Raw genomic sequence first — 72,089 nt, forward strand, 5'->3', positions numbered from 1 at the left:
TTAGTGCAGTACTGTTGTGACTATCAACAAACTAGAATTCAGTTTTCTACTCATTGGATTTTTTTTTACCTTCCCAAGATGGCACTTCACACAATGCCAAAGTCATTCAAGGCAAGAAAGTGGGGGAAGTGTTGACATCTAAAAGCTCTTCCTTCATATTTGTCTTCCTATTAGAAATTGCAGTATTTCCCAGAAACTTCTTAATAGATTTCTTATTTCTCTTTCTCCAGAATTAGTTACTTGGATATGCTTAAATGTAAGACACTTAGAAAATAAATATCCAGCAAAAGGTAACAGAATTAAAACCATGTCCTCTAAAAAAGCCAAAGTCTGTTAGAAAATAATTTTGGGGAAAAAATAAAGAATGACTGTTGGGCAGTAAGCTACCTTAGATTCAAAACTCTCTCTGATGGAATCATTAAGATAAAATTGTCACCTTCAAACTATAATGTTTGATCTTATTTTTTAATATTAATATAACAGTAAGGAAAATTCCATCTGAACAAGCTATTTCCAGTGGGTTTCACAGAACAATCACCCTGCAAGATGACCTAGAAAAATTAATCAGAGGATTTTTAATGAAAATTACCATATTAAAGCCTTTGGTAATCCTATAGTAATAACAAAAAAGTCTTAATCCAATGTTTCCCAAATGCATTTACTTATTTATAATTTGTTTATAGGATCTATTGCTTTATGGAACCCCTATGGAACCCACGCTGGGGTACATTCCTCTTCCCATTAGCACAAACTGTAGAATGGTTTTTGTTTGGATACTAGAATTTCCCTAGGAGAAAGAATGTCAAATTATTGATATCTTTACTTCCTGCTCACTGTGATGTCCGAAGTATTTGAAATACTGTCTTTTCTTTTTCTTTGAACAACGTATAAATCAGGAATGAGTCAGAAATCATGTAACTCTCATTTAACAAAGAAGCAACAGAAACATGAGTGCAATCACACAAAGGCAGAGCAGAATATCAAGCTACTGACCTCAAGAATTATAATATGGAACAAGTAAATACTATTTAATGGAAAATAAATATTATTTGCCAAGATTTAGATGAATTATATGTGGAAACAGCCAATTCTCCTGTTAATTTCAGTGAATGTTTTCACACACTTTATTTCACATACTTTTATTCTATTCTATGGTTCCCCTAGCCACCTCACCATTGTGGTCTCCAGGAGCCCACTAGAGTTGTCAGACTGACTGGTAAAATCATACCCACTCAGAAAATTTCTTTTCTTCAAAATTTCTTTGTCTGAGATGTTGGTGGGGGGAAGACGGGGATTAAGGGGACAAAGGGGAGAATCAGTACATTCAGGATGCCACAAGTCCACCAGAGAGAAGGCTTACCTGGCAGTGACAATCCAGGTTTGGAATATACCTTAGGCCAGGAATTACTAGAAAGTTAAATTCAAATACCAGTCAAATATAAACGTCAAAAGTTTTGCCACATTGAAAAGTGATAATTTGTCTTCACTGTGCTATGTTCACAGGACAAAATGTCAAATAAAGAGTTCCTCTTGCTTTTGATTCTAGAAAATTTCAGGTTCAAATTACTGCCAATTATGTTCGGGAAATCATAAATAGCTCCTGATAAAAGATAACCCCTTTTCTTCTTGAAGGTACTTGAAAAGAACCCAGGATCAGACCATATTTTAAGTCATAGCTGTACTTTCCACTTTCATCTGTTTGTAGTTTCTAGGGATGCTAATTTTCATGTCTGTGATTAAAAATAGCTGTAGGCAGGATTTTAAAAGTTTCCAGAGAAATGCCATCAGGGCCTTGGTACTGCCATTGCTAATTTATTGACCTAGCAGTGAATTCTTTGAAAATGTTATCCCTCCTCATCTCCCAGCCTCACCTCATTTCATCTTCAAGAACCTCTACTATCAATGCATCTAGAAATTTGCCTTCCAAACGAAGTGCTCCAAATTCACTTATTTAATGACATTTTAGATAAAATATATATTTTTAAGGTCATATTATAGACTCTAATGCTTAGTTTCACAGTTTTCCTGAGCATTTTTTACTGTTCACACTCATATTAACTATATTAAAGGACTTTGGTTCATTCATACTCTCCAGAAGAAATCCCTCATGGCTCTAGATTTTCATAGCCTTTTGTATATTATTTTCTTATGGTATTTATGGTTTATCCCACTGTAGAGTTTTTTTATGTTATCCTTTTATCTTCACTTTTCTGTCAGAGAAGATACACCCTCTTTGAAAATACATTGGGAATTGTTTATCTGCTTAGTTCTTCCCAGGTCTAGAGCAGAGCCTGACAAGTAGAACTAATGCTTCTATTCCAGCTCAATCAGAATCCCCAAATACAAAGATTTAATAGTCAATATCAGGTTGGTGATCAGTTATCATTTAAACAACTTCAAGTCATAGAAAAGTAATACAGTTTTAGATGCAAACCATTAAAATGCAAACCTTCCTTACTGGCAGCCTTAGGTTTGGGTTTTTGCTTACTTACTGTGAGACCTTAACTGAGTGCTTTAAGCAAACCATGTCTCAGAATCTTGTTTTGCAAAATGAGGCTCTGCATAGGATATGATAAATTAAATAATGTGATGCAGCGGAAACTTTCCAATAGCTTAGAATACACATTTAAAGTTGCTTATTTTTCTTTAGGTAAAAACAAAAGACCAAAAAGAGGGACTCTAGCCCTCCTCCTCCTTCCTCTCTACTTCTCCTTCCATCTTTCTTCTCCCTTACACACACACACACCCCTGTGCATCTGTGAAAACAAGGACAGGCTAGGTTGTACTACAATAAAGACTCGAGAATCTAGGTGGCTCAAAAGACTTAGTTCCCACTCACATTTCCTATCCACCAGCTGGGACTCTAGTCAACATTATTCTCAGTGTCAGGGTGGATTTCCTATGGGTAGCCTCCAAAGTTAGACAAGGAACAAGCAATCCTACACTTGAGTTTGAGTGAAGAAAGGAAGACCTGCTGGGACCTTGTCTGCCCCACTCAATAAGGAACTTGGATATGGAGGAAGCGGTTTCTTCCCTGACTCTTGTTCTTAGCCAATGCAAATCCCTGTTGGAAAAATGAAGGATAAACAGAACAAAGTGACCTACTCCTAACTGCCTGTAGCTTGTCTCCCTGGCTCTGTAGAGGATCCCCATGCTATTGCCAGATAATTCTAAAGGGGCCACAGTTACCATGGTACCAGGATGTGACAGTGTTCTGTTCCCCTACTAACCCAGGACTGCGTAAACAAGCAAAGGCTAGTGGGCAGGGAAAGGGTTACAATGCCTACTTGTAGCAAAAGAAAAAAGACTAAACTTTCCATGTTTTTCAACTTTACATTATTAAGGAATGAGGCTCAAAACTATAAAGTTAGTCAAGTTTCTCTCAGGTCCCTCTGTCTTTATCTCTTTATCTTTATGATGTCCCAAGACCCTAAATTTGCTCTTTTCCTAACATATCACTGTTATGCATAGCAATCAGTTGTAATCAATTGTTCTCTAATCATAAAATTATGAGCGCAAATTGTTTCAAAGTTCATGCCAAAATCTACCATGAACTACTAAGCTGAGGTATTCGACTCCTTTTTTTTTTTTTTCATTTATTTTTATTAGTTGGAGGCTAATTACTTTACAATATTGTAGTGGTTTTTGCCATACATTGACATGAATCAGCCATGGATTTACATGTGTTCCTCATCCCAGTCCCCCCTCCCACCTCCCTCCCCATCCCATCCTTCTGGGTCTTCCCAGTGCCCCAGCCCTGAGCACTTGTCTCATTCATCCAACCTGGGCTGGTGATCTGTTTCACCCTTGATAGTTTACTTGTTTCAATGCTATTCTCTCAGAACATCCCACCCTCACCTTCTCCCACAGAGTCCAAAAGTCTGTTCTGTACATCTATGTCTCTTTTTCTGTTTTGCATATAGGGTTATCGTTACCATCTTTTTAAATTCCATATATATGCATTAGTATACTGTATTGGTCTTTATCTTTCTGGCTTACTTCACTCTGTATAATGGGCTCCAGTTTCGTCCATCTCATTAGAACTGATTCAAATGAATTCTTTTTAATGGCTGAGTAATATTCCATTGTGTATATGTACCATAGCTTCCTTATCCATTCGTCTGCTGATGAGCATCTTTCTTAAGCAAGGTAGGGAGGAAGTGGAGTGGGGAAGAAAAAAAAAGCATAGGAGGGAGGGAAGAAGAGAAAAGTAAAGGGTGAGGGATGGCAAATAAGATATTGGGAAGTTCCTAGAAGTCATCATGGAATGAGTTCTTAAAAAATACACACACACTCTTGATTTCCCTTGCCTCCTAAGACTGTTAAACTGCAAGAGAAAGAGGTAGATTCAGGAAGAGAAACACTGTATGTAGCTATAGCTATAACAATATCAATATCCATCATACATATATATACACAGACAAACACACTACCTTTTAAAATATATACTGGTGCTAGTTTTTCAAAAATTAGAGAAAAGATCCCAATCCAGTTAATGAATCTGATGTAATTCAAAAGAAATAATGATTGCTTTGGACAGTATTGGTGACAAGACAAATACTCTATTGGATGGTTCACATTTGAGTAAACTCAAATTATGGCAGTCATAAAAACTGTTTCTAAGATTTACTCTAAGTTTCTTCACTTGACCATGTCTGGTACAACACTTTTTCAGCAACTTCAAAATGCAACAACCTTTTTATCCCACTAAGATAATTTAAAAACTAAGCTAAACCATCATGTCATGGGGGGAAAAAAAAAAGGTTCTAAATATTGATACCTGAAGAAAGAATTCAGCAAGAGGTATCCAAAATAAAGTTCAATAAAACTACACACACCTTTTGATCCAGAGATTCAAATTATACATTTCATCCTAAGAAAAATATTAGGCAAGAGTCAATGTTGCAGCACTAAAATTTCTCATTACCGCTTTATGTAAAATAGTAAATTACAGACCCTACATACCCAAAGCTGCAATATTAGTTTTGGCATAACAAACTCATCAAATAAATTTAAAACCACATAAATATGCTTTAGTGATTCCGCAAAATGGCCATGATATTTTGGTAAGTGGGGGGTAGAGTAGGAAGAAGACATAAAATACTTTTGGAGTATGATGCCATTTTTTGTTTAAAACTGACTGTTTAGGCACAATAACACAGCTTATGACCTCATGAACTTTTGTAAGTTGAACCTAATTAATTTAACTGGAAAATAGGTTTGTAGGGGAGGGCGAGGAGTGATCTGTCAGCTAAAATCCATAATGTTCGGGGAGCAGCATCCTTATCAAAATTAAAAGGTACTATAATGGAACTGAAAATCAAGAGTGGGAAACAAAAGTGAGCAGAGGTGTGGGAGAAAATAAAAACATTTCCCAGTGAAAATTACCAGGAGAACCAGGAATCTAGGCAACCCAAGGGTGAATAATGTTAGATTCCACCAACAGGGGGAGTCCACTCATGACAGAACCTGGGTTGGGCAGCCTTTTCTCTCTCTCTTTCAGCACTATTTGCTGTTGGAGGAAACAAAGAAACAAAACAAACAAAAAATTTGACACTGGTGTTGCCTTAAGGGTGTTTTAAAACCATGGGTGAGGGGGGAGGGGGGATCGGGATGGGGAATACATGTAACTCAATGGCTGATTCATGTCAATGTATGACAAAACCCACTGAAATATTGTGAAGTAATTAGCCTCCAGTCCAACTAATAAAAAAAATTTTTTTAAAAATTAAAAAAAATAAAACCATGGGTGGAGGTGTTAAATGAGGTGGGAAGTGTGAGGGAAATATTTATTTGAAGCAAAGATTAAATACACATATATGAGGGGATGTCTATATTTTAAATTTGCATAATTTTTTTTCAATCTTAAACATCGAATAGTATGGAATTTTGTCCCATTTGAATCTAATGGGCTATATGAAGCAAAGCATTATCACACCCATACTAGAAATGAGAATGATCACTTGCTGTGTTACCCCAATGATTAAAAAAACCAATGGTAATCTCTCACAGCACAGGGAGAAATCCTTTCCGATAAGCTGGCCTTTATGGAGGTCACATAATTTGGAAGAGTCCAGATTGGCTGAACTAGAATGTAAATTCCAGGAGGGTACAGACTGTTAACCCCTTTTCATGCCTTAATGAATCTCCAGCACTGAAACAATGAATACTCAGCAAATTCCAAATGAAGGAATAAGTGAAAGACATGACTCATGGATGAAACACAGCTGACCGTGGCTCTCCGGCAGATGTGGACTTCTACAGAGCAGGGCCCAGCCCTCGCCAGCATTCTGTGACCAGCAGGGAATGGCCCTCTGCAGGACTTCAGGCCACACAGTTTTGTCCCCTCACTGAGGTGAGGATTGGTGGAAGGGGAATTCATCTTTTTCCACGTGCAAATATTTATTGAACACCCACTGTGGAAGAGACACTGGCCTGAGTGCTTGCCAAGGTCCTGAGAAGCTATGAGAGGGTTCGGGCCCTTTCACAGTTTGTCAGGACCCTGACGAGTGCTTGGTCACCCCTGACAGCCCCCTGTCTACACAGGCCTCCAGCCAGGAGAGGCTGAGGGACTAAGGCCACCCCGTCAGACCTCAAGAGTACATCAGGGTTCTCTGTCCTGGTGAGTTGGCACATCAACCTTGCCTTTCTCTCCACTTGCACACAGGAGCCTTGAAATGGGGTCAATCTCTGCCAGGAAGTAGAGGTGGAATCTTAGTTCCTCCCCCACAGAGGCCAGAAGCAGCAGCAATGGAACAAGAGGAGAAGCAATGTCACAGTTCCAAACCTCTCCTTCAGGAACAGAGGCCTGAGAGGGGGAAAAGGCTTGCTCTCCAATAAACAATGGCTCCTATGCATATCCTAGTAATGCACTCCCCATCCTCTCCCCCATGAAGAGCAAATGATGGAACCATGCTGGAAGCACAGACCCTTTCAGAGGCAGCCCCCTACCTCCCCAGGAGCAGAGGACTGCTGACTTCAAATGCTTGCTGGGCTCTGGAAGCAGCAGCTCCCAGCCCAGTTCTTCAAGACATAATGGACCCCTTGTTGCTCCCTCAGAGCTGGAGAAGCGTTAAGCACAAAGAAAATGGAATCTTTAAAAAGCTTCCCTGTCAACAGCTATTTTACCATTTATTTCTAAACACAGTTTAACCACTCCACCCCAATGGCTGCAATCAAAGCAGATAAAGTGCCTGCTCCCGTCAACAGGAAAGAGAGGCTCTGGGTGGGAGACACGCATGCGAGCCACGTGGCCACACCTCAGTTCTCCCCCTGCTCAGCTGCGGGAGAGTTTAGGTACCGGCTGTGGGACTTTAAGGAAAAGCTAGTGCTTTCATAGCTAAGTTGGGACATGAGGATGAAGAGTCATGGAAGGAAAAGAAGTGTGCTTCTGACTTTGTGGGGGGCAGGGAGGTGATGGAGACAGGGAGCAGTTTTTCCCATTTAGTATGAAATCTTACTCATTAATGCTGAAGTCAAACAATAAAAAACCATCTCCCCTTAGGATTGCATACAGCTTTTAACCCCTCCCCCCCAAAATATCCATAGAAATGATTCCATATCATTCCCACCACAACCCAGAGAGCTGGAACAGCTTTCATTATTTTCCTTGAAAAGACAGCACACATGGAGACACGCTGTGACATGCCGGAGGTCACGCCTCAGAGAGATAGTGGCACAGCTAGAATTAACATGGGCATCTCTTGCTTCCCAGATCTGTGTGTGCTTCCCAGGTTAGAGGTGACAAAGGACAGCCCTGTGGCGGATCTGGCCCCTAACCTGTATTTATAAATAAAGCTTTATTGGAACACAGCCACATCCAGATGATAGCTGCTTCCAGGCTATAACAGCAGAGTTGAATAATTGTGACAGAGACCATCTAGCCCACAGAGCCCAAAATATTTACTAACTAGCACTTTACAAAAAAAGTTTGCTTCCTCCTGCTCACCCATCCACTCCCTCTAGGGTCACTACATGTCCCTTTTAATCCAGAAGTCCACCCCTAATAATGCCTCAAGGGGAGACCAAGACAAAACAATTTGCTGTTAAAACAATTTAAAACATCTGTCATGACCCCAGATGGCTTTTGTGAAGTGACTCATTTGCAAACTCATTTGTCTTCAAGGTTCTTTTTTAGCCTCAGCTCATGAACTGAACCATGTACTCACTATAACCAAGGACAGTTTGTATTACGAACTTGCATTCCATCTCTTTAATAAAAAATTAGGACCCTAAAAGTATACTGTTCATGGGGTTCTGAAGGCAAGAACACAGAAATGGTTTGCCATTCCCTTCTCCAGTGGACCACACTCTGTCAGACCTCTCCACCATGACCCGTCCATCTTGGGTGGCCCCATAGGGCATGGCTTAATTTCCCTGAGTTAGACAAGGCTGTGGTCCTGTGATCAGATTGGCTAGGTGCCCGTGACTGTAGTTTCAGTCTGTCTGCCCTCTGATCCCCTGTCTCAGTGCCTACCATCTTACTTGGGTTTCACTTACCTTGGATGTGGGGTCTCTGTTCATGGCTGTACCAGCAAAGCGCAGCCACTGCCCTCTACCTTGGCTTGGGGTAGCCACGCCGCCCCACGCCTCTCTGCCACCACCCCTGACCTTGGGCGCAGGTTAGATCCTCTTGGCCGGGCTCCTGCGCCATCACAGCTGGGAGAAATATCAATAACCTCAGATATGCAGATGACACCACCCTTATGGCAGAAAGTGAAGAAGAACTAAAGAGCCTCTTGATGAAAGTGAAAGAGGAGAGTGAAAAAGTTGGCTTAAAGCTCAACATTCAGAAAACTAAGATAATGGCATCTGGTCCCATCACTTCATGGCAAATAGATGGTAAAATAGTGGAAACAGTGGCTGACTTTATTTTTTTTGGGGGGGGGGTCCAAAATCACTGCAGATGGTGATCAGAGCCATGAAATTAAAAGACGCTTACTCCTTGGAAGGAAAGTTATGACCAACCTAGACAGCATATTAAAAAGCAGAGACATTACTTTGCCACCAAAGGTCTGACTAGTCAAGGCTATGGTTTTTCCAGTGGTCATGTATGGATGTGAGAGTTGGACTATAAAGAAATCTGAGCACCAAAGAATTGATGCTTTTGAACTGTGGTGTTAGAGGGGACTCCTGAGAGAGAGTCCCTTGGACTGCAAGGAAATCCAACCAGTCCATCTTAAAGATCAGTCCTCAGTGTTCATTGGAAGGACTGATGTTGAAGCTGAAATTCCAATACTTTGGCCACCTGATGCTGAGAAAGATTGACTCATTGGAAAAGACCCTGATGCTGGGAAAGATTGAGGGCAAGAGGAGAAGGGGAAGACAGAGGATGAGATGGTTGGATGGCATCACCATCTCGATGGACATGGGTTTGGATGGATTCCGGGAGTTGGTGATGGACAGGGAGGCCTGGTGTGCTGCGGTTCATGGGGTCACAAAGGGTTGGACACGACTGAGGGACTGAACTGAACAGTATACTTTTTATATGAAGTACATGACCTATTATTTCACATCTCTGAATCTAGCATTCTTCCACACTCATCCCACAAAACCATCTTCCCAGCCTGAGTCTTAGTTTAGACCATTCATCCCCCTGTCCTTGTCGCTGGTCTCTCACTCAGGACAATTATATTTTCTCTTTCTTGCAAGTTTTGTGAGACTTCCTGGTCCAGTTATATAAAGGGACACATACATCATTTTATCACAGACTCAAGATACTTTCTCTCAAGGAGCCCCAGTTGTGCATACTCATAGGGTGGGGGTGGGGGTATGGTGGGGGTAGGGTGGGGATGGGGTGGGGGTCGGGTGAGGGAGGAGGGAATCAAGGAAGCCAGAGGAAGCAGAAAGAGGAGAGTAAAAACAGAGAGAAGGGGGGAGGGTTTTTTGTGTTTTTTTCTGAATTATATTCTGTAATGCTTCCATCCATTTTCCCTCCAGACTGCTAGCTTTATGAAAGAGGAGATCATATTTGCTTTGTTTAATATCAGGCACTCAGTAAATGCATGTTAAAAATAAAGTCAAACAGATTCAAGCCTTGCCCAGGATTGAGATGGATGAATTTTGCCTCAAATACATATTTCACAGCAATTACGATCATGGTACTAGGGAGTACTACTTTCCTTCTCAAAAAGGAGCTCAGACTGGAATTTAAAACAAGTCCTGCTTCCAGGCAGTCTCAGCAGAGGAAAGACCCTGGGCACAGAGGGAATAAACAAACCAAAAACACCACCATTTTCAGCCTATCTTTATGCAACTGATATTCCATTTCAAGTAAATCATTTACATGCACTAGTCTTTCAAGAAACCTAAACTCTAGATACAAATTCTATTCTTCTAAATTTGAATTTAACACCCTTCCTTTGCATTTCTTTCAGAGAGTTTGTTTGTTTTTAGAGCACCAGCAAACATTTTAAAGAATAAAGTCACGTCAGGTGACACATTTGCATGCAGTGTCAAGTTTGGTAAAGATGAACAGCTAAATTCAGTATTTTCTCTTACCTTATATCTAGGAGCACAGCGAAGAAGCTAGTATTTTTTTGTCCCACATCTTACTTCCTTGGGATCTTCCATGAGATGTCTCTGCCATAAAGCAGGCAACCAAACATCAAATCCACGAGGCAGTAAATTAAAGCTGGTGACGCTATCACTCAAGTCAAATAGTCAGTTGAGCTATTAGAAAAGTCTGAGCACCCAGGTGCCGTGGTAATGAGCTTAAATGAGCACAAATCATCAGAGAGTGCTGGCCTGCTGTAAAGTAACCTGCAGCTTGGCCCTGAGTAGACACACGTGCACTGGGTCATTGCCTGCCTTTTCTGGGATCAACCCTAAGCTCACACGATTTACCATGATTCCTAATGATCAAAACTAGCTTCCAGTCAAGGTGAACAGGGTCAATAAGTGTATTGTCCTACAGTCTGAGGAGCATTTCTCCTGTCAGTCAGAGGCTGTTGGTCAGGCAGTTGCATTAGGACTCCGTGTACATATGTTTATATGGGAGAAAAGATAAATATGCCAGATGCTGTTAAACTGAACCTAACCTAAATATCCATCAATAGGTTGTAGAAAAGTATAGTATCTCATGCATATTCAACAGTAATTTTTTTTTTTAAAGGATGCATAGTCACATCAATAGTTTCCAAGTCTGGCTACCCATTAGATTCATCTGAAGACTTTTAACCTTCCCCAACTAATTGAATCAGAATCTTACCAGGTATGGGTGTAGATGTTGCCTTTAAAGCTCCTAAAAAATGCTTATAATGTGCCTCTTAGGTTGAGAAACTTGAGACTCAGATATAGAGAATAGATTTGTGGACACAGGGAGAAAGTAGCATCGACATATATACATTACCATGTGTAAGATACTTGGTGAGAAGTTGCTCTGTGACACTGGGAGTTCAGCTTGGCACTCTGGGATGACCTAGAGCAGTGGGATAGGGGAAGGTGATATGTGTATAATTATGGCTGATTTGCATTGTTGTATAGTAGAAGCTAGGTTTCTCTGGTAGCTCCGATGGTAAAGAAACTGCCTGCAAGGTGGGAGAACTGAGTTCGATCTCTGGGTGGGGAAGATCCCCTGGAGAAGGGCCTGGCAACACACTCCAGTATTCTTGCCTGAAGAATTCCATGGAAAGGAGTTTAGTAGGCAATATGGGTGACAAAGGGTCAGACATGACTGAGCAACTCACACACACAGCAAAAGCCAACACAACACTATAAAGCAATTTTCCACCAATTAAAAATAAATTTTAAAAAATAAAGGGAATTTCTCTTTTAAAAAATCTTATATATTCAAAAAAGGAGTTACTATTGAACAAAACACACGTTAAGAACAATATGAACAGTATGATCCAATTTTGTTATAAAATTCAACCAACTTAATTGTAAGTTTATTTTTAGTAAGCAAATAAAAAATTGAAATATAACTAAATGTTTCAAAGATGAGTTCTTGAGTGCACTAGTTCATTATATTACCTTATAATAATTTATATATGATAGTATTATTTCATTCTTTAAAGAATGTAATGTAAATCTGTTAGAAACACATTAAACTTGACCTGGATACTATTTGGAAGGGGAATAAGTTTTACTTTTTACATGCCAGTGTACTCCTTTTTATAATTTTAAACGTAATAAAACATTTATTTCAGCTCCCCCTCCCCATCTCTCAAGTAAAGTTCATATAGACCTGAAAACCAATGAGCATCTATATTCCCTAGGCAAAAGGAAGATAATGGATTCTCCTCCACCTCTATTGGCTGCCTTGGGCTGAAAACTTTTAGGGGCTTTTTCACTTTTTTACTTGCTCTGAATATTGACATGACAGCATCTCCCATACTTACAGAAGTAAGATGGAAAGGATGACAGAGAGATTGCTCAGAGAGCATTTTCTTAAGAACAGTCTCTCTCACAGACCAGGAAAAAGCCCGCAGTATAGGAACCCTCTTCAAACCTGCATTTAACACTCTCAGTACATAGCCTCACAATTTCTCATGCCAATGGAATTAAAGATTTACAGATAGAATTCTTGGAGAAGGAAATGGCAACCCACTCCAGTATTCTTGCCTAGAGAATCCTGTGGACAAAGGAACCTGGTGGGCTGCTGTCCATAAGGTCGCACAGAGTTGGACAGGAGTGAAGCAACTTAATATGCATGCATGCATTGGAGAAGGAAATGGCAACCCACTCCAGCATTCTTGCCTGGAGAATCCCAGGGACAGAGGAGGCTGGTGGACTGCCATCTATAGGGTCACACAGAGTCAGACACGACTGAAGGGACTTAGCAGCAGCAGCAGCAGACAGAATTCTGGGAGGAAGATAGTGGAGAACTTACCCTAAGAAAAGACAACTAGAACAAAATCTCAAAATTTTGTTAAGTTACTTGAAGATGAAAGAATGAAGTTGGATATTAAGTAGAAGTATGCATATAAAGTAAGCATCAGTTCTTTCAAGCTAAAAAATTTACTGAAAACTTTCTTTTCACTCCTAGTTGGGGTTTATTGGAACCCAGAGCCAATGCTGGCAATAATACAAACTGACTCAGTCTTTTAGGGCAGCAATCTGATAAAAAGATAACAAGGACCATACCAATCAAATCCCTTTGATTAAATTGATGACATTAATAGTAACATTATTGATACAAAGCAGGGTTATTGCAGGGTTCAAGATGAGATTATTTTAAACTATCCAATCAACAATAATCCATGGTGTTTTCTTAGGATTTGTCTTTTTAGATAGTAGGGAAACCAGCAGAGAAATTAAGGCTGCAATTGACTCTTTAGAACCCAAACAGGATGATGCCTTAGAGAGAAAGCTAGACTTGGATACTTTTGCCAAGTTTAGAAATTAGAACTTGGTTCTGTGTTGGGCTAGCAGGGCAATGTAGAATTGGAGTCCTGGGATTCACTTTTTTTTTTTTTAATTTTTTAATTTAATTTTTGGCTGCGCTGGGTCTTCATTGCTTTGCCTGGGCCTTCTCCAGTTGCAGCGAGCAGGGGCTACTCTTTGTTTCGCCGTGGTTCACAGGCTTCCCATTGTGGTGGCTTCTCTTGGTGCACAGCACAGGCTCTAGGCACCAGGCTTCAGCAGTGGCAGCGCTCAGGGTTGGAAGTTGCAGCTCCCAAGCTCTAAAGTTCTGGCTCAGTAGTTATGGAGCACGGGGCTTAGCTGCTCTGCAGCATGTAGAATCTTCCCGGATCAGGGATTGAACCCAAGTCCCCTGCCTGCATTGGCAGGCAGATTCTTATGTAGCACACCACCAGGAAAGTCCTGGGATTCACATTTTAACACATGCCTTTAAATACATAGATTTAAAGATAAAATAACCACAGGTTATAATTATCTCTAACCTCTCCCTGATCTGACAATTGATAACCTGCTTTTGAAGATTATAAACACAGGTTCTATAATGTTCATTTGTTATGTTTATGGAACAATTCCTTGAACACAACCAACTCCTTTTCATCATTCACATTTCAGGTAAAATATTCCCGCCTTTGAAAACATTTCTTCATCCACCCAATCTAATGTCTCTTCTTCTATCACTCATTATCACATTATTCTATTAAATTTACATGATTTATCATCATCCAAAATTCATTATTCATTTCATGTATTTATGGTTTTATTTCCCCCCTTGTCTATCTAATCTATTGCGTTAAAAACAATGTTAATATTTGTTGAATGAATGGGTGAGTGTATCAAGTATTTTTATACATTTATTAATAATTGCAAATCCCTGTGCTCTGAGAAATTAAGAGACTTGCTCAAAACTATTGACTTATTTATTAGCCACATAAATAACAGTAGTGAACTTAATTCTCTTTAACCCCAAAGTCCATTCTCTTCCCAGTATCCCACACTAACTCTAAGGATTGATACCTACGTGTTGCAGCACACATCTCCATCTCCTAGTCAGCCCAGTGTGCACAATAGAGACTATCCTTAGTATCTATATGCTGTCTTCCTATCACACTTTCTGTGTTTCTCCTTCTTCAGTTTTGTCTCCGATAAAACACTGGGCCTATATCTGGGAATTGGGTCATCTGTTCTTATTACATCTACCAACACAGTGCTTGGCATACTGGGTGTGCTCCAAAAGTGCCTGATGAACCCAGCTACAGTTACTGTGACGGCCATCACAGCACAGCGTCTTCACATACAGGATGTTTCATCTGCTGCATCTCCCTTGATTACTGCAATTGCCCTGTATAGACAAAGAAATTAAATCTTAGTCCTTCCCAACAAGAAGTGGTAGAATCTGGGCTGAAAATCAACTTTTTCTTTTATTTTTATTCATTAGTTTTCCAACCTCTACGTCCCTCATTTATCATTTCTATCTGCTGCTATTTACTTTCCTAGACCCAACACAAATTTACCATCTCTATAACAATCCCCTGAAGAGAATTTATAGTTGGTTTATTCATAAAACCTGGAAACAACTAATACGGCCTTGAACAGGGTAATGGATAAACAAATTGTAGTATATCCATACAATGGAATAATACTCAGCAATAAAAAGGAATGGGCTATTAATTCATACAAAAACACAGATGAACCTCGAAGGCATTTTTCTAACTGAAAGAAGTCAGACCCAAAAGGCTATATGTTGCATGAGTGCATTTATGTTACATTAAGGAAGATATGAAATTAAGAGATGGAATGATGATCCCTCAGCAAAGATCCTATTCTTTCTTAAAAAACATTACAGAGTAAGTTCTTCTTTGTCTCATGTACATCTTTGGAGTATCTTTCCATCCAAAGTAAAGAGAAACACGCTTCTCAAAGATGGCCATTAATTTTGCTCAGGTTTGTTTCATCCTTATGCTCTTATTCACCATGACCTTTGCTTGCAGTAGGAAATGCTGTTTGTCCAGTGTTTACCTTTCTGGAAAAACAGAATCTTTATCTAACTAGAGAAATAACAGAGAAATACAAGCAAGATATACAAACAAGTAGAACAGTATGTTCATATTATTTTAGGGGAACAAAATAAGTTCTTTCTTTTCAATGAGCATACACATACTGAAAAAACTACTACCTCTTAAGGTGTTTGGGTTGTCATTATTGAATAGAAGGTGAAAGTGAAAGTCAGCTCAGACAGTCTGACTCTTTGTGACCTCCAGGCAAGAATACTGGAGTGGGTAGTCTTTCCCTTCTCCAGGGGAGCTTCCCAAGCCAAAGGCTGAATCCAGGTCTCCCATATTGCAGGCGGAGTCTTTACCAGCTGAGCCACAAGGGAAGCCAAAGAATACTGGAGTGGGAGCCTATCCCTTCTCCAGGGGATCTTCCTGACCCAGGAATCGAACCAGGGTCTCCTGCATTGCAGGCAGATTCTTTACCAACTGAGCTATATATATTAAGCCTTCAAAGAAAAGAAATTCCGCTAATAAACATGTTTTGAAATTTTATAGCAAATATAATTTACTGTTTTTTTCAGGAATTTCATTCTATCACTCTCTTCCTATGTCCTGAACCAAATAAGCACCACTAGGATTTAGAGCACGTATTTAGAGCACATATTTAGACAGTATTTGTTCCACTTCTTACCTGAAGCTTCTGATTTGCCGACGGATCTTTCCAAGATTTTTATTTCAAAATATGAGCAATATAGAAGTAGAAGTAATGTTTTCCAACTTGGCCAGTACTAAAAGGCAGAAATAATTCAAGCCCAAAGTTCTTTGAATTTTGGCTTAACAAGTTTTACATGTTTCAAGAATTTAAATTTTCTGCTTAAATATAGAACTTTGATTAATTATTTAAAGCAGCAGGAAAGCTATTCAATTAGTATAAGAAGATTCAAGTTCAAATTGGAGGATTAATTTTCAGGGTTATGAATGAAAGATATGGTGATTAAGTTATGAAGTGAAGCAAAAGTCTCTCAAACCCTAATGGAAAGAATATCTGATTCAATTATTTGATTAAACCAATCCTGGGAATGATATAAAATCATAACTTCTGACACAAAGGTTGAATTGGGTAAATCCTGTGGATGATATTATACTAAATGTTATTATCATTATTTGCCTTAATGTAATATATACCTATGTACCAAAGAATACAGATGAGCAGACTATTATCTTAAATACATGTGTACAACTTTAAATAAAAAAAAAAAACTAAAGACAACGATACAACTAAAGCAGCACTTGCCTGTAAATGCTTCCGACAGTTACAACTAAAAACAGGGAAATCTACCAGGCTGGATAATCTGTGCATTTTCCAGGAAATAGAAATAAATTTGTCTTCTTGCTTAGAATTTTCCTGGACACTTAATTTTGAAGACGTGGATGATACAGGATGGAGATAGTTTTTTCAACAGATTTTATTATTTTCCAAGGAATATGGGAGTGGGCTCTAGTCCACAGTTTCTCCCAAATCTAGAAGCCCTCTTCTGACTTCTTCCCTTTTGATCCCTCACTGACTTTAACCCTTTCCACTCTTCATCGCGTGGCTCCCAGCCTATCATCATGTCTATTCACGATGCATTTTTTTTTTAAAGCAGACCATGTGGACCACGGCCGTTGTGGTGGTGACTCTCCCATTGGAGCAAACCACTGCCGTCAGCCTTAGCTCTCTGCCCGGAAGCTGGAGGTTTTGTCCACGCCCTACTGTCTCCGCGCAGGGTTTCTACCCCCGGCTCAGGCTCCCTTCCCTGCCAACTCGCTCCCTCTAGAGGGCGCCCTCCGCAGGTAGAAATCCCTTCGCCACTCCCTGGCGTCGGGGACAGAGCAGCTCCCAGGCGGGCGAGGCTGCGGGCGAAGAAGCCGCACCCTCCCGCCGCGCAGAGGAACCCGAGCCCATCGGTGATGGAAGACGCACTCCCACCTGGACAGGTGGCACCGCCGCCCCCAACTTTCCCACCTTTCCCCATCGTTGAAACGGAGAGAGGTCCCAAACCTGGGTGGCGAAGCAGAGATCGCCCATGAGCGGCCCTAGGGGAGGCCGCTTGGGATTCCTACTCCATTTAAGTCGAAGGGGGCACCAACGCGGGCAGTTTTGGGGCCGGTAGCGCCCCTTGAGGGGGACGACCGCCGCCGCCAAGAGGGGTGGAGATGGACCGAAGCAGCAGCGGAGGGGCCGAGAGCTGGGCGGCCCAAGTGAGGGAGCGGCCGACCCCAGCTGCACGGCGATTGCAGGCCCGCAGCCCCCAACGACTGCCTCTCGGCTTTCCGGGGGCTGCCGCCACCGGTCCCACACCCTCCCCACCTCTTCCTTCTTTGCTGCCTCCTGTCGCCGCGGGCAGGAGGACAGGAACTTTGTCAGGGTTAGGAGTGTGTGTGCTGGAGGTCTGTATGGCGATGGTGGGATGGTGTTCTGCCTGCTCTTGGTCTCTGGGATGCTCAGATCACAATCTGAGTGTCCCAGCTTGGAGGACAAGAGACATCAGGGTGTGTGTGTGTGTGTGTGTGTGTGTGTGTGTGTGTGTGTGTGTGTTGGACAAGCAAGCATCAGGGTGTGTGTGTGTGCTCACGCATGTGGTGGGGAGAGGGTAATAAGTTGGAGGACAAGAGACATCGGGTGTGTGTGTGTGTGTGTGTGTGTGTGTGTGTGTTGGACAAGCAAGCATCAGGGTGTGTGTGTGTGCTCACGCATGTGGTGGGGAGAGGGTAATGTGAGTTCTGGTGTACGTGTGTTTGCCTGTAGGAAACTGAGATGCCTTTGAATGTCTGCAGTTCTTAATACCCTAGTATATTAATATCTCCACTTAATCAGTAAAGAATTTCGCCCCTCTACAAATAACAATTACAATAAAGTAATACTGCTTCTATATTCCAATATAATTTTGTTTCCTTACACAAAATCTAGTTCCTTTGCTTCTGATGGTAACACCTTGAGAGAGACAAAGTAATTGTTAATCCAAAAAAGTGAAAACTTTTAGGTAATATTTAAGAAAAATTAGTTATGACGGGTTGTATTTTCTGCAAATCCCTACAACAATTTCACTCACCCCACATGCTCCACTTATCCTTTGACTTTGACAGCTCCTTCTGTCAAAGCAGAGGTGGCTATGAGGGAGGTGACCTTATCCAGACCTCTGAGGTTAGATGCCAGAAGGCTACACAAGTTCTCACTGGTTTTCTTCAGACACTTACTTTGGGGCTCAGCCACCTCGCCATAAGAGGAACACAGGCCCCCAGAACCTAGCTCCAGCTGAGCTCCCGGCTGACAGCCAGGGCCAGCTTGGCCAGTGATTGAACTCTGTGATAAGCTGTCTCAAACAGGGATGCTCACCCGCATGAAGCTGCTCAGCAGATGTCAAGAGAAACAGAGAAGAGCCGATCCTGCCAGGCTCTCAGTTCAGTTCAGTTCAGTCGTTCAGTCGTGTCCGACTCTTTGCGACCCATGAATTGCAGCACGCCAGGTCTCCCTGTCCATCAACAACTCCCGGAGTTTACTCCAACTCATGTCCTCTCTTCAGTTCAGTTCAGTCCAGTCGCTCATGTCCACTCTACCTAAAGGCAAAATCCTAAGCAACAAGAATGATTGCTGTTTTAAGCCACTAAGTTTAGAGCTGGTATGTAACACTTGTAGAAAATTGATACACTTAATTGTTTTACAGGCCTTCACAAGTGGTGTTGTCCAACAATCCACTTTCCCAAAACTATTGCAAATGAAAAAAAAAAGAAGAGTCTCAGCTTTTGATAATGGGTGTAATGGGTGGAAGGAAGAATGAGAAAGTGCCCTCATTGTCCTCACTGTCCATCAGAGGACCCTGGGAAGCTCATAGGTGAGTGTGCTACCCTCGATTAATGGCTTATTATCAGGATGGTACCCTAATATAAAATTGGCACCTCCTGACTAGCTATGGTCTCCAGATAGAAAAGAGAAACAAGAACCTCACCCCATCACTCCATCAGACCAACAAAGATTCTTTGTAGGAGTCCAAGACCATTGCTCCTCTCTCTCTGAATAGTTTTCAGAGGTTTGTAGGATCATTTGCTTAAAGTGTTCCCTCGATTTTTTGCTAACTTTCTTTCTCAGTCTGAGTAAGTGAGTAGGAGTTCCTTAAGGACAGGAAGAAGTTAAAATATAAACAGAGCTCTATCTAAATACAGGAATGAAAATGACAAGAGGGAAAAAAAGATATCAGTGGATTTACAGGCTAAGAGCCAAAGCTGATTTTGAATGAATAGACTTAATTATCTGATCCTAGATTATTATTAACCCCACATAAGATAAATCATTTATTAATGTGACATACTTCCTGCAGAATCTTGGTAAAAGTATAGTTGATATTTTTGTCTCTCCATAAAGATTAAACTTCCCATCTTCCCAAGCACACTGGCCCCAATTTTCTTAAAGAGGAGTCTTTGAGATCAATTAGATGTCAATTTACTGAGCACTAGAAGGTTTTTAAAGTCTTATGTTAGTTATTCATTTGAGGAAAAGGCTAATCAGATGTAGATTAATTTGACTTCAATTTTTGACATTGATACATTCAATTTTATGCATCTCTACCACCCATTGACCTGTGTCAATAAACAGAATAAATATATCACAAACTCTCCAAATCAACCCCCTTTTGAATATCATATCAGAAAATGAACTAGTCTAGTTAGAGGAGCTTTTAATATATTAGCCCACTATATTTCCTCAATAGATTTCATTGGTGGAGTTAAAATGAATAAGTATTTAATGGGAAAATCATTGATGCTGTAACCCAAGAAGAGGGTATCATCATGGGAATTATGACTGTCATAATGATCATGGTAATTATGGTGATCCATCAATTATGTATGAAAAAATATATATCTTAAAGGCATTGCCTTTTCATTATAAGTATAGTGACCACCCTAGTTGAAGCTGTGCTCAGTTATCACTGGACCATAGCAGCTACAATGATAACCTCCTGCTTCCACCACTGCTTTGCTCCAATCCTCTCTTTAGTACAATTGTCTCCAGTGCAGATTATGTTATCTTAGCAGCACCTCAGGGCAGTGGACTCAGGATAAATATAAAATAAATTTTAGATAACCCTTTTACATAAAAAAAAATAGACATTTACTTTTATTAACCTCTAATTACTTAATTACTTCATTTGATGGTTTCAGTACTTATATAACTTAAAATTGGAAGACTCAAATTCCCAATCTAGCACTTGGAGTGGAGATGATTGGAAGATGAAACATAACTCCTGAAATTTTTATAGGGATTGCTCAGTCATAATTTTGGCTTACTTGTCAAAACTTACACAGTTGTTTCTGTAATTGGATGATCCCCTCTGAAGAAAATTGAAGTTTTTAACATTTTTGCTAACTCTTTATAGTTTTCAAAATAAATTTTTAAAATATTTTCATTAACTTTTGATGTCTTCTTATGAATATATTTGCTATATTATTGCCAATTGGTAAAATACTTTTTTAAAATAATTTGATCATAACATCATTATTGTTGAAAAACTGCAAATATAGTTTATAGATCATTACATTTGTAATTATTTTACCCTTCACCATTATTCTTTTTCCTGCATTGAGCTCTTCAATATTCAAGTGAGTGCTCTAGTGACAGTGGTGGGCAAAAATGTTTTGTGCTTTCTCAATTCAAATAAACCCCAAGCAATAAATGACAAGCTATTTTGTTAGCAAAGATTAACAATGAGCGATGTATGAAAAATGATCTGTACATACACAGTCACAGGCAGTGCTGATAGTATTTTAAACAATATTCTTTCTAAAAAAAAAAAAATATATATATATATATATATATGCCATTACTTTGGTATGGTCTGAGCACATCCAGTATCTTTATTCTCCCAATTTTTCTATCATTTGTTCTATTCAAAGCTGATGTAAAATGCAAGACATTTTCTCTGACTGATACCCATTGGGAACCAAGTATTTTGTTAATTATTATAAAAACATTGTTGCAGTTACAATGCATATGTGGTTTATTGCAAGAGGAAGAAGCCAAGTTATGACTAGGACAGCCTAGAGTCCTATGGTTAGGACAGAGGGTGGGGGGCTACAGACTAAAAATTTTACCTAAAGCCCACATCCCAGAATTACACAGTTAGATAGCATGTTATTTCTTTACAGCACAATAGCAAACTGAAATGGTATATACATTTCCTTTTTTTCTTCAAATGCTCTGTACAGTCAAGTTTGTTTCTACAAAATAACTCAAAGTGACACAAAGTGTTCATCAGTTAACACAGATGTAAGGATTGTAGAATCAGAAGTAGCATTGCATGTAGTTAAGCCCGTGGTTGTGGGGATGACTACTTGGGTTCAAATTCTGCCTCCTCCATTAACTGATTAGCATGCAAAGATTTGGAGATACTTGTCCACAGAGCAACAGAAGAGAGATTTTAAATACAAACTGCCATGTGGAACCATTGCTTAACAACTTCCAATGGGTTCCTACTCCACACAGTGGAATCCAAAATCCTTACAACGGTCTTTGGGATCCTGAATGAGATGAACTCTGGCTGTGTATTCAAGGCATGCTCCTCCCCGCCCCCCAGCCCCTTACTCACACCTGTGCTCCCAGGTCTATCAGCTCTTACATCGTTCCAAACAGTTTTCCCTTCTTATTGCATTGGCCTTTCACCTGTTTGAATTCTTGTCCTCATATTCTTCACACAGTTGCCCCTATTCTTTTAAACTGGGAGTAGTAAATGTTCCCTTATTAATGATAACATTTCTAACACCATAGCTAACACAGATCCCTCACTGGTTTCATCCTGTTATTGTCTATTCAGTTCAGTTCAGTCGCTCAGTCATGTCCGACTTTTTGCAACCCCATGGACCACAGCATACCAGGCCTCCCTGTCCATCACCAACTCCGGGAGTTTACTCAAACTCATCTCCGTTGAGTTGATGATGCCATTCAACCATCTCATCCTCTGTTGTCCCCTTCTCCTCCTGCTTTCAATCTTTCCCAGCATCAGGGTCTTTTCAAATGAGTCAATCTTTCTCAGCATCAGGTGGCCAAAATATTAGAGTTTTAGCTTCAACATCAGTCCTTCCAATGAACACCCAGGACTGATCTCCTTTAGGATGGACTGGCTGGATCTCCTTGCAGTCCAAGGGACTCTCAAGAGTCTTCTCCAACACCACAGTTCAAAAGCACCAATTCTTCGGCACTCAGCTTTCTTTATAATCCAACTGTCACATCCATACATCACTACTGGAAAAACCATAGCCTTGACAAGATGGACCTTTGTGGACAAAGCAATGTCTCTGTTTTTTAATATACTGCCTGGGTTGGTCATAACTTTCGTTCCAAGGAGTAAGCACCTTTTAATTTCATGGCTGCAGTCACCATCTGCAGTGACTTTGGAGCCCCCCCAAAATAAAGTCAGCCGCTGTTTCCACTGTTTCCCCATCTATTTCCCATGAAGTGATGGGACCAGATGCCATGATCTTAGTTTTCTGAATGTTGAGCTTTAAGCCAACTTGTTCACTCTCCTCTTTCGCTTTCATCAAGATGCTCTTTAGTTCTTCTTCACTTTCTGCCATAAGGGTGGTGTCATCTGCATATCTGAGGTTATTGATACTTCTCCCGGCAATCTTGATTCCAGCTTGTGCTTCCTCCTGTCCAGCGTTTCTCATGATGTACTCTGTGTATAAGTTAAATAAGCAGGGTGACAATATACAGCCTTGGTGTACTCCGCTTCCTATTTGGAACCAGTCTGTTGTTGTCTATAAAATGTATTGAAATTTGAGATCATTTCCTTTGGCTCTGTGTTTTGTCTGTGTTCTATACCAGATGGAAAGCTCTTTAGCACAGAGGCTATGAGTCTGTCAGTCTTCTCCGATTCCAATGCTTCTCTCAGCATCTGGCCCCTGTGATGGCCACTAAATAATGGTGGCCTGAGTGTGTGGCCTGTATAGCAGTTCAATTTCCAAAAACATCACTACCCTATATAATCAAAAGTTCACTGTGTGCCAGGACATGTAACACTTGCTACATGTTCTACATACACTATCTCATTAATTTTTACAAAAACAGCCTGAGGTAAGTATTGGGCTGGCCAAAATGTTCACTCGGGTTGTTCAATAACATCTTATCCCAAATGAGCATTTTGGCCAGCCCAATACTATTATTTCAGTAATAATACTACTCAAGTGATTTAAGTAATTTCCCTGGTCACACAACTACTTAATGGAGAAAGCAGAGTTAGAACTCAGGCAGTCCTTCCCACCATCCACGCTTCACTATAACCAGATAACAACAATTGGGCAGTTTCTATTTCCAGCCACCTTAAGTATGCTCAGTAATTTTTAGTTGTTTTGTATAAATAAATTTGACTATATAAAGTATTTGAAGGAAAAACGTGTTTGCCATTTCAATTTGCTATTGTCTTGGAGGGAAAATGACCACTGATAGTATACTGCTCCAATGGGAGCACAGGTGGCATCCTTCTCATTTCGCTCCCCCTTCTCCCCTTGTAGGTCTCCCCATACTTGATGGATAAGTTGACTTTGTCTTGTACCCAATCATGTAATAAATCTTATAAAATGTCTTATACTTCAAATCAGTTTTAAATACAACCAACGATAGAAAACTGAGGAGAACAAAAATACAAGATATGTTACACATCATGTTGAAGAAATGATGAATCAAAAAAAGAATTCTCTTTAAAATATTATCAACACTAGTTCTGACTGTATACACAGGTCCTTTTATAAATATAAATTACTTGATTTTAATCCTTGCTTTAAAAAATAGCTTGTCATTCCTAGCTTGAATTTTATTTGAACTGACAAAGCACAAAATATGCTTGCCCATCACTGTCACTATAGCCCTTTACTTGAGTCTGGAAAAGCATAATGGAATAAAAGGAATAATGATGGAATAAGAAGAGTGTAAATACAAGGATCTGTAAATTGTATTTGCATTTCTTATCAATAATGGTGGCTTCAAATAGTGGCTTCAATAAAGGCACTTTTTTTCAAATGGCAAGTAATATGTAAATTACATGTTAATTTGAAGACATCCCAAGTTAAACAAAATAAATATTGTTTTTTAAAATTTCATTTTGAAAATTGTAAAGACCAACCATAAGTGCCTTAACATTTAGTGTGCTTTGGAAGAGGTCACCTGATTAGAAAATTTTAATTATACAAATTTGGGGAGGTAAGTCAAAACCAGGACTGAGCAATCCCTATAGAAGATTTTGTGAATATGTTCCCTCTCCCAAATATCTCCATTTTAAATGGTAGATTGTTGGTAAGATCCTCCATTTCATCTCACAAAGGATCAACAGCATGGCTTAATTTGGTTTTATCCATCTGTTTATCATCTCAGCATCTAATAAACATCTATTTGGCTGAGAAACTGCTTCTCTAAGACTCATAAACCTATACCCTTGACTATGAATATGCAAGATATTAAAAGTAAAATTCAACCAGGTACCAATAGACAATACATGAGAATTTCCAAAATGAGTTTTCAGATCTTGATAAGCAGGTGTTAAAAGGCAACTCTTTGACTCAATTCTAGAACCTTTGGATTCCTCAGCTATGTAAAATTTATAAAAAAAGGATTGGCAAGTTAAATAAGATAGGATTTAGTAACAAATATTTGAAAGGAATTTTTTCCAGAAAGAGCTGTTATACTCTGATTTTCTCACCACCTTGAAGCAAGTTCTCATCTCAATCCTAGTAGGGGTACCCCCACAAAGGACAGATCCAAGACAGGAGGTCTTGAGAAGGTCCAAGACATGCTACTTTGTTGCACAAAGAGGAGAGGGCTGGTACTTTGCAACCAGACTGCTTCTAAAAGTTGAAGAGAACAAGGGATGTACAGGTATCTCTGACAGATAGTTGGAGACCATCTGTAAAAGGGAAGAAACAGCCTGGGTTCATAGTGGATCTTGTCCAGTTGTGTCACCACAAGGGATGCACAGATTCTAGGAGCAAAAGACTAACTGGGGAGAGGCTTGCATTTCTAGGAATGCTTAATTGAGAGAAAACTGTCATCCATAAAATGATGCATCTGCTTACCCAGGTCACATAAACTTTAGTTGGAAAGAAAATCCACAAACTATTTAGGAGTCCCTGGCAGCATCACACACTCTCACACAAGAATCAGCTTTAAACATCTTTGAGGCCCAAAGACCATAAAAACAACTTAACAACTGTACCATTTAAATGTAAGATTTCACTTTCCTTTACTGCTTTACACTCACCCTTTCCCAGCTCTGTAGGTATCAGAATGTGCCCAATATAGTCAAGTAAATGTAGAAAAGAAGCAATAGAAAATTATACAAGAAGCTCCTTAGCCTCTCTTTCCTATACCAGCTTCCATTCTCCCTAAAGTTCTCAGGGAAGAAGGAAAAGTTATAATGCTCAATAAAATTCAGAGTTCTCATTTATTTCTCGGACTGGACATTCTAATCTCTGTGAAAAAGTGAGCATAAAGGCATTAGTGTGGAAGTTTTCATCCAAGGACAGAGAAAGATCACCCTAACTTGAATACATTTGAAAAGGATACTGGGAAAATAGATATAATGCAGTATTTTGATGGTATCAATTGTTGCCCTTTATCATCATACTGGTTTCACATGCATTACCACTTAAGAAATCTGCTTCAAAAAAAAAAAAGAAAGAAAGAAAGAAATCTGCTTCAATTCCCAGCTGTCTAGAGAGGCAGAGCAAAACCAGGTCTATGCACAGAGGTCTGTTCCACAGCAAGTATAGATATGGCTGGAAATACTGACTGAATTGAACTACAAAATCATTTGTAAAATTAAGAAAGTCCTGAATTTAGATTTTCTATATTTGCTAGTATTTTCTTAAAGCTTCCAGTCTGTTACCTTTTCCATAGAGTTTAGCTGTTATATCTGTGTAATTACAGGCTGGATTAACCTATCTATAAATAATGTTGGTTATGAGTTTAGTAGGACTTCCTTCCTTGTGGCTCAGATGGTAAAGTATCTGCCTGCATTGCAGGAGACCCGAGTTTGATCCCTGGATTAAGAAGATCCATTGGAGAAGGGAATGCCCACTCCAGTATTCCTGCCTGGAGAATTCCATGGACAGAGGAGCTGTAGTCCGTGGAGTCACAGAGTTGGACATAAAAGGTTATCGAAAAGAATTAATGAGTATATGGTAGATTTAGTCCTGGGTCCTGACATTAGCTTGCAGTGTGACCCTTTCAAGTGTCCTAATCTTTCTATCTAATCTCAGTTGTCTAATCTTAGTTCACTTATCTCAGTATATGTATGTATCTTCCTTGCACTCCTATAAGGTGAATGTGCAGCTATAATAATAATAATAATAAGGCATGTTAGAAAAACTCAAAACTTTATGCAAACAATGGAAAAATATGGGAATCAAGATGGCTATTATAAAATTGTGATGAACACTGATTTATTTAAATATTCCAGAAAACTGGAGAGAGAAGTTTAAAACTAGTCACACACCACTCCCACACTTCATTTCTCTCTTTATTCAGATGGCATATCCTGTACAGAGGTTCAACAAAAATCCTTTGCCAGCAATTTCACAATTTCACAGTTCTTATAATTGTGTGTTGATTTCATTTAATCTACCCAGGTTAATATAAAAACAGATGATTATTTTTTATCGTTAACTAACAAAGAGTACTAACAAAGAGGAAATATTTGCTCTAAATGTTGAAAGGGAGACAATTTCATCTTAAGTTAGAAACTGTTGCCCAAGTGTTGTTATATTTTAATTACTCTGGTTTTTTTAAGTGACATCAGCTATTTTCTGGAATTATCATAATATATGAGGCTAAAATACATTGTAACATTTATTATGTTAGTGGATTTTTTATCACTGCTTACACAGAAATCAAAACAAGAAAATGTCTTTAAAGAATAAAATTGAATAATTCAGTTTCCAGAGTGGGTGTGGGATTAACATAGTATTACATGCACAAAATTTTCTCACTTGACTTATTAAATAGTAATCGTCTAGATTTTTCTTTCATGTATAATTTTCTCTTGTCAATTGACCTATTTACAAGTGCAAAATCCCTACAGTGGCTCACAAACTCAATTACATTTTTATCTGATTTTTTTTCACTTTCTAATAAAAGATTCTTAATAAGATAGGAAATTTACATATTACTTCTTCAGAATTTTGACAGATCTGGGTCTCATATTTTCCTTGTATCTGTGAAATGAAAAATTATTTGAACCAATAAACTAATTTTTCTCTCATCTAATTCTTCCTTTTGTAGCTTATAAAATAAGTTTGTGAGATGTATTTCTTTTCTGTGATTTAGGTCAGCTCTCTCTGGAAGTTCTTGATACTTATTACTATTCCAAGAATAATACAGTCTTTTGGGAGAGCTGTGTTATTTAATAATTGGTCAATATTTTAATTAGTTCTGGAGGAGGCATTTGGCATATTTATGTTGCCTGCTATTACTGGAATTATTGTCTAATACTCTCAAAATTGTAAGCTTTGATATACGAAGTTTATCGGTGGTCTCCTGCGGTTCACCCTCCCCCATTCTCCTGTAAACCTTGTCCCCTAAGAAGAGACTTCATGCAATCCATAAAATGTTTGAGTTGGCAGAACTGCCGTATCTCCTGGGGTCTTGACCCCATGCTAAGAAGATCACTGGGTTCACTTCTCTCTTTCCTGCAAGCAATAACGCCTCTGGCTGCAATTCCCAGAACTAAAACTTGGCATGTGTTATAGAAAAAAACAAACAAACAAAAAATTCAATGACGCTTGTTAAAAGCGTGGTGAGGCAAATTTGATTCAGGACCACTGTGAGAGGTAAAAGGGCCCACTGCATTGAGATTTTGCCGTGGAGGAGATAGACTGGGTTCAACTACTAACACAGTGAGGGTAAGTGGAAATTCATAGCCAGTGAGCAGGGTGGGAGTTGGTGGATGGAAAACTATTAAGAGGAAATGCTAAGAGTAAGGAGTGTTCTGGCTAAACTGACCTAAATAGGATTCTTGCTGAAGGCAGGCCAGAGGAATCAGACATCACGTGGGGAACAGGAGAGAGTAAGGAACCTGATCGGCAACTGAGGGTGATCAGTTATCAAGGGTGGCTAAGCCATTTTCTAGTTAAAATGGCTTAGCAGGGGGTGGGGGGTTTACTAAAACTAAGTTTACAAAGAAATGCACAGATGGGCCTTGAAGAAGGTTGAGGACGCTGACCAAAGTTTGGTGAAGCAAGAAATTATTCTCACACACAGAGATAGTGGTCGCCATCCCTGTCTCTTGGTATTGTCTTTGTGTGGTTTTGATACCACCATGATGGTGGCTTCATAAAATGAATTTGGTAGTGTTCCCTCTTCTTCAGTTTTTCAGTATAGTATGAGAAAGATAGGTGTAAGTTTTTTGTATGTTTGGTAGAATTCCTCAGTGAGGCCATCTGTTTCTGAATTTTTGTTTGAAGGAAGATTTTTTTTTTTTAATGTTATTTATCTATTTATTTTGATTATAGATTCTGTTTCACTTCTAGTGATTGGTCTGTTCAAATAATCTCTTTCTTCTTAATTCAGGTTTGGCACGGTGTATGTTTCTAGAAATATTTCCATTTCTTCTAGGTTGTCCAATTTATTAGCATATAACTGTTCATAATATTTTCTTATGGTTTTTTGTGTTTCTGTGTTATATCTGTGTATTGGTTGTTACTTTTCTTCTTTGATTTCTTATTGCATATATTTGGGTGTTTTCTCTTTTGTCCTTCTGAGGCTGGCCAGATATTTGCATTTTTGTTGCCTGTGCTTTGGATGTCGTATTCAAGAAATCATTGTTTATTACAATGTCATGAAGTTTTCCCCATATATTTTCTTCTATAATTTTATAGTTTCTAATCTTATGTTTAAATCTTTCATCCATTTTGAGTTAATTTTTTGTGTGTGGTATAGATGAGGATCCTCCTTCATTCTGTTGAATGTGGGTATCCAGTTTTCCTAACAGTATATTTTTAGGAGACTGTCCTTTCTCATTGTGCAGTATTGGCACCCTTGTTGAAGATTATCTGATCGATATGCAAGGGTTTATTTCTTAGATATCAGTTCTATTCCGTAGATCTGTATATCTGTCTTTACATTTGATCTGCATATATGATAGCACCATAGTCTTTTTTAAATTATTATTGTTACAATAGCTTTGTAATATGTTTTTAAATCAGGAAGTTAGAGGCCTCTAGCTTTGTTCTTTTTTCTCAAGATTATTTTGGCTATTTGGGGTCCTTGAGATTCTGTAGAACTTTAAGATGACTTTTCCCATATGGGCAAAAAGTACATTAGGATTTTCATGAGGACTGAATTGAATCTGTCTGTAGATCTCTTTGGGCAGTGTGGACATTTTAACAAAGTTAATAAGTAAGTCTGTGGGCTTCCCTAGTAGCTCAGACAGTAAAGAATCTGCCTGTAATGCAGGAGACCCAGGTTCAATCCCAGGGTTGGGAAGATCCCCTGGAGAAGGAAATGACAACCCCCTTCCAGTATTCTTGACTGGAGAATTACATGGACAAAGGAGCTTGGCGAGCTACAGTTCATGGGGTCACAAAGAGTCAACACGACTGAGCAACTAACAAACATACATACACCTGTCTCAAGTATTCACTTTTAAAGAAGGTGTGAAATTGAGCCACATTCCTTCCTAAATATGTATATATATATTTTTTTTTTTTCTAGATTTGTCTTCAAGGCAAGGAAAAAGACTTTTGTAAAATATAAGATGCAATTTTTTAAATAGCTGTGTTATTCTAACACCCAAATAGTGGACAAAGAGAATAGCTTCTTTGAGTTTAATGCCAAACTGGTCATTATTTGATTGTTCATTGTAATCTGCCTTTAGCAATATTAGGAGGGAAAAGTTATTTTATCTCTTGGTCAACATCAATCCTAATGTCATAAGGCGTGTTACCTTCAGTTTTGAGTGGGTCGTAATCTAATCACTAATAGTAAAAGTTGTAATTGTAAAATATATACATGAAAAAAAAAAAGCTGTGTTAAAAAGCAAACCAGCCAGAGATAGGCATGTATTCTAAGAAAGTTATTTTCCTCACTTTGCACATAAAGTTCTTTTTCTTTGTTGAAATTACTGGAAGCATATGAATGATTGAGAAGTTTTGATGTATTCAGCTCAATAAAAAGTGGGAAAATGAAATTGTGAACTAATTTAATTGAATACATCATAGTTACTAAGAACCAGAACTCAATCTAATAGCAGAGACAATGAGCAGGATTTAAAAATTATCTCCACACCTTACTGTCAAGGATAGAATGTTTAGAAGAGTTTGAACACTAGATTCTGACCAACCCAGGCCAGAATTTTTGCTTCTTTCTTTTCTCGCTGTACACAATACACAAAACAACAATTCCTTAATCTCCATGCCTCCGTTTATTCTAGAGACATCTTGGAAGTCATCAAGAAAAACAGTCATCTGCCCCTAACACATTCCCCCAAAGTAACTCCTTTTCAAATATTTTCAAGGTTGTTTCTTGATATAACCATTCCTAAGACTATAATAAAAAAGAAATCTTGGAGGAGACAATTTACTGCATTGTTGAGGCTGACAGAGACCTAGGATTCAAATTGAAGGTCAGCTATAATTCAAATTGAAGGTCAATAATTTAAAGATTTAGGGACAGATGGCAAAAGGATTTCTGCCTATGAGGAAGGTACAGCCCAGCAGAGATAGGATGATGTTACTGAAGACAAAGTGACTCATCACTGAGATACAGAAAATTTGGGGAACTCAGGGAAGACAAGAAGATCAATGGCAATTTAGGGACAGTAACTGAAAAGTACAGTGGAAGAGGGTTTGTTAGAGATGTGAACTATGAAGATTATATTGGATTTCAACTAGGAGAAAGGACAATGATTTTGTTTGGATTTATCACTAATGAGTTTTGTGTGTACTCTATAGTATGATAGATCTAGCAAACAATTGAACTACAAATCTTTCTCAATTTATGATAGGATTAGCAATGGTAAGTTGAAAATGTCATAATTGGAAGGTTAATTTAGCACCTAACCCACCAAACATCATAGATCAGCCTTGCCTACCTCTTTTTTTTTTTTTTTGAATGATAATTGCTTTACAGAATTTTCTTGTTTTCTGTCAAATATCAACATGAACCAACCATAGGTACACATATGCCCTACCTTAAATGTGCTCAGAACAGTTACATTAGTCTGATTTTGAGCAAAACTATCTAACATAGAGACTCTTTTATAATAAACTGCTGAATACCTCAATAAATACCAATTTATTGATGACTGAAAGTGAGAAACAGAACTGTTGTATGGCTGCAGAGTGGTTACAAGTGTACAAGTTACAGGCTGTTTACCCTGATGATCATGTTGCTGATTGGAAAATGCAGCTTTCTGTGGCTCCCAGCACCCCAGCAGAGGATCAGGAGAGAGGGTATACTATGGCCTATGGCTCGGATGGGAAATATCAAAGTCAAAACCTGAAGTACAGTTTGAACTGAATACATATCACCTCATAAGTCAAACCATCCTAAATTGAGGACTGCCCATACTTCCTCAGGAGATGGTTTGTTAGGTTTAATTAGAAAGAGTATAATTTAAAGTATAATAGATTCAGAGTCTTCACTAGAATGCCCTTGGTACTGAATAGTGCTCATAAATAAATGATAGCTCAAATATTTGTTTTGTAACCCATGGAATGAAGATTAAAAGCACAAATTTGATAAGATTCTTATTTACAATGCTTTATCACATATGAGGATATCACATAATCCTACAGTATGAAATAGTGAGATATTGTCATTAAAACACCCTCGATGTTAAGGAAATAGCTACTCATCTATTATACTATGTCATATTAATAATTATGCTATTGGCTTAGAATTTTAAAATTACATTCTTTATCTATCTCTGTCTCTCTCTATATATATAAATACATATGTGCTTAAATGTAAATAAACTATATACATAAATCATGTGTGTAGGATTACATATATGTAGGATTACATCTATATATATATACATATATTTTGCATGTGTGTGTAATATTTTAGAGTAGAAGCAATGTTCTAGTAATGGTTATCTGTGACACAAAGCATTGTCTGGAAACTGAGTTAAACTGACTAGTGACTAGCTCAGATGGGAATGGATGTGGTCACTAGACCATCTCTAGATTTCTAAACTACAGCTGAATGAATTTATTAGCCATCAGAAAATATATTATACTTTTAACCAAGATCAATTGAACAGCTATCAAAAAACTTTTCTCTATTTTTTTCATTATTTTTACCACAAACAGTATTTCTGAACATCTAAAACCTAGTGAAAGTGGTTGACTGTCTAGGATCAACTGGGTATAAACGGACTATTTAGAAATTGACATCTCAATTGAATATGGTGGCTGACAGGCATATAATAAGAGATAAACAAAGGAAAATGCATTATCATTATGCTCTAATCAAGGTTACATCTACTTGTTTCAATCCTGTGTAATACGTCCTTCAAAATCACTACATTGGTTTTGCTTACTGCCTTAATTTCTGCAGTCCTATCTAGACTGAAGATTCAGTCCTGTCAGGGAATATATCTGTGTTTCTTTCAATGTTTTCACCTTGGTTCCTAATAAAACATGTAACACATAGTTTCATAAGTAAATTTCTAAATATCCAATAGACTTTAATAGAAATGAACTTCTAAAAACTGAATTTATTACCAGTATTTCAATGAGAGGAAAAGAAAGTGAAGAAATGATAGTGAACTCATAAGAAAAAAAGAATCACCTCAGAGAAATCATGGCACAAGTATCAGTATTTTCAGGGTCATATGATTGGGACGAAAGAAATACAGCAATCTACAAATAGAAGATTCCCATTCTGTGCCTACTTTAAGTCATGCCTTTTTTTTTTTTTTTCAGTGGGTTTTGTCATACATTGACGTGAATCAGCCATAGAGTTACACGAATTCCCCATCCCGGTCTCCCAGAATATTTTTATCACCTACCCAAAACTCTCCTGTGAATTAGCAGTCACTCTTCATACTTTTTAAACTACAGCCTTGAGTAATTGCTATTCTACTTTCTGCTTCTATGGTTTTACCTTTTCTGAATATTTCATATAAATAGAACCATACAATAATTGGCCTTTTGTGCCTAGCTTCTTTCATTTTAAGTTTTAGTTTCATCCGTGTTGTAGCACGTATCACTATTTCATTTTTATGGCTAAACAATATTCCATCATATTGATGTACGGCATTTTATCTACTCATCAACTGAACATGTGACTTGTTTCTACTTTTTGGCCCTTATGAATAACACTCCTATAAACAGTCATGTACAAGTTTTTGTGTGAACAATTTGTTTTTATCTCTTTTGACTATATGCCTATGAGTGGAACTGCAGGGAAATATGGTAATCTTATGTTTATACTTTTTAGGCATTTCCAAACCAATTTCCAAAGTGGTTAATCTATTTTAAGTTCCTACTACCAAAGAATTGGTCCCAATTTCTGCTCTTCCTATCCTAAAATGTTAGTCACTTAGTCATGTCTGACTCTTTGCAACCCCATGGACTGTAGCCCGCCAGGCTCCTCTGTCCATGGAATTCTCCATGCAAGAACACTGGAGTTGATAGCCATCCTTTCCCCAAGGGATCTTGCCAACTCAGAGATGGAACCTGGACCAGTGATACCTTGTGATGTTAATTTGCATTTCCCCAATGATTAATAATGTTGAGCATTTTTCATACAATTATTAGTCACTTGAATAACTTCTTAAGGTAAACTGATATTTTCAAATACTGTGGCCTATTAATTGAGTAGTCTTTTTATAATTGAGTTGTATGAGTTCTTTATATAGTATAGATTGTAGTCCCCTGCATATATTTTATCCCATTATCTGTTGTTTGAAAAATTTTCTTGATAGTACCATTTGAAGGACACATGGCTTGCATTTTTATGAAGTCCAATATATCTTTGTTTTTTGCTTGGGTATTTTGGGGTTGTATCTAGGAAACCTTTGCCTAATCTATGGTCATAAAAATTAAAATCTATATTTCATATTTTTAGTAATTGCATTATGTTTTCAGTGCATTTTGAATAGGGTGAAACTGATATATTATTTTGCATGTGAATATCAAGTTGTCTCGGCACTACTTGCTGAAGAAATAATTCTTTCCTTAAGCTATGATTAAGCTACATTGGCATTTTTGTCAAAAATCAGTTGACCTTAAATGCAAAAGTTTATTTCTGAACTCTAAGTGCTATTTCATTGATCTGTGTGTATGTGCTTATGCTAGTGTCCCACACTCTTAATCATTACTTTTTTGTAGTAATTTTTGAAATTAGATAATATTAGTCCCTCAATTTTATTCTTTTTTCCAAGATAGTTATAGATATCTTGGTTCTATTGAAATTACATACAATTTTAGGATCAGGTTGTCAATTTTTGCACACACAGAAAAGAAACCTGGATTGTGATGTAGGATGTGTTGGTCAACATGGGGAGTAGTACTATCTGAATATTAAACTTTCCAATTCATGAACATGATGTATTTCTCATTTATTTAGGTTTTTCTGAATTTATTTCAATGACACTTTATGGTTTTAAATGCACAAGTTTTACAAGTTTGTTTAACTTATTCCTAAGTATTTTATTGCTTTTGATGCTATTGTAAATATATTTTACCTTTTTTGTTTGAGTAATCCGTGCTTATGTTTAAAAAGACCACTGATATTTACGTGTAGAAAGACAACTGAAGTGTGTGATAATATACATAGATTATCTAATATCGTGAAACCTTGTTGAGGTAGTTTATCAGCTTTAAGAGTTTTGCGTGTGAATTTCTTAGGATTTTTGTATACAAGATCATTTATTTGTGATCAAAGAAATTTTTCCTTCTTTTTCAATCTGATGACTTTTATTTATTTTTCCTGACTAATTGCCCTACTTAGAACTTTCAATATGAGGTTAAATAAAGTCACTATTCTGGTGTTGTATCTGTCTTTCAGAGAAAAGCTTTCAGTCTTTCACCATTAAGGACAATCTTAGCTATTGGTTCCTCAAAAATTCCTTTTTTTTTTTTTTTTTTTTTAAATATTATTTTATTAGTTGGAGGCCAATCACTTTACAACATTTCAGTGGGTTTTGTCATACATTGACATGAATCAGCCATATAGTTACACGTATTCCCCATCCCGATCCCCCCTCCCACCTCCCTCCCCACCCGACTCCTCAGGGTCCTCCCAGTGCACCAGGCCCGAGCACCTGACTCATGTATCCCACCTGGGCTGGTGGTCCGTTTCACCATAGATAATATACATGCTGTTCTTTCAAAACATCCCACCCTCACGTTCTCCCCCAGAGTTCAAAAGTCTGTTCTGTACTTCTGTGTCTCTTTTTCTGTTTTGCATATAGGGTTATCGCTACCATCTATCTAAATTCCGTATATATGTGTTAGTATACTGTAATGTTCTTTATCTTTCTGGCTTACTTCACTCTGTATAATGGGCTCCAGTTTCATCCATCTCATTAGAACTGATTCAAATGAATTCTTTTTAACGGCTGAGTAATATTCCATGGTGTATATGTACCACAGCTTCCTTATCCATTCATCTGCTGATGGGCATCTGGGTTGCTTCCATGTCCTGGCTATTATAAACAGTGCTGCAATGAACATTGGGGTGCACGTGTCTCTTTCAGATCTGGATTCCTCAGTGTGTATGCCTAGAAGTGGTATTGCTGGGTCATATGGCAGTTCTATTTCCAGTTTTTTAAGAAATCTCCACACTGTTTTCCATAGTGGCTGTACTAGTTTGCATTCCCACCAACAGTGTAAGAGGGTTCCCTTTTCTCCACACCCTCTCCAGCATTTATTGCTTGTAGACTTTTGGATAGCAGCCATCCTGACTGGCGTGTAATGGTACCTCATTGTGGTTTTGATTTGCATTTCTCTGATGATGAGTGATGTTGAGCATCTTTTCATGTGTTTGTTAGCCATCTGTATGTCTTCTTTGGAGAAATGTCTGTTTAGTTCTTTGGCCCATTTTTTGATTGGGTCTTTTATTTTTCTGGAATTGAGCTTCAGGAGTTGCTTGTATATTTTTGAGATTAATCCTTTGTCTGTTTCCTCATTTGTTATTATTTTCTCCCAATCTGAGGGCTGTCTTTTCACCTTACTTATAGTTTCCTTTGTTGTGCAAAAGCTTTTAATTTTCATTAGGTCCCATTTGTTTATTTTTGCTTTTATTTCCAATATTCTGGGAGGTGGGTCATAGAAGATCTTGCTGTGATTTATGTCGGAGAGTGTTTTGCCTATGTTCTCCTCTAGGAGTTTTATAGTTTCTGGTCTTACATTTAGATCTTTAATCCATTTTGAGTTTATTTTTGTGTATGGTGTTAGAAAGTGTTCTAGTTTCATTCTTTTACAAGTGGATGACCAGTTTTCCCAGCACCACTTGTTAAAGAGATTGTCTTTTTTCCATTGTGTATCCTTGCCTCCTTTGTCAAAGATGAGGTGTCCATAGGTTCGTGGATTTATCTCTGGGCTTTCTATTCTATTCCATTGATCTATATTTCTGTCTTTGTGCCAGTACCATACTGTCTTGATGACTGTGGCTTTGTAGTAGAGTCTGAAGTCAGGCAGGTTGATTCCTCCAGTTCCTTTCTTCTTTCTCAAGATTACTTTGGCTATTCGAGGTTTTTTGTATTTCCATACAAATTGTGAAATTATTTGTTCTAGTTCTGTGAAAAATACCGTTGGTAGCTTGATAGGTATTGCATTGAATCTATAGATTGCTTTGGGTAGAATAGCCATTTTGACAATATTGATTCTTCCAATCCATGAGCACGGTATGTTTCTCCATCTGTTTGTGTCCTCTTTGATTTCTTTCATCAGTGTTTTATAGTTTTCTATGTATAGGTCTTTTGTTTCTTTAGGTAGATATACTCCTAAGTATTTTATTCTTTTTGTTGCAATGGTGAATGGTATTGTTTCCTTAATTTCTCTTTCTGTTTTTTGTTAGTGTATAGGAATGCAAGGGATTTCTGTGTGTTAATTTTATATCCTGCAACTTTACTATATTCATTGATTAGCTCTAGTAATTTTCTGGAAGAGTCTTTAGGGTTTTCTATGTAGAGGATCATGTCATCTGCAAACAGCGAGAGTTTCACTTCTTCTTTTCCTATCTGGATTCCTTTTATGTCTTTTTCTGCTCTGATTGCTGTGGCCAAAACTTCCAACACTATGTTGAATAGTAGTGGTGAGAGTGGGCATCCTTGTCTTGTTCCTGATTTCAGAGGAAATGCTTTCAATTTTTCACCATTGAGGGTGATGCTTGCTGTGGGTTTGTCATATATAGCTTTTATTATGTTGAGGTATGTTCCTTCTATTCCTGCTTTCTGGAGAGTTTTAATCATAAATGAGTGTTGAATTTTGTCAAAGGCTTTCTCTGCATCTATTGAGATAATCATATGGTTTTTATCTTTCAATTTGTTAATGTGGTGTATTACGTTGATTGATTTGCGGATATTAAAGAATCCTTGCATTCCTGGGATAAAGCCCACTTGGTCATGGTGTATGATTTTTTTAATATGTTGTTGGATTCTGTTTGCTAGAATTTTGTTAAGGATTTTTGCATCTATGTTCATCAGTGATATTGGCCTGTAGTTTTCTTTTTTTGTGGCATCTTTGTCTGGTTTTGGAATTAGGGTGATGGTGGCCTCATAGAATGAGTTTGGAAGTTTACCTTCTTCTGCAATTTTCTGGAAGAGTTTGAGTAAGATAGGTGTTAGCTCTTCTCTAAATTTTTGGTAGAATTCAGCTGTGAAGCCATCTGGTCCTGGGCTTTTGTTTGCTGGAAGATTTCTGATTACAGTTTCGATTTCCTTGCTTGTGATGACTCTGTTAAGATCTTCTATTTCTTCCTGGTTCAGTTTTGGAAAGTTATACTTTTCTAAGAATTTGTCCAGTTCATCCAAGTTGTCCATTTTATTGGCATAGAGCTGCTGGTAGTAGTCTCTTATGATCCTTTGGATTTCAGTGTTGTCTGTTGTGATCTCACCCTTTTCATTTCTAATTTTGTTAATTTGGTTCTTCTCTCTTTGTTTCTTAATGAGTCTTGCTAATGGTTTGTCAATTTTGTTTATTTTTTCAAAAAACCAGCTTTTAGCTTTGTTGATTTTTGCTATGGTCTCTTTAGTTTCTTTCGCATTTATTTCTGCCCTAATTTTTAAGATTTCTTTCCTTCTGCTAACCCTGGGGTTCTTCATTTCTTCCTTCTCTAATTGCTTTAGGTGTAGAGTTAGGTTATTTATTTGGCTTTTTTCTTGTTTCTTGATGTGTGCCTGTAATGCTATGAACCTTCCCCTTAGCACTGCTTTTACAGTGTCCCATAGGTTTTGGGTTGTTGTGTTTTCATTTTCATTTATTTCTATACATACTTTGATTTCTTTTTTGATTTCTTCTATGATTTGTTGGTTATTCAGAAGCGTGTTATTTAGCCTCCATATGTTGGAATTTTTAACAATTTTTTTCCTGTAATTGAGATCTAATCTTACTGCACTGTGGTCAGAAAAGATGACTGGAATGATTTCAATTTTTTTGAATTTTCCAAGACCAGATTTATGGCCCAGGATGTGATCTATTCTGGAGAAGGTTCCGTGTGCACTTGAGAAAAAGGTGAAGTTGATTGTTTTGGGGTGAAATGTCCTATAGATATCAATTAGGTCTAGCTGGTCCATTGTATCATTTAAGGTTTGTGTTTCCTTGTTGATTTTCTGTTTAGTTGATCTATCCATGGTTGTGAGTGGGGTATTAAAGTCTCCCACTATTATTGTGTTACTATTAATTTCCTCTTTCATACTCGTTAGTGTTTGCCGTACATATTGCGGTGCTCCTATGTTGGGTGCATATATATTTATAATTGTTATATCTTCTTCTTGGATTGATCCTTTGATCATTATGTAGTGTCCTTCTTTGTCTCTTTTCACATCCTTTATTTGGAAGTCTATTTTATCTGATATGAGTATTGCGACTCCTGCTTTCTTTTGGTCTCCGTTTGCGTGAAATATTTTTTTCCAGCCCTTCACTTTCAGTCTGTATGTGTCCCTTGTTTTGAGGTGGGTCTCTTGTAGACAGCATATATAGGGGTCTTGTTTTTGTATCCATTCAGCCAATCTTTGTCTTTTGGTTGGGGCATTCAACCCATTTACATTTAAGGTAATTATTGATAGGTGTGGTCCCGTTGTCATTTACTTTGTTGTTTTGGGTTCACGTTTATACAACCTTTCTGCATTTCCTGTCTAGAGAAGATCCTTTAGCATTTGTTGAAGAGCTGGTTTGGTGGTGCTGAATTCTCTCAGCTTTTGCTTGTCTGTAAAGCTTTTGAATTCTCCTTCATATCTGAATGAGATCCTTGCTGGGTACAGTAATCTAGGTTGTAGGTTATTCTCTTTCATTACTTTCAGTATGTCCTGCCATTCCCTTCTGGCCTGGAGGGTTTCTATTGATAGATCAGCTGTTATCCTTATAGGAATCCCTTTGTGTGTTATTTGTTGTTTCTCCCTTGCTGCTTTTAGTATTTGTTCTTTGTGTTTGATCTTTGTTAATTTGATTAATATGTGTCTTGGGGTGTTTCGCCTTGGGTTTATCCTGTTTGGGACTCTCTGGGTTTCTTGGACTTGGGTGGCTATTTCCTTCCCCATTTTAGGGAAGTTCTCAGCTATTATCTCCTCGAGTATTTTCTCATGGCCTTTCTTTTTGTCTTCTTCTTCTGGGACTCCTATGATTCGAATGTTGGGGCGTTTCACATTGTCCCAGAGGTCCCTGAGGTTGTCCTCATTTCTTTTGATCCTTTTTTCTTTTTTCCTCTCTGCTTCATTGATTTCCACCATTTTATCTTCTACCTCACTTATCCTATCTTCTGTCTCCGTTATTCTACTCTTGGTTCCCTCCAGAGTGTTTTTGATCTCATTCATTGCATTATTCATTTTTAATTGACTCTTTTTTATTTCTTCTAGATCTTTATTAAACATTTCTTGCATCTTTTCAATCTTTGTCTCCAGGCTATTTATCTGTACCTCCATTTTGCTTTCAAGATTTTGGATCATTTTTATTATCATTATTCTAAATTCTTTTTCAGGTAGATTCCCTATCTCCTCCTCTTTTGTTTGACTTGGTGGGCTTTTTTCATGTTCCTTTACCTGTTGGGTATTTCTCTGCCTTTTCATCTTGTTTAGATTGCTGTGTCTGGAGTGGGCTTTCTGTATTCTGCAGGTCTGTGGTTCCTTTTTATTGTGGAGGTTTTACCCAGTGGGTGGGGTTAGACGATTGGCTTGTCAAGGTTTCCTGATTAGCGAAGCTTGCGTCAGTGTTCTGGTGTGCGGATCTTGATTTCTTCTCTTTGGATAGCAATGGAGTGCCCAGTAACGAGTTTTGAGATGGGTCTATGTGTTAGGTGTGACCTTGGGCTGTCTGTATGTTGACGTTCAGGGCAATGTTCCTGCGTTGCTGGAGAATTTGCGTGGTATGTCGTGCTCTAAAACTTATTGGCTCTTGGGTGGTGGTTGGTTTCGGTGCAGGTATGGAGGCTTTTGTACGGTCACTTATTACTTAAAGATCCATGTAGTCAGGAGTTTTCTGGTGTTCTCAGGTTTTGGGCTTAAGTCTCCTGCTTCTGGATTTCAGTTTTATTCTTCCTGTAGTCTCAGGACTTCTCCAACTATACAGCACTGATAATAAAACTTCTATGTTAATGGTGGAAAGTTTCTCCCCCGTTAGGGATACCCAGAGAGGTTCACCGAGTTACATGGAGAAGAGGAGAGGGAGGAGGGAGATAGAGATGGGCAGGAGGAGAAAGAGGGGGATTCAAGAGGAGAGAGACAGATCTACGAAGTTGTCTGATCCCAGAGTGTTCTCCGTAGCCCAGACACCCACAAAGATTCACAGAATTGGATTGGGAAGAGAAGGGGAAAGGAGGAAATAGAGGTGTTCTGAGGTAGAAAACAGAGTCAAGATTGGGAGAGAATAATCAACACACTCGTGAATAAAAATGGGAGTTGAATATTGGATTCTTAAATGTTCACAATTTATATCATATACTGAAAAACAAAAATTAAAAATCTAGAGTAGAGGTTAGACTCTTAAAAATACTATATTAAAAACAAAAACCAAAACACACAAAAGAAATTTTAGAAATATATATGAAGTTTGGTATAAAAATAGGGCTTCTCTTCTTCTTTTTTTTTTTCCCTTTCTTCTGTAAGGTTATAGTGGATTGAAAATGAAAATTAAGGCGTAGTAAAAGGAGTGCTAGAGGGCTTTAAAAGAAATAAGAGAAAAAGAAAAAGAAAATAGAAAAAGAAAATAGAAGAGAAGAAGAAAAAAGAACAAAAAAAAGAAGAAAAAGAAGAAAAAGAAAAAAAAAGAAAAAAGAAAGAGAAAAAAAATTGTTTTGCCTAATTAAAAAAAAAATCGTAAAAATCTATGAAAGTTAAGGAGTAATGGGGGAGTAATAAGGAATTTTTAAAGGAAAATAAAAGAGAATCAAGAAAAAAGAAAAAAAAAATTTTTTTTTTCCTTACTTAAAAAAAAAGAAAAAAAAGAAAAGAAAAAGAAAAAATATATCTAGGAATTTCTCTGGAGCTGTTGCGGTCAGTGTGGGTTCGGCTCAGCTTCAGATAGCTCCCCGTTCCAGCTTACACTTCTCGATATCTACAGGCCCTTCCGGTGTAGTCAGTCGGTGGTTTCTTCAGGGATTTTAATCTGTTGCACCGGTCCCTTCTGAAGCGGTTCCCTTTGTTTATTTGGGTTCTGTTGCCGGTCTCTTCCGCGCCTAATTTCCGCCCTGACACAGGGGGTGGAGGTGGATTCTTATTCAGGTAGCTAGTTCCGTCGCGCTGCGGGGAGGGGCTGTGAGGGGAGGGGCTGTGCGGGGAGGGGCTGTGCGGGGAGGGGCCGGCACTCCCGGAAGAGGCTTGCGCTCTTTTCTCGGTCTGCGCTGCTCAGGCTCCGGGCTGTTCTGTCTGAAGCGCGCGCCACGCTGCGCGCGGCTCCAGCCCTCGGGCGATTCACAAAAGCGCGGCACACAAAGCTGGGCCCGCGCTCCGGCCCCACGCCGCCCGAGCGGCCCAGGCAGCCAGGCGCCTGACGGGCGCTCTCTCCCCGGGTGCGGCGCGTCTTCTGCCCTGCGCGGTCCGAGTCTCAGTCCCCGCCGGCGCCAGTCTGGCGTGCGCGCCCTCTGCCCTCCGCGTCCCCAGCCCCAGTTCCCGCCCGCGCCGGTCGGGTGCCCGCGCCCTCCGTCTCGCCGCGACCCTCCCGGCGGACTTCGGCCGCCCAGAATCTCGGTCCCTTTGTTCTGCGAACGCCGGCAGTGTGTTCGGGCCGGTTAATTTTCTCTCTCTTTTGCAATCCCACAGTTCAAGCTGGCAACTCACAAAAGCTCCCTCTGATTGTCCTCAGGGCGCTCAGGCCCGGATCCAGCCCCAAGTAATGCCGCCCGCTCCTCTCCGTTCCGCCCCCACTTGCTGGTGGCGGATGCGGGCGTCTGGGGTACTTTTCTGCTGGGAGTTGCTTTTAGGCTCGTAATCTGTGGGTTTTATTTATTCTATCCCTCCCAGTCAGATTCAAACTCTTGAGATTCCAACACTTCCCCCAGGCCCGCCAGTGCGAGGGTTTCCCGGTGTCTGGGAACGTCCTCTATTAAGTCCCTTCCCGGGACGGATCTCCGTCCTTAGCTCTTTTGTTTCGCTTTTTATCTTTTATATTTTGTCCTACCTCCTTTCGAAGACAATGGGCTGCTTTTCTGGGTGCCTGATGACCTCAGCTAGTGATCAGAAGTTGTTTTGTGAAGTTTGCTCTGCGTTCAGTTATTTTTTTGATGAATTTCTAGGAGAGAAAGTGGTCTCTCCGTCCTACTCCTCCGCCATCTTGGCTCCTCCCCAAAAATTCCTTTTATTAGCTTGAGAAAGTTTCCTTCTATTTAAAGTTTTGTTGAAGTTGTTTTTAACATAGAAGAGAGTTTGTTTGGTTTTTTTTTTTTCAAATACTTTTTCCTGAATCGATTGAGAGGATTTTGAATTTTGTCTTTTATTCTATAAATACAGTATATTGTGTTGTTTAATTTTGTATGCCGAAGCATCCTTGTGCTACTGATCAGTTGATTATGGTACATAATCCTTTGTATATCTGGCTGGATTTGGTTTGCACAGATTTTATTGAGGAGTTTTGAGTTTACATTCCTAAGGGAACCTGTAGTTTTATTTTCTTGTAACACCTTTATCTGCTCAAATGTGACTGGCCTCATAAAATAAGTTGGGAAGAATTTTCTCCTCTTCAGTTTTGGAAGACTTTGTGAAGGGTTAGTGTTAATTCCCCTTCAAACATTCTGTGGCATTCATCAATAAATCCATTTAATTCTTCTCTTTTTGGGAAAATTTTTATGACCAATTCCCTTTGCATTTTTTGGTGGTAGTGAGGAGTAGTGAGGTAGTGAGGAGACTAATCGTTTCCTACAGCTGCTGTAATGAAGTAGTACAAACTCTGTATATTTAAACAACAGAAATGTGTTTCTTCACATTTCTGAAGGCTAGATGTTTAAAAGCATGCTGTAGGCAGGGCCACTCTTCCTTGTCTCTTCCTCGCTTCTGGAGGTTGGTTGCCAGCAATCTTTGGTGTTCTTCAGCTTGTAGCTTCATCTCTCTAAGGTCTGCCTCCATCTTCAACACGACCTTCCTTCCTCCATGTGTCTCAGTGTTCAAATCTCCTTCTACCTATGTGGACACTGTTTATTGGATTTAGGTTTCATCCTAATCCATTATGGCCACATCTTAACTTTGATTCCACCTGCAAAGATTCTGTTTCTAACTCAGTTTGCATTTACAGGTGGATCTAAATCTTGGGATGGACACAGTTCAACCAAGTTTGCCTATAGCCTCCCTAAATTCACATCCTTCCAGTATATATGTACAAAATACATTCATCACACCCTAACATTCCCCAAAACCTTACTGCATTGTAATATCAACTCTAAGTCTGAAGTCTCACCTGATTTTGATAAACTCAGAGTCCAAGTTATCATCTAAATCAAGTGTGAGTGAGATTTTGGGTATGATCCATTCATCCTGAAGCAAAATTCCTCTCCATTTTTGGACCAATGAAATTCAGAAACAAGTTATCTGTTTATAAAAGCAATGGTGAAACATGCATAGACAGAACAGACATTCACATTCTAAAAGGAGGAAATTGGAAGGAATAAAGGGTAACATGTCCCAAACACGTCTGAAAATCAGCAGAGGAAATTCCACTAGATTTCAAGTCCTGAGAATAATTCTCTTTGGGTCCCAAGGAGTAGCCCCATGCTCTGGCAATGGCAGCAGCCCACCCACTTCAACACTCTGAGATGGTACTGCCCTCTCAACTGTGAAGGTGATGGTTGTCCCACCTCTTTGCATATGGAAACAACTGGAGCCCTCTTCTTGGAATCTACAGAGGCAGACATGACTTCATCCTCTCAACCTGCTTTTTTATTACAGACTTTTGGAAGTTTAATAACATTCGTTCATTTTGTTTTGTCTCTGTATCCTTCAGTCCAAGTCTGCAGTATTTCTGTTGACATATATATCCTTCTCGAAACTCTGTGAGTCTAATGTAGATGTAAAGTCAAAAGGATCCACACCAACTCTATGCTGGCTTCTGCTGAGATGGTGGATTAGTAGGAAATTATTAATATCTTCAGCAAAATATTTTCTGATCCTATCCTTGGTGTTCTCCCCAGAGCATGCTTTAGTATCTGTAGTAATATGGATAGACTGAGAATTTTCCAAACCACTTAGTTCTGGTTCCTTTTTAAGTAATTGTCCCTCCGTCTCTTTCCTCTCACATATTACTATTAGTAGCAATGAGACACTAGACCGTACCACACACGCTGCTTATAAATATCAAAGTTCATTGTTTACAAGTTATATTTTCTGTCCAATATTAGAACACAGTGTGGTCAGGTTGCCTGCCACTTGTAACAAGAATCATCTTTCTTTCAGTTCCCAGTAATACATTCCTCATTTCCACCTGAGATCTCAAGAAAAAGCTTTAACCTCCATATTTTTACCAAAAGTCTCTTCAACACTATCCAGGCTTTCTCTTCAAAAGTCTTTCAGCCTCAATACATTATTCAATTCCCTTGCATCATAGCAGCATATTCACTTTCGGTGCCAAAATTTGTGTTACTTTCTCAGAGCTGCTGTAACAAAATATCCACTTATTTTTCTTTTGGTTTCTTACAGTGGAATGTTAGATAATAAATTTGATGTCTTCCTTTTTTAATATATCCTCTTATACTACAAATTTCCCTTGAAGCATTGTGTCATCTGCATTCCATAAGCTCTGGTATATTGTGTTTTTTTCATTTATATTTAAGAGCATTTTCTAATTTATCTTCTTTGAACCATTGAGTATTTGTGAGAATATGTGTTTAATGGTCCCACATAGTGAATTTCCAAACTTTCCTTCTATAATAGATTTCTAATTTCATTTTGTTTTGCTTAGGGAATATAATATGTATGATTACAATCCATTTAATTATATGGAAACTTGTTTTATGGTTCAGCACATGGTCTACCCTGGGGAATGACTCTTCTGAACTTGAAGAGAATCACTATTCTACAATTGTTGTGCTTGTCTTAGATTTTTCAGGTGGCTGTAACAAAATGCCACACATTGGGTATTAATAGCTTATAAATTACATAAATTTATCACTCATAGTTCTGGAGACTAGAAAGTCCAAGATCAAGGCTCAAGCATGGTTTTGTTTGGGGTGAGAGCTCATTTTTAGTGCAAAGCATGCTCCTTCTTCTCTGTCCTCACATGTGGAAGGGTTAGGAATCTCTGTGAGTTTCTTTTACAAGGTACAAATCTCGTTCATCAGGGTTATATCCTCAAATTTAAGCATTTCTTAAAAGTCCATCTCATAACACCTTCTTCTTTGGGGCTCATAATTTGAGGATATGACTTTAGTGGGAACAAACATTCAGATCACAGCTGTACTCTATAGATATTTAATCAGTCTAGTTGGTTTTTAGTGTCTTTCTATGTCTTGTTACCTTCTTGATCTTCTGCTTTATTTGGCCATCCTTTATTGAAGGTGAAGCATTAAAGCTTCCAACTTTTGATGTTCTTTCCTCAGTCATATATTGTCCTCATATTTTTATAGCCAATCATTCATGGATTACTTTAGTTCTTTCAATATATTTAAAATACAGAGAGAACACATACATTTGGGAAATAAGAAATGATTCTTATTAAGTTTTTTACTGTTGCATTCCTGACTTTTTGAGATAAAATCAGAATAGATAGGCAACAAATACATTTTTCAGTAAATTCTGTGTCTTAGCTTTATTAAGGATAATTTCTGCTGCTGCTGCTGCTAAGTCGCTTCGGTCATGTCCGACTCTGTGCGACCCCATAGACAGCAGCCCACCAGGCTCCTCCGTCCCTGGGATTCTCCAGGCAAGAACAATGGAGTGGGTTGCCATTTCCCTCTGCAATGCATGCATGCGTATTAAGTCACTTCAGTCATGTGCGACCCCATGAACAGCAGCCCACTAGGCTCCCCTGTCCATGGAATTCTCTAGGCAAGAATACTGCAGTGGGTTGCCATTTCCTTCTCCAAGGATAATTACTAGTGATTGGTTATTTTTTCCTGTGTATGGACTATGCTTTCTTGTTTCTTTGTATGTCTTACAAATTTTTTGTTGAAAGCTGAGTGTTTTAAATAATATAATGTGAATACTCTGGGTATCAGATTTTCCTCCATTCCTTTAAATATGCTGTTTTTGCTGCTTGCTATTTTTATTTTTGTTCCTGTTTATTTGCTTAATGACTTTGCTGATTTAACTTTGTAAAGTCTATGTACTCTGTCTTCTGTGGCCACTATAGTTTCTGGTCAGATAGCCTGCATGCCTGCTCAGTCACTAAGTCATGTTTGACTTTTTATGACCCCATGGACTGCAGCCCACCAGGCTCCCCTGTCCATGAAGTCTTTCAGGCAAGAATACCAGAGTGGGTTCACATTTCCTTCTCCAGGGGATCTTCCTGACTCAGGGATTGAACCCACATCTCCTACATTGGCAGATGGATTCTTTATCACTGTGCCACCTGTGAGGTCAGGTCAGTTGATGTCAGGTCAGTTGATGATCACCAGATATTTCCCTAAAGGCCTAGAATGAATAAAAGTCCCCACGATTATTTGCCAGGGGTCTCTGTGTGCATGTTGGGACATAACATGAATGCGCAAGGAGGCAGTTTATAACTCTGCCTTCTTGCTCATGCAAAACTTCAAGGTCAGCCAGAGGTGAGAACTTAAGGCCTTCTCAGGTCTTTCTTGAGCTTGTGCCTATACGTTTTTATAATCATGGACTATTAAGTATTTGGGAATGTTTGCAAAGTCAGAACTTTACAAAGCTTCTATGGCCATCCCATTTCTCAGATTTTCTTCTCTCTCTCTCTTTCTGTCTTTTTGTTGTTGCTCCTGCAAAGCAGGAACTACTGTTTTTGACAATTATTTTAGAAGAAAAAGCTGTTCACACTAGGTAGGCCTTATATCTCGTCAAGTAAAGGACACTCTTGCAGATGGAGCTTTCTGGGGAAATTCTAAATAGGTCAAATAATGGCATGTCCCTAGGAACAGAGCTTTGTAAGAGCCTCAACCCACTTTTTTGGAGGAGCTTCAACTCAGTTCTCCCTGAGGGGAGAACCCCTAAAACCCTCAGGGGTTTTAGGCTGCTGATTTTCTATAATTATGGAGCTATTAGTTTTCAAGGCTACCCCTGAGTCAGGTAATAGAAGATGTGAATAGAGAAAGTTAAAACACTACAATGCTTGTTATTCTTACTGACACACAGCCTTTTTTTTTTGGATTAACTGTTTCATGTATTGTTGCAAGAATATGACTAATTTTCAGATTTCTCAAAAAGTTGATATTTACAATTTTTGCCAATGTTCTCTGATTTTATGAAAAGGAGAAATTTTGAAAGTCCTTACTCCACCATTCTGACATTTTCTCCCCACCATGTTCTTTTGATTGCATAGGTGTTACTGTTCAATAATGTTGCCAGTATTTTCTTTCAGATGCTGAAAGAAAAGTGGAGAGCTGTTCACAATGCTATGAAAGTCATATTTTAAAATATCTCCTTTCTTTAATAAATAGGTAATTAAATTTATCATCTCACAGACTAATCATTCATTTCATTTAAGAAAGAGCTGGAATGGCCTTATCTATACAGAAACGACATAGGTAAAAGTGGAAAGTACACGAATGCTTGCCAGGACATGCTATGGTCTTGATTTATTTGTGTATTCTAAAAAATTTGTAGAAATAGTATCTTTCAAAACAAAAATTTTAAAAATAATCTTTTTAAAGGAAAATTTGTTTACACTGAGATAGCATTAATCTGAATTTACCCTTGATAGCATTAATCTAAATTGCTGTATCCATAATTTTTTGGACTGTAAAATGAATATGCCATGTGCATCTGTTTTAGAAACTGCATTATAAATATAACGTGGTTTTCAAATATATCATTATTAAATTTATTTGTATTTTTAAAATAGAGGCTAGTTTAGATGCTATCCTTTATGGTAGCAGGATCTTGGCGTAGGTATGCATACCATGGTAGAGGCTGGTGATAAAGGTCAAGCTGGCAGTGCACAGGCGCACAGCGGGAGAGGCACACCTCAAGTACACATAGAGGTGGGAGTCAGCCATGGGGATCTAGGCTGGCATCTTGTACCCATGCAGCCACAGAAGCCAGAGATTCACTGGCTCCGATGGTGGTGGCAAGAAAGGAGTGGGGAGGGAATTGGAGAGCTGATGTTGGTGAACATGAATACATCTAAGGCAAAGCATGGTGAAATCCACAGTGGGAAGCCACTATGGCCTGCTGCCCATTGGTTTCTTCAGTAGAAAAAGCTACTAAAATCACCTGTGGAGCTCCTCACTACAGCTACTCCTGTTACATAGCCGATACTGATAGCCCCTGCTCTTCTTTTTTGCTTCTAGACATCTCTATATATATGACCAATATGCTGGTCTCTGAGTGGGCTGAAACCAAAGCAGGCCCTTTGTTTGCTATCCCAAAATATTGGGAAGCTGGGCACTCACTCCTTTCTCTTTCCAGGTCGGAGGAACTCTTTCTGGATAGGGAGTTTCCTTTTGGCACTGAGGCCTGCTGACCTGAGAAATGAGATGGGGCAGACAAAAAGAAGCTGTTCTTCTTTCACTTTTGCTTTGATTATTCTCAGAGTTGTTTTTTTTTTTTTTTTTTCTAGTGTGCAGCAACCTCAGATATGCAGATGATACCACTCTAATGGCAGAAAGCGAAGAGGAACTAAAGAACCTCATGATGAGGGTGAAAGAGGAGAGTGAAAAGCTGGCTTAAAACTCAATATTAAAAAAAAAAACTAAGATCATGCCATCTGGTTCCATCATTTCATGGCAAATAGAAAGGGAAAAGGTGGAAGCAGTGACAGATACCCTCTTCTTGGGCTCCAAAATCACTGCACATGGTGACTTCAGCCATGAAATTAGAAGACGATTGCCTCTTGAAAGGAAAGCTATGACAAACCTAAACAGTATATTAAAAAACAAGACCCACTGCGATATTGTAAAGTGGTTAGCCTCCAACTAATAAAAATAAATGAAAAAAATAAAAATAAAATAAAATAAAAATTTAAAAAAAGAGATAATAATATAACATAAAAAGAAAAACAAACAAACAAACAAAGACATCACTTCACTGACAAAGGTCCATATAGTCAAGGCTATGGTCTTTCCAGTAATCACGTACGGATGTGAGAGTTGGACCATAAAGAAGGCAGGCACTGGAGAACTGGTGCTTTCAAACTGTGATGCTGAAGAAGACTCTTCAGAGTCCCTTGGACAGTGAGGATATCAAACAAGTCAACCCTAACGGAAATCAACTCTGAACATTCATTGAAAGGACTGAAGTTGAAGTTCTAATACTTTGGCCACCTAATGCAAACATCTGACTCTTTGGAAAAGACCCTGATGCTGGGAGAGATTAAAGGCAGAAGGAGAAGAGGGCAACAGAGAATGAGATGGTTTAATAGCATCATGGGCAAACTCCAGCAGATGGTGAAGGACAGGGAGGCCTGGAGTACTGCAGTTCATGGGGTTGCAAAAGAGCCGGACACAAGTTGGTGAGTTAACAACAAAAATGTTGCTGAAGTTTCTGCTAAGTCCTTCCAGAACTCATCAGAAATAAGAATTGAATATCATTACTTGGATTTACCACATAGCAGGTTGATGGTTTACCATTGGTGAAGTTTTGTTGTAAGTTTTGATATCAGGACAAATTTTTGAACTTTTCTTGAATAAGAAGAACTACCCTCATTCATATAGTTAAACACTGACTGGCTTTAGAAAGAAGTTTCTGTCGCAGATGATAATACTTAGTGAATCAGTCTAAAATTTCAAGGTAAAACATAACATATATGAAATTTATATTGGTTTACTATCATTTCCATAAAAACTAGTGTTTGAAATACAAGTAATGTCAACAGACTTATAACTTTCCCATGTTGACAAGAGTTAAAACAGAAAGTAAAATTATCAATATCACACAAATTTTCAGCACTCAGTCTACAAATTTCCATGTTTAAACTACATTAATAGTTTTGACAAGTGTGCTTCAAACTATATATCAAGTGAAAAAAATTTATATTTCAATTTTTCTGATGAAAAATCATGAAATGACAATGTTAAATCCACTAAAACAGATGATGTTACTATGGATACTGCTGATTCAACACCACACAATAGACTGAAACAGTTTCCACATAGTGCATGCTGATAATAATATAATAAATAAACACACCTTTAAATAACTTACACTTTCCCAATGAGTCTTTTTATTCTTCATATATACTTTTACCATCATCAGTGATAACACATCATAGTGGGTTCCACAGGCTTCAATGAATTAGTGTTTTATCAACTTCTTTGAAAATACTCTTACCTGTGGTTATTCCACGCAGACTATCAATAATGGCTAATCCTTCAATCACTTCAAATTCAGTATTGATTCATGGAAAAAAGCAAAATCTGTTAACTCATCAATAGTCACAGAAGACAGCTCAAAATTTTCCAGCTTCTCTTTAATTGACTACTGATTTGCTCCTAATATTCACAGCCCTTCAATTTTTTTTTCACAGAAAGGAAAATAGCTTTTAACAATTTTGTTTCTTTCTAGACACATTTCTTTTTCTATTGTAATCAAAGATGGTATAATTAATCCACAATTGGTAAACTGTTTTCTTTGCTTGGCTAATAAATAGACATTTTAGTTGTGGTCATATTTATATTTTTGTGAAGAAATTCTGTTGTGATAAGACATTGTATTAGATTTTCTAGTTTTTCTAAACATTGCTTTCCAGTATTCCACAATAGGGATATTGTGATGGTTGCTTAGTTTGCTAAAGGCAGTGTATATTGAGTTTTTTAGAATAGTTATGCTGCCATCACATAATAATTGGAATACTTTGACTTCTAATTCAATAACAAAGTAATCTACACTATTGTGCCTTTAAATCACATATTTTTTTCCTTCTACTTGTTATGTTGACATTATTTATTATGCACTAGTAATAAAGAGTAATAAATAAGATATCTTGATACTTAATGCCATATTTGAGTGCCATTTATGAGGCACCAAAAGATTGTCAAGTTGCAACTGCATCACTCACGTTGTGGTGTGCTAAGCAGCAGCGCAAAGTGATGGCTGCACCACACGTGGTCTCTGTTCAACTCTGCCATTGTAGCTGGAAAATAGACATGGAGAATACATTTGAGCATAGCTGTAGTGCAATAAAACTTTATTTGTGGACATTTACATTTAAATTTAGTATAGCTTTCATGGCTGGGAAAATAGTGTATTTCGTTAGGTTTTTTGTTTTTTGTTTTTTACCTATTTAAAAATAGCTGACAAGCCATAAGAAAATAGGTAGTGGACCGCATTTGATCTTCAGTTTAGTTTACAGATCTGTGGATCAGAATATGGATTTTGATGCTGGTACTCTTGTTTCCATTACTTTCTTGAACAACCAAATTCTTGAATGATACATGTAAGCTCCGACTGTTTGCAACCCCGTGACATATACAGCCCATGGAATTCTCCAGGCCAGAATACCGGAGAGGCTAGCAATTCCCTTCTCCAGGGGATATTCCCAACCCCAGGAAAGAACCAACTGTCTCACATTGCAGGTGGATCTGTTACCAGATGAGCCACCAGGGAAGCCCAAGAATACTAAGGTAGGCAGCCTATCCCTTCTCCAGGGGATCTTCTCAACCCAGAAATCAAACTGGTGTCTCCTGCATTGTAGGCGAATTCTTTACCAGCTGACTACCAGTGAAGCTATATGTAAGCTCCAGTTTCCTCACTGATGAAATTGGGATAATAGTAATAACTTTGTTGTAGGGTCATGGAGAAGAATTAAATAAGCTTATGTTTGAAGATGCTCAGCTTGGTGCCAGACACATAATAACATACATCGACAGTAGTCATTAATTTTGGTTTCTCTGTTGGCCATGGCTTAGCCCAGGCACAAATATGTTTTTATTCTGAGGGATCTTCTAGAAAAATGAAATGTCAAACATTTAAACCTCAATTATTATTTCAATTATTACCATTGAAATAACTATTGATTATATATTACAATTATATGTACACAATATATTTATTATAATTAAAATAACTGTTTCAATTATTATAACTAATCTCTATTAGTTAACATATAGGGACAAAGCTTGCCTAAAGTTGATGGAACTACAGCATACAAGGACATATTTGTGGATAACATATATTGTTTCACTTTCTTATTTATATCATGAGTCTACAGGGTGTGAAGTCTAGAGTGGTCTATCCTTTCCACCCACAGGGATGGCTTGGTTATGTCAGAGGACACACCCTTTCTCAGAGGCCTCAGTTCATTTCAGTTCAGTTGCTCAGTCATGTCTGACTCTTTGTAACCCCATGGACTGCAGCACACCAGGCCTCCCTGTCCACCAGCAACTCCTGGAGTTTACTCAAACTCATGTCCATTGAGTTGGTGATGCCATCTCATCCTCGATCATTCCCTTCTCTTCCCACCTTCAATCTTTCCCATCATCAGGGTCTATTCCAAAGAGTCAGTTCTTCACATCAAGTGGCCAAAGTTTTGGACCTTCAGCTTCAGTATCAGTCCTTCCAATGACTAGTCAAGACTAATTTCCTTTAGGATGGACTAGTTGGATCTCCTTGCAGTCCAAGGGACTGTCAAGAGTCTTCTACAACACCACAGTTCAAAAGCATCAATTCTTTGGCACTCAGCTTTCTTTATAGTCCAACTCTCACATCCATACATGACTACTGGAAAAACCATAGCCTTGACTAGACAGACCTTTGTTGGCAAAGTAATGTCTCTGTTTTTTAATATGCTGTCTCAGAGGCCTATGAGCTTGAATTAGCTTTAGCTGAGACCATCTCAATGGGTTTCTCTTATAGCTAAGTTGGTAAGGAATCCACCTGAAATGTGGGAGACTTGGGTTCAATCCCTGGGTTGGGAAGATCCCCTGAAGGAGGGCATGGCAACCCACTCCAGTATTCTTGCCTGGAGAAGCTCCATGGAACAGGAGCCTAGTGGGTTACAGTCCACGGGGTTACAAAGAGCTGGACGCAGTTGAGTGACTAAGCACAGCACAATACCATCTCAATACTTTTAGCAGTTAAATGTAAATAAATTCAACAAACGAATTCAGAATTGTTACTGTAATGGCCTCAAGTTGTGTATCTTCACTGTGTTAAGTGGTTAAACAGGATACTAGTTACTACGTCTAGTAGGTCATATGTGGAAAAGAAATGTAGATGAATTGGATTGATTGTTTTCTATTCAGAGTAATAAAGCTGGAAAGGGGGTGTTGGGTCCTTATTTATTGGTATAAATTGTCACAGAAGCAGGTGTCAACCCTGGCTTGATCATTTGGAGTATGTTTATACATTCAACTCAATTGCTATTGGAGAGAGGGTAAGCTGGTCTCCAAAATATGTGACCCCTACAGGGTAACCTGGGAGAGTTATAACTGTAACGGGTCACCCCCTGTGCTTCGGTGCCATATTATCTCAAGTGAATACACAACATGATGTAGACAAAATCAGAGTCTTTGATATTCAAATTTTTCTTTAATACACATCATGGAGTTCCAATTGCCAACACATTGTGCCTTTCCTATATAGAAAACAACATTTTAGCAGACACTGTCTTCAACTAATATTAGAATTTATTGAGCAGCCAAATAGAAACATTCACACTTTACAATATACTGCATAATATACAATATACTGCGAGACAACAGAAAACACACAGAAGGACAGATGTGCTTTATTAATCCAGTTTATTTCATGTCTACTAACCTTAGTCCAATATAGCTCTGCCAGTGATAATAATTTGAATGCAATTATAATTGCCCATCCTTTATTACCTGAGCCCTAGTGTAATTTGTTTGTAATCAGTCTACAGCAAGTTAATTGTTCTCCCTCCCTTTCAAATGTACAGAGTGAGACTGTTGAAAGAAAATTTGCCTATACAACTAAATTGCAGAGCTCAGACCATCACAGCATCCAGGGAAACATAAAGGACATTAAATATAAATGCACATCACAATGGTTCATGTCCAGCCTAAATAGGTGCATTTAAATTTCAATTGCATTTGATTATTCAAATTATGTTATTACCATGATCATAACTGTTTTAATTTGCCAGTATGGATAAATGGCTTCCCTTAAAAAAACAATGGTGGTTGCCAGTAAGTAGTGAAGATAATTATTTGCTCTGAGCACCTATTTGGAGGGCAATTAATCAGGCAAGTATCCCATCCAAGAAGCTTGAAGCAGTGTGTTAGGCAGAACCTGGATACTTAACAACCAGGGAAGAAGATGTGGGAAAGAATACTGAACCTGAAAACAAGCTCTGTCACTGAATTATTGCATGATATTGGACAAGTCATTCCACCCCTGTGCAGTTTTTATCACATGTGCTTCTTTCTAATGCTGCCATGAGTTTACTTAAGTTGTTTCTTCTGCTGGGAATGCCCATCTTCCTTTTACCCAAGATCCACTTAGCTCTCTATTGTCTGGTCTTCATGTTTATTATTTTCCATTTATTGTGTTCCTTAGTTCTAATTAAGCTTGATTCTCTTTGATATAATTTATCACCTTATTTTAAAGGCTTTGCTAATTTCAATGTTTGAGCAATTTGTGAAACTCTTACTTTAAAGTATTACTGCTCTTCACTGTGCCTGACATTTTCTGTTTTCTTTTCATGTCCAGCACTTTTTTAGTTTTTCAAGACATTGTGGGTAATACATCAGAGATACTCTGGTTTCCACAATTCTCCTCTGAAAACAAATGCTACTGTTTTCTATTAGCCAATTAACCCGCTAACATATCTGATTAATCTTGTAGAACAGAGGTCAACAAACTATAGTCCTGGGCCAAATCTGGAAAGCCATCTATTTTTAGAAATAAAGTTTTATTGTAACACAGCTGTACCCATTTGTTTAGGTGTTATCTATGGCTGCTTTTAGGCTATAATAGCAGAGGTTGAGTTATTTCTATGAACACTGACTAGACTGAAAAGCCTATAATATTTAGTATCTGGCCCTTTATAGAGTTTTTAACCAAGCTCTCTTCTAGCAGATAAGTCTGACATATGTATTTTGAAAACGAATAAAAAGAATATTCCTAGATGATTCTAATGTATATCCTTTTACAGAAAAACTCCATTAACATATCTATAAGATCCCTTATGTTTCTGAGTCTTTCATTGTAGATGTCAGATTATAAATTCATGAAATAGAAGATGCAATTTTAATCTCAGAATAATGACCCAAAAATCTCCAGTCTCCCACTGGTTAACTCATACTGATATTGTTACTCTATTTTAAATATAAAAACAAACAAAAAAAGCCCTTTGAGAGTCCAAGGATGCAAGACAAATCATCTCAAAATTATTTCAATATAGCTATAGTCTAAGATTCAGAGCATAATTATCATATTTAAATTTTTTTGTTTGATTTGCTTTGTTTTGATTTTGTCTCTTTTGCTTCTTCCCAAACTGGTTGCAGTTTACATGCCTCCAAATACAACATTTGGAGGCAAAGAGATACACAACCAGAGAAGGCAATCAGCACAATCCATAAGAATTTTTGGATGTCAATTTCAGGAATTTTGGACATAAATGAGATGGGAAATGCTCATTAATCAATCCCAAGCTGCCTGTTTCCCAAAGGACATAGAATCAATATAGGTCAAATTTTCTATTTCTCCAAAGCCTACCTCACTAAGCACCTTGAAAAAGATTTTATGGGCAGTTTTCCTACAGATTTAGTATTTGCAATGCAAGAACATCAACTTCTTTAAATGTTGGGCAGAGAGAACTTCAAATTGTGAAACAAGTATGTCTGATTAAAGGGTTAAAAACAACCAAGCACTGATTCTGTTCTATAGACATGCAGTCTGTAATAAGATAGTGATATAGGCAAGTGAATTTTGAATTTTCATGCTGTAAATATTGACTTTAGAAAGAATTATTCTATCACTTTCCACCCCTAAAACAAATACATAAACAAATAGAACCAATGTCTTTTACCAACACATGTTAAAATAATCATATAAAAATATTTGAAATACATCAGAAAAGAGTTAATGTACTAAATAGGCAAAAAGTTCCTACTATCAGTAAGAAAATAAACCTTATACATTGATAGATTAATATTCAAAATATATGCAAAGCATATATATTTAATATATGTTATGCTATGCTTAGTCAAACAGTCATGTCCAAATTTTTGCAACCTCATGGACTGTAGCCAGCCAGGCTACTCTGTTCACAGGGATTCTCCAGGCAAGAATACTGGAGTGGGTTTCCATGTCCTCCTCCAGGGGATCTTCCCAACCCAGATATTGAACCTAGGTTTCTCCCATTGCAAGCAGATTCTTTAACATATAAGTCACCTGAGAAGCCATATTTAATATGAGTTTTCACTAATAAGATATGTTAACTTAAATACCCACAATTATTATTGACACATTTTATTAGAAAAAAACATTGTTGTTGAATTTTTCCCTAAAGATACAAACATATTGGAAGTAATATTAATTGGATTATAAAGATTTTAATTATCAAGCTATGAAAAAACATGGAGGAAACTTAAATGCTTATTATTGAATGAAAGAAGACATTATGAAAAGGCTACATACTATAATTCTAACTATATGACATTCTGGAAAAGGCAAAACTATGGAGACAATAAAAAGATAAATGTTTGCTGACTGGAAGTAGGGGGAGAAATGAAAGGGCAGAGTAGAGATTTGGGGGGCAGTGGAAAACACTTCGAGTGATATTATAAGATGGATATATGTCATTATGCATTTATCCAAACCCATAGAATGTACAACACCAAGACAGTCCGAACGTAAGTTATGAACTTTGGGTAACTGTGACATATAACTGTAGGTCCATCCTCAGTAAAAATGTAGCACTCTTGTGAGTGATGTTGATAATGGGAGAAATGTATTCTGCATATAAGTTAAACAAGCAAGGTGACAATATGCAACCTTCATGTACTGTTTTCCCAATTTTGAGCTAGCCCATTGTTCCTTATCTGGTACTAACTGTTGCTTCTTGTCCTACCTACAGGTTTCTCAGAAGGCAGGTAATGTGGTCTGGTATTCCCATCTCATTAAGAATATTCCGGTTTGTTGTGATCCACGCAGTCAAAGACTTTAGCATAGTCAATGAAGCAGAATTAAATGGGTTTTTTTTTGGTGGGGGGGGGGGGAATTCCCTTGCTTTTTCTGTGATCCGGCATAAGTTGGCAATTTGATCTGCGATTCCTTGCCTTTTCTAAATCCAGTGTATACACATGGAAGTTTTGGTTCACATACTGCTGAAGCCTCGCATGACAGATTTGAGCATAATCTGGCTGACATGTGTACTGCAAATGTATGGTAATTTGAACATTCTTTGGGATTGCCTTTCTTTGGGATTGGAATGAAAACTGACCTTTTCCAGTCCTGTGGCCACTGATGAGTTTTACAAATTTGCTGGCATATGCAGATGATATCACTTTAATGGCAGAAATTGAAGAGGAACTAAAGAGCCCTTTGATGAAGGTGAAAGAAGAGAGTGAAAAAGCTGACTTAAAACTCAACATTAAAAAAAAAAAACTAAGATCATGGCATTGGGTCCTATCGTTTCATGACAAATAGATGGGGAAAATGTGGAAACAGTGTCAAATTTCATTTTCTTTGGTTCCAAAATCAATGTGGGCGATGACTACAATCATGATATTAAAATACACTTGCTCCTTGGAAGTATGTGTGTTAGTCACTCAGTAGCGTAGACTTTTTGCAGCCCCATGGACTCCTCTATCCATAGAATTCTCAAGGGAAGAATACTGGAGTGGGTTGCCATTTCCTTCTCCAGAGGATCTTCCCAACCAAGGGATCAGACCTGGGTCTCCAGCATTGTAGGTGGATTCTTTACCATCTGAACAACCAAGGAAGCTCTCCTTGAAAGTATAGTTATGACAAAGTTAGACAGAGTATTAAAGGGCACAGACATCACTTTGCCGACAAAGATCCATATAGTCAAATCTATGACTTTTCCAGTAATCATGTATGGATGAGATTTGGAATATACAGAAGGCTGAGCACTGAAGAATTGATTCTTTAGAACTGTGGTGTTGGATAAGACTTTTGAGAGTCCCTTGGACTGCAAGGAGATCAAGCCAGTCAATCCTAAAGAATATCAACCCTGAATATTCACAGGAAGGATGGATACGGAAGTTGAAGCTCCAATACTTTGGCCACCTGTGGGAAAAGCTGACTCACTTGAAAAGACCCTGATCCTGGAAAAGATATAAGGCAGGAGGAGGAGGGGACAACAGAGGACAAGATGGTTGGATGGCATCACTTACTCAAAGGACATGAGTTTGAGCAAGATCCGCGAGATGGTGAAGGCTGGCGTGCTGTAGTCCATGGGGTCGCAAAGAGTCAGACATGACTGAGCAACTGAAAAACAGCAAAATATACAAAACCAAAAATATTTACACCACACAGTGTTCACCTTTGTGTGAGGAGGTTTTAAGGAGTTTTACTTTCTTCCATGTGCTTTTGTTATGTAGTTTCCAAACTGTTTAAACTAAATATCATTTACTTTTAGAATTATGCAAAGACAATTAATGCTGTTTAAAAAATAGAAGAAACCATACTTCCTTCCAAGGTACTTTTCCCCTACTATGGTTCCCTCTCTCTCTCTCTCTCTTAGTTAGTCCTGTCGCTCAGTCGTGTCCAACTCTGTGATCCCATGGACTGTAGCCTACTAGGCTTCTCCATCCATGGGATTTTCCAGGCAAGAATACTGGAGTGGGTTGCCATTTCCTTCTCCAGTCTCTGTCTTAGAGGCAAAGATAATTGTGAGTGACCTCAGATTTAAGCAAAATATAGTCATTTTCTATCACCCAATCTCCAAAGTTCTTCAGACTTCCTTGGGCATCGGATGGCATTCTTGTTAGAAGAAAACTGTAGGCTTCTAAGGATGAACTGGGAAAGGCAAGTCCTTGGTTGGGGGAGGAAGCCAATGCCTTCAGAACCAATTCCACTATTAACTGAGCAAGGCAATTCTCTATTTGGGAATTCATGGATCTTATTTATGAAAGAACTTTTGGCTAGCTCATCTAGAACATCTGGTAGCTTGATTTCTCATTAATTGTGATTAAACTCAAATCTGTTGAGTTTTAAAAGTGCATATGCTATTCGTAAGAAAGTAATTTTTAACAGTAACAACATAAATTAAGTGACCTATTAATAAAATAGGATTTATAGTGTTCAAAAATGCAGGATATATAGAATCATCTCTTATCTGTACATATTAACCATAGATAATACTTAGAGCTATTCAGTCTTGAGGGCTGGCAAATCGGAAGGGTCAATCAATATTGACAAATAAAAGTTCTGGCAATAGTAATAACAGTGGTGATAATGTTAATAGTAGTAATTAATTAAATACAGTTGAGAAAATCCTCTATTTTACCTTAATATTTATAATATGTGTGATGTTTTGCTTACATCATCTTCCAAATATTCAATATGCAGTGCCAAAGTAAATAGACTGAACTGAATTAATAAAGCTAAATTAGCATGAATTAATTAGCCTTGAAGAAGATTTCCTGGCATTTATTAGCAAAGCATTTCTCCCATCCTGTATCTCTCATCATAAGGTCTCTGTAAAATTCCTAGTTTCTGTGTTTTCATTCTCCATGTTCATTCCCTTCAAGTCACTCTTATCAACACCTCTTATTTTAATTTATTGATAAGAATATTATGAGTTAGAACTGGGGAAAAAAAACATAAAATAGTAACCTAAATAACTGAATTTTCTTAATATCCTCCCATCTACCACCCAAATATTATAACCAATATTTTCATATCTATTTCAAACAATTTCATGTAGATACAGGTATACATAAGCATGTTTTTTATATAAAGGAAAAACCACTATTTTTGCCCATTTCTTCTATCATTATTTCCCCCAGTTCAGTTCAGTTCAGTCGTGTCTGACTCTTTGCAACCCCATGAGCCACAGCACGCCAGGCCTCCCTGTCCATCACCAACTCCTGAAGTCCATCCAAACTCATGTCCATTAAGCTGGTGACGTCATCCAACCATCTCATGCTCTGTCATCCCCTTCTCCTCCTACCCTCAATCTTTCCCAGCATCAGGGTCTTCTCAAATGAGTCAGCCCTTCACATCAGGTGACCAAAGTATTGGGGTTTCAGCTTCAACATCAGTCCTTCCAAACAATACCTAGGACTGATCTCCTTTAGGATGGACTGGGTGGATCTCCTTGCAGTCCAAGGGACTCTCAAGAGTCTTCTCCAACACCACAGTTCAAAAGCATCAATTCTTCGGTGCTCAGCTTTCTTTATAGTCCAACTCTCACATCCATACATGACCACTGGAAAAACCATAGCCTTGACTAGACAGACCTTTGTGGACAAAGTAAAGTCTCTGCTTTTTAATATGCTGCCTAGGTTGGTCATAACTTTCCTTCCAAGGAGTAAGCGTCTTTTAATTTCATGGCTGCAATCACCATCTGCATTGATTTTTGAGCCCAGAAAAATAAAGTCAGCCACTGTTTCCAGTGTTTGCCCATCTATTTCCCATGAAGTGATGCTACCGGCTGCCATGATCTTAGTTTTCTGAATGTTGAGCTTTATGCCAACTTTTTCACTCCCCTCTTTCACTTTCATCAAGAGGCTCTTTAGTTCTTCACTTTCTGCCGTAAGGGTGGTGTCATCTGCATATCTGAGGTTATTGATATTTCTCCCGGCAATCTTGAGTCCAGCTTGTGCTTCATCCAGACCAGCATTTCTCATGATGCACTCTGTATATAAGTTAAATAAGCAGGGTGACAATATACAGCCTTGATGTACTCCTTTCCCTATTTGGAACCAATCTGTTTTTCCATGTCCAGTTCTAACTGTTGCTTCCTGACCTACATACAGGTTTCTCAAGAGGCAGGTCAGGTGATCCCCCATGACCTGCCAAAATTATTGCTATTCTGTGATGTAAAGAAAAAGTACAAAATACATGCACCTTGTTGTACATAAACGTTATCTCATAAGAAAATATGGTACTGCAAAATACTTCTAGTTAAATACATTCAGCTCTAACTACTGATAGCTAGAAGTTTGAAATTTAGTACAAAATCGATCAGCAGATGAAAAATCTACAAACAGAACCTAAAAATATTAATTGCATAATATTGGTGGCAGATAGTTTGGTATTCACTGCAAAATTCTTTATGTTTTTTATGCTTGAAATTTTCTTAGAAAGTGTTGGATAAAGAGAAGTAGAGAGCCCCAGATTCCTAGAATGCAAACAGCAGCAGGCATTTTGAAAGATCAGGTGTGATGTGCTTACAATAATCTAGGGAAGAAATAATGAGGGAGCAAACTGGAAAGATTATATAAATGGAAGTTTTGTGTGTCAAGAAAAGCAGTCACAAAGATAAGATACTAGGGAAGAAGAAGCAACCATATTTGGAAATAATCTGATATCCAGAATGATGAAAAGTAAGAATTTAATTATGATTAGATGGTTTTAGCAGAATGGAGATTCTGGAGGATGCAGAGATCACACAGCTCTAGCAGATAATAGAATTCCAACTAACTAGAGTGAAGAGATAGCACTTAAAAACCCAAGCCCTTGTTTGAGAGTCTTACAGCAGCAGAAGGCTGACCTCAAAAGCTATGGCTCATAAGTTGAGCTGAATCATGAAAGTTTTGCAGCCAGAGGCTCTCAGCTAAGTGACCTGGTTGCAGCTGGACAGCAAGTTATTTCTTGAAAAGAAACCTTAATGGTGACCTTCTCTGACTATCATTCTTAACTCTGTGAATGCTAGTATTGTTGAGAATCTGAATTAAGCTGTACAGCTAAAGATTTTTGAGTGGTGTTTTGATGGACAGTTAAATACTGGCTTATTTTGACACTCTTGAGGTCTGATTTTAGACTTTGTTAGGGTGGGTCTAATGTAGGGCTAATCTAGGGTTAAAGAAAATTGACTCCTGAAATGCAGCTTTTCTGGAATTTCAAATAAATGCCTCGGTTACTTAGTGATGTCTATCCATCCTGGCTAGTTGGAATTTTAATATTACCCAACACTGCAAATTACAGAATATTCAATAAGTTCATAAGTTCTTGGCAATTCTTCTCTATCCAGCCCCATAGGACCTTGTTTTATGCACGCAAATATCAGTACGCAGCTAGAAAAGCAAGGAGATCCTAACACAAACAATGAAGCTACTTCTCTGTACAACCTCCTCTGTTCCAATTCCTTTCCCTGCAAAGTTCAGCTAGGATCTCAGTCCAAACTTTTGTTTTCTCTGCCCAGAAAAACCACTACTGTGTGTTTTCACTTTACCTCTCCATGGTTAGAGATTCCTCCTGGCACAAATTTCCCACAAACATGGAACTCACCTCACATGTTTCTCTTCATTCAAGGATCATATGTTTGGGCTGTTGGTCATCCAATGCCTGAAAGTAAGTTTTTCATGAATTAAATACAGTGTCATATTTACTTCGGTGGGTGGTTAATTCTAATAACCATCACTCCATCATTCTCAGAACAAGAAAGTCAGGTGCTCATATCTTAATAGGAAAAGACTCAAATATTATTTAGAGGAATGCTTCGAGTTCTGTTCATTATTTGAAGTATAACTGAATTTCTTAACAGAGTTTCCTAGCAGGTGACCAGTTATATAGCAGCTTTTAACATGGGTATTGGAGCCCTTTCCTTTCTCACTATGACTAGTTACACAAAATTGAGAGGAGAGTGAAAGGTTGGCTTAAAGCTCAACATTCAGAAAACTAAGATCACGCCATCTAGTCCCATCACTTCATGACAAATAGATGGGCAAACACTGGAAACAGTGGCTGACTTTATTTTTCTGGGCTCAAAAATCAATGCAGATGGTGATTGCAGCCATGAAATTAAAAGACGCTTACTCCTTGGAAGGAAAGTTATGACCAACCTAGGCAGCATATTAAAAAGCAGAGACTTTACTTTGTCCACAAAGGTCTGTCTAGTCAAGGCTATGGTTTTTCCAGTGGTCATGTATGGATGTGAGAGTTGGACTATAAAGAAAGCTGAGCACCGAAGAATTGATGCTTTTGAACTGTGGTGTTGGAGAAGACTCTTGAGAGTCCCTTGGACTGCAAGGAGATCCACCCAGTCCATCCTAAAGGAGATCAGTCCTGGGTGTTCATTGGAAGGACTGATGTTGAAGCTGAAACCCCAATACTTTGGCCACCTGATGTGAAGGACTGACTCATTTGAGAAGACCCTGATGCTGGGAAAGATTGAGGGCAGGAGAAGAAGGGGATGACAGAGGATGAGATGGTTGGATGGCATCACCAACTCAATGGACATGAGAGGAGTTGGTGATGGACAGGGAGGCCTGGCGTGCTGCGGTTCATGGAGTCGCAAAGAGTCAGACGAAACGGAATGACTGAACTGAACTGAACTGATGGCTCAAGGTTCTCTGAATAGAGGAGGTTTCTATCTCCACTAGGGGATTTAGGTTGGAGAATTACAGATTTTGGTAAATCTAAGAGTGGATTGACTCTATTTTTATCTCATTTATTTAACCTTTTTATATATTATGTTAGTTTCATATTCCTGTTAACTAATTACTGCAAATTTAGTGGCTTAAAACATCACACATTTGAAAGTCAAAAGACAGAGGACTTCTACAGAACTGAAGAGTTATCAGGACTTCTTCCTTTTGAAGGCTCCAGGAAAGAATCCCTTCCTTGTCTCTTTCAGCTCCTAGTGGCTACTGGCTTTCCTCACCATGTAGCCACATATTTCCTATCTCTGTTTGCATCCTCATACTGCCTCCTTGTCTCTCTTATCTATTGCTTCCTATTTATAAGAACCCTTCTAACTACATGGGGACAACTATATAATCTCCTCACCTCAAAACCCTGCATTTACATACATCAGCAAACTCTCCTTTATATTTATGTTCATATATCTTGGCGTGCATGCCAAGTTGCTTGAGTCATGTCTGACTCATTGCAACTCTATGAACCATAGCCCACCAGACTGCTCAGCCCGTGGGATTCTCCAGGTGAGAATACTGGAGTGGTTTGCCATGCCCTCCTCCAGGGGATCTCCCCGACCCAGGGATGGAACCTATGTCTCCTGTGTCTCTTGCATCGGCAGGCAGGTTTGTTTCCCATAAGTGCCACCTGGGAAGCCCATGGTCACAAAGTCTCAGATTTGGGGAATTAGAACATGGCCATCTTTGGGGTCATTATTCAGTCTACCATACATATGAAGAGATAAATTTCTCTGAAGTCCAAATTTCAACAAATGAAAATGATTGCATATCTTTTCAAATATATTTTTATCCAGACTATTTCATTACTTTAAACATACTGACCAAACACATACACAATTTGGAGCAGCTTTAATGACAAAACCCCGTGGACAATTTCCTTTTAATATCGCAGAGATATGGTTGAATAAATCCTATCTTATTACAGGAAGACATTCTGTCTATGAGATCTACCTGCCGAAATCTCAATGCATTACAGATTGAATAAAACTTTCATTTAAAATAACACTTTGAAATTAACCTTGGAGGAAAAACCTCATACCTGAGGGTGAGATGGCTGCATATATATTTAGAATGTTCCACTCTCTAGGAGTTCTTGGTTTCAAATTCTCTCCTCTGTGCATAGCAACTTACCTTTGTGAAGTGACTTCCAACAATTCTTCTCAAGTTCCATTCTCCTTAATGTGGACTGGCCTTTTCTGATATATTGCCATTGTGTGAAATTCTCCATAGTATTCCCCTGGAGGTTTTTCTCTCCCTGTTCTCAAGATAAAACAGATGTATAGATATTCATCAAAAACTCGGTACTTTTGTTACAGATTAAATGTCACTTCTTGGGAAATATGTAATATGCATGCAGCCTAGCTCCAAATAGCTTCCATGTGTTTCTATTTCTTTCTGAACTATTACAGAATAATATAAATAATATTACTCTCACACTCTAGCATTTTTTAAGATGGAGAAATTTCCCTCCAAGCTGGGACATGGCATTAACAGGTGAACTATCACCTTTTTTTGACAAGGTTCTAGTTCTGAGGAATGAACAAAATGTCCTCTTTGAGGAATTTGAAACTCAAAGAAGATGAGTGAGTTATACACATTTGAACAGCTTGCACAAAGACTAGAATTCTAAATTATGCTTTTAAATGCCCCAGTAGTTCAAAATTGTATTTTGTTTTATGTCTTTTCCACTTAGAGTGTTATGCTTGACTCTTAACCTAGGCCACAAAATCTTTACAGAAGGAAGGATACCCTCTTCCATTCAGAATCACACATACCTACTAGGACAGTGCTGAGCAAAATAATAACTATGTAATGCAGAATGGATTGTAATGTAGAGTGTAGTCAGACACGACTGAGTGACTGAACTGAACTGATGCTTAGATTAGGTGCTGGAGAGTAAGAGGTAAATGGAGGCAGTCAGGTCACTTTTGTCCCAGCCAAGGTTACCCTAAATCAACCAACAGCCAATCTGTCTACACACAAAGATTTAAAGGTGTCTCCATGAACAGCAGAATAATATAGCTGAACTCCAGTTGACCGCAGTGGAATATACTACTCAAAACTTCTCAGTGATACTTCATTGCTTTCCAGATAAAACCCATACTTTATAGCTCAGATGATTCCACCTGATGTATTTCCTTCCTACCTCTTCAGTATAGTTAGTATCTTCTTATTTTCTCTACTTTCCTGTATATCCATACTACAAAAATGTGAAAAACAGTTAGAATGTGTCACCTTTATTTGATTCCCCTCCCTCTGTTGCCATATATGAACCTTGGCCAAAAGTATAGTCTCTGTTAAGAAGATGGGTTTGAATATCATGTTCATCACTTATAAACCTCCCAAAAGTTTTTACTTTATTTTATCTGTAAAGTGGGAATACTAATAGCAATTTACACATAGGGTGTGTGTTAGTCGCTTAGTCGTGTCCAACTCTTTGTAACCCGCATGGACTGTGGCCTGCTAGGCTCTGTCCATGGAATTCTCCAGGCAAGAATACTGGAGTGGGTTGTCATTTCCTTCTCCAGGGGATCTTCCAACCTAGGGATCAAACCTGGGTTTCCTGCATTGCAGGCAGATTCTTTACCATCTGAGCCACAAGGGAAGCCCTGTATATAGGCTGATAGAGGATGTCAGTAATTTATGCCTGGTAAGCACTCTACAAGTGTTGGCTACTATTATAAATACTCTTATTTTCCTCTTAGAATCCCCTATTGATTTTTCAACATACAGACCACAGATTCCCAAACAACCTTGGCTGACATTCCTTGCTGCACCGACCCACTCCCTTGCTCATTCCTCTACTTTGTTCCTCTTATACCCTGGACATGCAATATAGTAGCTCTTACCAGTAACATAATAGCTGATCTGTTTGTCTCCCCTAAGAAAACTGTAAGTTTCTTGAGGGCAGGGACAGCACCTGGTTCACTTGTGAATTACAGGTGCCTGCACCTAATCCACTGAAGATGTTCTGTGAACATGTTTCCTTTTGTGAATTTTGGAAACATCAAGGCCCAGCTTTAGCAGAGAAGAGAATGAATAATCATAGTGGGAAAATCTGTCAAGCATAAAGAGCTCTTGACTCAGTTACGGTTATGTACTTTAGTGTCGTCTACATCAATGACTAGAAGGAATACATTGCCAGCCAGCTGAGTTCAAACATAAACAACTGGTAACCCAGGCATCCTACCAGAACCCTAGGTCTAAATAACTGTGATCTAGCCAAGGGGTGGCTCATAGCAGAAACAGTTGATTTTTTTATGTAGTTACCAGCTCAGTTTCTCTAAAAAAAATTTATATAGCTCTTTGCTTTAAAAGTGCTAATTTATCATTTACTGTGGGAAAAAACTGTCTCTGAGAAGCCAAAATTTGGAATGAATATGAGAAGCCACCTTCATCAAAACCATGGTGGTAAGTAGAAGACATCATTTTGATGAAGCTGCCAGTTTTTCTACCTTTCCAAAGGCAACAAATCTGAAAATGATACATATTGTGATTTTCCCATATGGAATTTCAAAGCTATCTTTCATTAGTTTATTCACATTTCTCTGAAGAGAGGTTATTGCATCCAGAATTAGGAATATGATAGTCTTATCCTTGAGGGAATTTCTTCCATTTTAAGCCCAGTTTCTATTGTAGAAGAGATTCATTTCCCTTCTTTACAATTTTTTCTCAGTATATGATAAAATTAAGAATCAATTAGAAAATGCATGGGCTTCCCTGATAGCTCAGCTGGTACATGCATAGGGGAAATTGAAAATACATAGGGGAGATTCAAACACGAATACAGATTCATATAGATAGGTAGATAATAAATAATTTTCCCAGATTCTCAGCAAAATTCTCTTCATAAATCCCTGCTTTTGCATCTAGAGAATGGTATTTCTCTTTGGATTCTCCAGGATTACCTAGCAATAGCTAGTGCAACTTTTGTAGACACAAGTGAAACTCAGATATTTTCAGTCAGTTTGCAGTTTGATTAGTATATGCTAGCTCTTTCTCAGTCTTTTCTTCCCTTTTTATCTGACTTAAACCTTTTCCAGAATAATGCCCTTCCCCAAGTTGCTTTGATTTGAAGGATAGGTAATATATAATAATTAACTTTTGTAAAACCTTTCATTTCTTGGACAGAGATAATTAAATTACTGTTTATTCAAAGGTTTATCACTTCCCTTAGGATATTTTGATGATCCTACATGCTAAAAGCGTAAGATATCCAAGTAACAAATTCCAAATTGCTATATTCACTGATTCATAGGTAAATTGGATGCTTTATCCATTTGAATTTCAAACATCATGTAGTATAAAAAATAAAAACATTTGGAAAGGAAAGATAATTATAAATTCAATTAACTCCCAGTAATTCACCATTTCATGTAATGTTGTGATTTTGTTTTGTAATGTGTTATAGAGAGGTTTACTGGTAATAGAAGTTCCTGCTTCCAATTAGGTGTTTGAGAATGTGGAACTATTCTATCATGCAAGGATTAAAAAATAGTATATAATAGGAATGCAGAACATCTGCTCAGTATGAAATAATGTTAAATCAAAGGTCTTAAAAACATTAGATGGTTGGTATCCATTGGCTAGTTGACTAAAAACAGGCAGTATTGAGGGATTTTCCCAGATACTCAACTTCAATGGACATTCTCAGGGAAGACTGAATGTTATCTCTGGAAAAATAAGGAAAACACTTGCTATGGGGAGCTTCTTTATGACCAGTGTTCCTAATTCTCTTTGATCCATATATATTCTTTGCATCAAATAACCTGCACTGCTTAGTATCTTTGCAATTGTGGCTATGTCCTGTGATGCATGGCTAACAAGAAGGGTTTGAAATTTATTTCATAATGTGATCTAATAATTAGGAGACACCGGATGACTAAGTTTGGGATAAGAATGTTCTCCATGCCCAAAATAGGAAAGCATACACTCACTTTTAAGAATAGCATGAGAAACTACGCAAAGAGGCTAACTGTGAATGTGGAGCTATAAATTGAGAATTTAGGAAGGCTGTCTATGTTGGCAGGAATCAAAAGTATCTCCTTTCTGGATCAATACAATGAGCAATAGAATGGATACCACTATACACCCAAAGAAATAAACTAACCAGGAATACTAGAGAAATGATTTAAAAGAAACATGAATCCTCTCTTCAAGAACTGAATATTATTCTTTTTTCTTAGACTTTTTCTGGGGGAAAAAAAACAGGAACTAAGTCCAGAGAAACATTAATGTGATTTTCAATGAGGCCAGTTTGCACCACTGAAAGAAGGTCACATGTGTCTTTCCCCTCACCATCCATGAAATAGGCTTACCAGTAGTCTAGTTTCTTTAAGTAGAAAGTGAAGGCAAGAAATGAAACCATGCTGAGAGACAGAAACAGACATGGTAACCTACAACCACCAAATTTGTGATTGAGGTAGGATTATACTTTTAGGCTTAGAAATCTGAAATAACTATTTAAGATATTAGGTATTTAAAAGGGAGCATTAAATTCCTGATGATCACAAGTATCAATGTGTCTCTATTTTCTCATTAAAATTATTGAAATTCAAGATGCAAAGGACTTTAAATAAATAAGAAGTAAATCAAATATTTTAGCCACCTTTATGTAAATCTATCCAATGATAACATTTCTGAGTTTGTACATTAGGGAAATTTGAGACTTTTTAAATGGATGATGACTATGTAAGTAGGTAACATGTCAAAGACACGATAGAATGAAATGCTCACTCAGGTGACAGATATCACCACAGTAAAATTGATCCCGACTTTAAGATGCATATATATGCTTTCCAACTCTGACACCTATGTCATTTTTTTTTAAGGACAGAGCATTTCCCTCAAACTGGTGCATTATCCAATGGGTTGTTACAAGCAGTAGTGACTTGTGGCGACTAAAACTATTAAAACTAATGCAGAGTAGCTCCAAATTCCAGCCCCTTGTGTACAAGTGCCATCCAGAGGGCCAAGTGCTAAAAACCCATATTCCTTAGATGTGGAGATCATCTTTTTGTTGAAAAACTCACATCTCCCAATTTGTTACTTATTATTTCATTTCATGTTTTTATCTGAATTTTTGAAGCATTTACAAACATTGCACAACCATTGAGTGAAAATCCAAATCACTAGCTTTCAAATACATTAAAATCCCGAATCCTCCTGGGTCCTCTATTAAGAACATGTTGGCTTTCAACTTAAAGTCGGCATTAACTTTTCCTTTATCCAATCAGCTGCCAGGTTTAATTCAGCTTCAAAAGAAGCAACATTTATTGGGAGCTTATTGTGTGTCTTGCATGGTGACAGGCAGAAATCCTGTCTCTGAATTGAGCCTCAAATTCTGTTCACACATTCTACATCTACAACCTTATGGCATCATTCCCACAGTTGTCCTCTGTCTTCTTGCTCTCTTCCTTTATATATTATACTTGCTAGCAGGGACTTTTGTCAGTCTATCTGGGAAGCTAATGTGTGTTTTGCACCATAAAGAAGATATCAATATATCCCAAGACCTTAGTAAAAAAAAAAAAAAGAAAAAAGAAATAAGCTGTGTTTTAGCCATCACTTGATTTCTTTGTTAATAACACCTCTATAAGTGCAGGCTCTAAACAATCAACCATCAAGTAGCAGAACTGCACAACACAATGGTACCATTGTTTTTTTTCTATAAAGATCATTATATTTAAATTTAATATTATATCCTATGCAATATATTTTTAGTGTCCTTAGTCAATGTGACTGTGGTATGTGTATGTGCCTGTGAGCATATGTGTGTGCTGAAACTTCCTCAGCTATTTATAATTTTGTAACATATTATATGCATCACTGGCCATTTCTCATGGCATCTTCAAGTACCTCTGTTGAAAGAGTTGAAAGCAATAAAAACTAGATATTGACTTGTTGAGAATAAATAAAACCAGTCAAGACTAAGGCCAAATTTTACAACCTGGAGACTATTTTAATTTAGCAAACTTTGATCTTCTTGTTATGAACAGAAATGCCTTCACATTTGCCTTGTCCTATCTTGGAGGAATGAATAAATTACAGAAATGAATAAAATTTTCTGCTTAATCACGCAGGTATTGCTCTGCCTTGTTCCAACTATGGAGATATTGAAAATTGAAATATATAACACTGCAGGCACTGCCCCTGCTCCCCTCTGAAACAGACCTCTTGCTTGTGTTTGTATTATTTTGTTTTTTCTTATTCATTACAGAGTTCTGTGTGGCTAGAAGAGCAGTGTTCATTAAATGCGAGCAGTAAGCCTAGAGCATCAATCAGATAAATAGTATTCCATTTAAAAAATAATGTTTTATTTTGTTGCCTCATTTCATTTTATCTTTGCCCTTGCCCCTTGACTTAATTTATTCATCTACAATCATAGATGCCACCTCAGTGGTTAGGGGTAAGGTAGCAGTTGCAATTTATCTGTTCTAGGGAGAAGATTACAGATGCTGATTCTTGGC

This window comes from Muntiacus reevesi, chromosome 2 (genome assembly GCF_963930625.1).
Source record: "Muntiacus reevesi chromosome 2, mMunRee1.1, whole genome shotgun sequence".
Taxonomy (NCBI): domain Eukaryota; kingdom Metazoa; phylum Chordata; class Mammalia; order Artiodactyla; family Cervidae; genus Muntiacus; species Muntiacus reevesi.